We start from the raw sequence: 72,089 nt of genomic DNA on the forward strand, positions 1-72,089 counted from the left end.
AGATTATTAAACCCTGCTGAATTTTGAAGAGGAAACTGTGTAGTTTGTTTTATAATACTAATGGATTAATCGCTGAGGATGTGAGAGATCTCCAAGCCGGATTTTCTTTATTTCAGGTGAGTGATTTATCATTTATAAAGCGATTTTTATTGCGTTTAAACAGTGTTTTTAGATGTGGCAGTAGTAGATGATTTTTTAAAATGCTAAGAGTTTAAGTAGACCTTGCTTTGTGCCGAGGCGGACAAATGCTGATCAGAGGGGAACAAATGCTTCCTCAGACTGTTGCCACAAAAGTGGAAGCATATTTTTTATATTAAGTATTTATTTTTATACCTGAACTTAGCCACATACTTTAAGTCATATAGTGCAGTTAAACTTCCAAACAATCTTATGCTTTTTAAGAATCTGTAAACATTTCAAGGACATGTTCTTTATTATTAGTTCTTTGTGAGCATTTATCTTTGCTGTAATTTATTTACTATAGATGTTCTCCATCTGCTAAAAGCCAGCATGCACAGATTACGTGTGCAGGACATTTTCAGATGGTCCTTAAGCCATTAAGTAGATGCTACATACTTTACTTCCTTTTTAAATAATCATGGAAGTCTATATTGGGGTTTGGTTGCTGCTGTGCACGATTTGTGTATTAGCCCATGGGCCCACCCTAGCCAAAGGATCACTGTCTTATATGTAGCCACCTGTAATTATATTCTTCAGCTTCAACCAACTTCCTCTCTGATGCATTTCCTTGGCAAGACACAAATATGAAATAAACCACAAAATGAAAAGCCAGAGACCAAAAATACTACAGTCCTCACAAAATTTAAAAGGGCTCGTGGCCTTCTGTTGTTGCAGCTGGAGCACTTGTCCCCGCAACTTGTTTAGAATGATTGATCTTAAAGCTGCTTGAGCATTTGATGTAGATCAGGCGTGACCAATCCCAGTCATAGAGAGATGGAATCCAGCATGGTTTGATAATTTCCTGCTCAAAGACACTTGATCCAAATCACTAGTTAAATACCAGGTTTAGCAGGTGTCTGTTAGCAAAGAATTTACCAAACTGTGCTGGATTTGGGAACCTCGATTTGGATTGATGGATGTCAGATGGCCTGGATCATGTTAGTGGTGCTGAAATCATTCTTTAAAAAGCAGACTGACAATGTTACATCGTAATGTCTTTAAGGTTTTACATGTATATTAATACAGTAGATTCAGAAAGTATTTAGACCCATCAATCCATACTTAATCACCATGATGATAAAGCGTTTTAGTTTTTTTTTTTATTCATTTATAATGAAAAACTAATAAAAACTAAATGAAAACTGCACACCTGGATTTGGGCAGTTTATCCCACGCTTCATGGCATATCTTCTCAATTTCCACCAGATAAGATGGCAATCATCTGTAAACTGCCATGTTTATTTCTCTCCACTGAAAAATGCTTTCTTTACAAATCTTCTGGTATTTGGCTATATTTGCCTCTCCCTCGATTCTTACTATTTTCCTGGTCCCTACTGCTGAAAGTGCTTGCCTTAAAAAAGCACATGTTAGCCCTTACCCTTTTAGGTCTGAGCTGATATGAAGCGGGAATTAGCCAGTGTTATAAGCCTGTCCTTAGCCTACAAATGCTTGATGGTGCCCTATACAGGGACAGTGGTAGCCTAGTGGGTAGAGCTTTGGGCTATCAACTAAAAGGTTGAGAGTTTGAATCCCAGCTCTGCCATGCAGCCACTGTTGGGCCCTTGAGAAAGGCCCCTAACCCTCTCAGCTCCATACAATGGCTGACCCTGCGCTCTTACCCCAGCCTCCAAACAAGTTGGGATATGCGAAAAAAAGAATTTGTTGTACTGTACACCTGTATATGTGTATATGGCAAATAAAGGCATTCTATCTGTGGGTGAAGATTATTTAGAGAATTTAATTTTAATACCATGGTAGAAAACTATGAGGTGGTGAACTCAATTTTGTGAATTAAATAACTGTCCACTTTATACTCTAATATAATAATATAATCTTTTTTAGTTCATTTTAATGCATTTAGTTCCACAGCAGAGTCTAAAATTGCTCATTTTGCCTTATTAGTCTTCTTACACTTCTTGTTTTGTGCCATTAACTTTTGACACACTTATGGGTCCTTTCTGTGTGGAGTTTGCATGTTCTCCCCGTGTCCGCGTGGGTTTCCTCCGGGTGCTCCGGTTTCCTCCCACAGTCCAAAAACATGGAAGTGAGGTGAATTGGAGATACAAAATTGTCCATGACTGTGTTCGATATAACCCTGTGAACTGATGAACATTGTGTAATGAGTAACTACCGTTCCTGTCATGAACGTAACCAAATTGTAAAACATGACGTTAAAATCCTAATAAACAAACAAACACAACTTATGGGAAAAGAAGTCTAAATACAAATGCAATAAAAATAATAAACGTCAGTCTTTTTTAACCTTAATTGTATCTACTGCATCTATTCTGTGTGATTACCACACATTTAAAAGCCTAAAGAACTATGTATTAACTGACTCAGAAACTGTAGACAAAGACACCAATCCATAACATGGCATGACACATATACCCATCACTCAGTCACACCTAGTGCCATGTTAGAGTAATCTAGCCACCCGAATGTTTTGAACTAGGTGGAAACTGAGAGAACATGCCAAATTCCTAACAGAAGCCAGATGTGAGGATCAAATAGGTCCTCAGGACTAATGCTGTGCTGCACCCACTTTAGTGGCCAGGTAAGAAAGTTGAACTCTCATGGAGTTTATCTATTCATGTTCCATTCTTGATGCAAAAGCCTCTAGAACGATTCTTCGCTGCGAGTCGAACTCTAACCGATTCAAAGAATCGACTTGTTCACAAACGACACATCACTGTATGAGACTTCAATTTTGAAATCGTGCTGTACTCTTATTCACTGAGCTCGGCGCTTCTGTTTCCTCTGAAGTGTTAGAGACAGCATGCTTAACTCAAACTGAATGATGGATGAAATTGGCGCAGAGAATTTTAAACCGGATCATTTGTCTGTATTAAAGGCTGTAAGCAGTGGTTTCAAAGATGAACAGTTCAGGTGCTCAGTGACTTTTATCATTGAGAAAGTAGCTAGTTGCTAATGCTCTGTGAAAACTTGTTTTTGTCATAGTGACAATAAAAATAGAAGGAATTTATTTTTAAATGGTCAAATTCCCTATTAATGTACTCATTAAATATGCTGAATATATGTTATTGAAAATAATATAAGAATAGTCATTTGCTAGTCTTAATAGCTTTGTTTATACAACGCTACATCACTGTGTTTACATGATCTGTTGCGTGGGGTAGTGTAGCGTATAGTTACAGTATTCCGCACATGGTGTAGCATTGAGTTATATATAAAAAATCCTTGTTCGATTAATCAAAAGGCCATAAAACTTGAAAGTTAAAAAAGTGGTTTTGGTATTATTAAAATATTAAGCTGTCAATTATATTTAAACCCTGCTTTAAAAAACATGTTTAAAAATTGCTTTACTCTGTTTTTACCTTAAGTATTCACAAGCAAATTTGTTTTATTATTTATTTTATATTAACTATTATATAGCTATATTTCCATGTTTAATATGTAGAAAGTGCTTTAAATAGACAAAATTTGAAGCCCAAGAAGAAACTTGCTGTTGATTAACCTGTGACCGGTTACAAGGCAGGTTCATAAGTTGCTTTCTAAAACGAATTTTAATTACTTATTAACATTAGAATTAAAAAAATAGTTTTTTGTTTTTTTTTAATATGTGGCTTAAATTACTATTAATATGAATGTAATCCCAACTGTTGCACCCTTTAGTCATTGCACATTGCACAACATTGCACTTTTACCTGAAGTTCCACTAGGAACGTTAGACATTAAAAGTTATTAATTGTACAGTATTACTTACATAATGGCATAGTTCTATCAATTTCATTTGCAAAATGTAATATTTTTTTCTTTTTTTGGTGGTTCCTAAATGTGACACTGATAAATTCACTTCCAGTCTAGGATGTGAGTCTGGGTTTTTCTTACTGACCTTGGGAAGAGACCATTGTTCCATGTACCTGAGTGTAATGAATGTGGTAGAAAAAAGAGCACTATGATATAGTGAACGAGAAATCACTTACTATAGTCAATCACAAACACTTATCAGGAATTAGAAGGCCCTACAACAAAGTTCAATGACATTGTACACATCCAAATTATTAATGTAGTTGCATGTGTATATTTGACCTGATAAGTTTTATTATTTAATTTAGGAATGTTAAAAAAGAATTGAACAGTAAGTGTTTATATGTATTTATATTTATTAATGGGTTACTATTTATTGGTAATGGGCATGAGTTAATATGTGTTCTAATTATTCAGTTACAGAAAAAGAATAGAAATCATTTCTTTAATGACAAAATGTAATTTTCAACTGTAGGTTTTTTAAAGTCACTATTTTAACTCTTATTTCTTGGAATAGTTTAAAGGTTGCCCATTTAATTGGAATGACTTGTAATTAACAAACTTTCTTTCACAACTTCTACAATATTGTCCACTAAAAGTTTCAGACCCTTGATTGAATACAAATAATTTTGTATTGTTCTGTTGATGTAAATTATGCAATATATGCATTTAACAGATCAAGATCTGTATGCATTTAACGATCCTGTAATTATAAATGATTTGATTCATTTATTCATATAAAAACTGCTTATTTAACCACAATGAGACTTGCTTTTGATTAAATGTTCCAGCTTGCTGACATTAAGGTGCTTTAATGTGCTCTTAGATGCAGTGTGGATGCTACAGTACTCCAGAATCTCTCTGCGGTTCTCTCACGCCTCTTTCATAAGCTTCAGGTTTTGAGTGAAGATGATCAAGGAGGAACCTCCACAGCTCTATGTCTGCAGCTTACAGCCGAGTGCCTCAGAGCTCTCAGAAATGCATGTGTTCTGTGTCCTCGCAACCAGTGCATTCTAAGGTAGGTCATTTAGTTTTTAGGGATAAATGAATAGTGATTTATTTTGCTCATCTGGTTAAGCTGTGTCTTGTGGGTGTTATTTGTTTGTTTTTGTTTTTTTATGCATTTTTCTTGGGAATTGCACTCAGTTGCAACAGTTTTTTGTTTTAGCATGTCTTTGTACATAAAGTAAGTATGTGTCTGGAAAAAACTGAGTGCTGTGCACAAAGCCCTGACCAATACTTAATCCAGCACCAGAACGGTTTCTGAGCTAATTTCGAACCTTGTCCTGGACTGCTGACTGTAAGGCATGATTTTCCTCCAGATGCCTTAGTTTCTGGGATCGCTAAAAACATGACGCTGGCAAGATTGGTTGCTGTAAATTACCCTTAAGTGTAATTGAGTGAGTGTATAACGACATAAGGCCTGAGAGCTCTGGTTTAATCCTAACTTCTTGTCCCTGTTTATGGGGGGTTTGTCCCCATGCACATGGGTTTCCTCTGGATCCCACCTAACAAAACATGGAGAAGGTAATGGCTGCTTTAAAGTGCCCCCTAGCTGTGAGTGAGTGAGTAAATGTGTTAATATGTGTCATGGATTGGCTGTCCAGGCTGTATTTTTGTCTTGTACCTACTGTTTCACTGTGACCCTGACCAGGTTAAAACAATTGATTTAATGAATGTTTGTTTGCATAGAATTTGCACAGTCTTTTCAGCCATCCTACTTCTCCTGCTTTACATGCTTAACATCTTTTTACAAAAGGGATCAAGGTTGTATTCAGCTGACACTAGGGATTCTGGGAGAGCTTCTTAAGTGGAAACCAGCATCCTCTGATCACTTTTTTGATGGTGAGTTTCTGAGAAACCAGTTCAGTTTAGGGGAAAACATTATTTCTGTAGCATATTTACATTTATTTATAACACTAAGTCCAGTTTATGACCAATAGTATGTAGACACCTATTCTTGTTATTAGGTTCAGGGGTTTATCTACATCCATTGTTAAAATCAGTTTAAACAAAATGTACTTAATGAATTGGATCTTGCCTTCTTGTGTAACAGTATTGCATGACCTAACAAAATAGGCACAGATTGTCACAGGCACACCCCAAGATCTTGAAAAACCTTCCCAGAATAGTGGAGTCTGTTATATCTGCAAATTGCCAGTGGTTTAGGAATGATATGTCCAACAAGCTCATGTGTCCACATACATTTGACTGTGTGATATACAGGGGTTGGACAATGAAACTGAAACACCTGTCATTTTAGTGTGGGAGGTTTCATGGCTAAATTGGACCAGTCTGGTGGCCAATCTTCATTAATTGCACATTGCACCAGTAAGAGCAGAGTGTGAAGGTTCAATTAGCAGGGTAAGAGCACAGTTTTGCTCAAAATATTGCAATGCACACAACATTATGGGTGACATACCAGAGTTCAAAAGAGGACAAATTGTTGGTGCACGTCTTGCTGGCGCATCTGTGACCAAGACAGCAAGTCTTTGTGATGTATCAAGAGCCACGGTATCCAGGGTAATGTCAGCATACCACCAAGAAGGACAAACCACATCCAACAGGATTAACTGTGGACGCAAGAGGAAGCTGTCTGAAAGGGATGTTCGGGTGCTAACCCGGATTGTATCCAAAAAACATAAAACCACGGCTGCCCAAATCACGGCAGAATTAAATGTGCACCTCAACTCTCCTGTTTCCACCAGAACTGTCCGTCGGGAGCTCCACAGGGTCAATGTACACGGCCGGGCTGCTATAGCCAAACCTTTGGTCACTCGTGCCAATGCCAAACGTCGGTTTCAATGGTGCAAGGAGCGCAAATCTTGGGCTGTGGACAATGTGAAACATGTATTGTTCTCTGATGAGTCCACCTTTACTGTTTTTACTGAGTTACGGTGTGGAGAAGCCCCAAAGAAGCGTACCACCCAGACTTGGGCATGGGGGTGGATCAGTGATGGTTTGGGCTGCCATATCATGGCATTCCCTTGGCCCAATACTTGTGCTAGATGGGCGCGTCACTGCCAAGGACTACCGAACCATTCTGGAGGACCATGTGCATCCAATGGTTCAAACATTGTATCCTGAAGGCGGTGCCGTGTATCAGGATGACAATGCACCAATACACACAGCAAGACTGGTGAAAGATTGGTTTGATGAACATGAAAGTGAAGTTGAACATCTCCCATGGCCTGCACAGTCACCAGATCTAAATATTATTGAGCCACTTTGGGGTGTTTTGGAGAAGCGAGTCAGGAAACGTTTTCCTCCACCAGCATCACATAGTGACCTGGCCACTATCCTGCAAGAAGAATGGCTTAAAATCCCTGTGCAGGACTTGTATATGTCATTTCCAAGACGAATTGACGCTGTATTGGCCGCAAAAGGAGGCCCTACACCATACTAATAAATTATTGTGGTCTAAAACCAGGTGTTTCAGTTTCATTGTCCAACCCCTGTATCTGTGTAGTACGCCACGGTATGTTGTAGCATTTGCTGAGTGGAACTAATGGTCTTGATTTTCTGCAATTGCCAGCACTTCGATGTGGGATCCAGTTTCTAGGTAACATTGCGGTTGGGAACCGGCTCTGCAAAGATTACATTTGGGCTCATGGATTTCCACACAGATTTCCGTAAGTAAATTCCTACATAAATGACAAAACAATACCTTGTTTTCTATTTTTCATGTCAGATCTTTGAAGATAAGAAATATTTGTGGGCGATTTTTTTTTTTTTTTTTTTTTTTTTTTTTTTTTTTTTTTTTTTTTTTTTTTTAGGATTCTCTTGGAACTCAGTGATGTGAAGGCTGTGGCTTATACGTCCATGGTGTTGCACACCTGTCTAGATGAAGACAAGACTGAGAACCTTGGTACAGATCAGTGCAAACTGAAAGTGGCACTGAAAATCATCGAGCTGTGTAGGACTTTACCTGACATCGAATGGACGTAAGTTGTACAGATATTTTAGTGTATACGTATAGGCTCATATTTTGACAAGAATATTGATTTTATTGTCTGTTAAGATTCTGGGTGTATTTTAACCAATGATTGCTTTGTGTTATTGAAAGTGAGGGTGGGCGGCATAGTGGCTCGGTGGGTAGCACTGTCACCTCACAGCAAGGGGGTTTCATTCCCAGTTGTGGCGGTCCTGGTCTTTTGTGTGTACAGTTTGCATGTTCTCCCTGTGTCTTCGTGGGTTTCCTCTGTGAGCTCCGGTTTCCTCCCACAGTCCAAAGACCAAGTTTAAGTGAGGTGAATTTGAGATACAAAATTGTCCATGACTGCGTTTGACATTAAACTTGTAAACTGATGAACCTTGTGCAACGAGTAACTACGTGTTCTGTCATGAATGTAACTAAAGAGTGTAATACCTGCCTTTAAAATTCTAATAAATGAATGAATTAATTAATTAAAAGTGAGGTGAAATGCATTTATATGGTCACACCATAATATGGTCAACAGCATTTGTTTTGAAGGGGTTTGAGGGCACACCCCCCACCACCATTATTAGCAGTTGTAGCTCAGTGGTTAACATAATGGACTACAACCCAGATGGACCCAGATGGTTGCCGGTTCTAGCCCCACCATCGCCAAGTTGCCACTGTTAGGCTTCTGAGCAATGCGCCCTCAATTGCTGAAATTGTACTTAATCATAATTGTAAGTCACTTTGGATAAAAATCATCTGCTAAATGATGAAAATGTAAATGTATCAACCACAAGCCCAATTTATCCAGCAAAACTGTAAATTAGTCCCAATTGTTAAGTGTATTGCAACAAATGCTAAATTGGACTTTATGGATTGGATTTACAAAATACAATTTTATGCTTTTTGCTAGTTTTTGTTTTGTTAGATTTCAGGGTTGTGCTTTTTTCAAGATGTACAAGATGATGTTTTGCAGAATGCTGATTGTCACACAACATTTTTTCAAATCATCTGGGCTCTTTGAAAAGATGTATGAGGCGCTGAATAATCAAGAAAGGTAAAGCACACTGTACTAGTTGCTCACTCACTCACTTTCTTAACCACTTATCCAATCAGGGTGGCAGGGGGTGCTGGAGGTTATTTCAGCTTTTCAGTGGGCGCAAGGCACACAGTAACACCCTGGACAGGGCACCAGTCTATCGCAGGGCAGACACACACTCATTCACCTATAGGGTCCTATTCACCTATATTGACCATGTTGCGTATTTGCTAGTGATGCTTTATTTATAGTTCATCAGCTACATTAAAGCAATATATGTGTTTGCTTTTAAAAAGGATTACATTACTCGAGCTGGTCTCAGCCCATCTTGGAGAACGTGAAGATGAAGAAGACGTTATTCCTCTTAGAACAGCTCAGTTTCTCGCCTCTTGCTTCCAACAGAGCTGTAAGGCTGTTCTTACTCTCAGCTCTGTCTCCTCATCTGATGAGCAGGTAAACATCACCGAGTACCCTAGCAGAATGTTAATAATGTGGCTCTGGGTTTAAACTGCTGACTGACATCTTTCTGTGCCTTTTTTTGTATGTGAAAAGGCTCTGGCAGTGATCAGACTTTTGGATATTCTCTGTGACATGACTTCAGACCAGAGGAAATTTATGCCACTGCAGGATCATCCAGATCTTCTCCAGACCACAATTAGTAAGTACATCAAAAATGATCTTACCATGTTGTTTTTTTAAAAAGGGACCTTATGAATGCAGACTTCAGTGCTGTTGAATTTGGCCTGAATATTTCAGTTTAGAATTTAATTTTGGATCGTTTGTTTGGTTTGATGGTATTGATAATGAATCATATTGCCCAGTTTTCAAAAAATGTCATGCTGTTTAAATGATTTAAATTATAGTTATGTCTGTAATTATAATCCAGTTTAATTTACATAATATTATTATGTTAAACAGGAATCAGGGCAATGGCTTTAAACTCTCCACCCTAGTGCACTACACACCATAGGCTTCCATATAATTCCATATAAATAAACTAACAGAACCAGTTAGAAAGGGGGAAACTACTTTTTTACAGCACTGTAATAAAAATTCTGTTTTAAATAGAAAAATAGATGTTGTCATGAATTAGGTTTAAGAGTGAGGTTTAGAAAGTATTTTGTTAAGTTGAATGATAATGTTTTAGAATGGCAGTGTTTAATTACTGGAGTTCAACTCATTAGAAATTTCACTGAAACAAAAGAAATGGGGCTAAATAGTTCCCATCCACTCTTCTGAGGTATGTCTGCATCATTAGGTCACTAGCAAAACTCAGTGGTACCATCGGCCGGTCGAGCATCTGCATGGACGTGATTGGCTGAATGTCTGGAAGGGTGGTGGTCGAAACAATCTAGCTATTGAGAGGTGCATTTGTTAGTGCACTCTCAGTGCTGGTCCCAAGCCCTGATAGAAAAAGGAGAGTTGCCAAGTCAGCAAACCTGCCTGGTTGTCGGAAAAAGCCAAAAATTTCATCCAGTGGCCTAAGCGATCGTATCAGGACAACGAGTGTTACTGCAAAGACTTACAGTATGACCTGATGAGGACTGGGACAAATGTGTGAGTGGCAACCATAAGACAATCACTTAACAACGCTTTGGTTGGACTAATTAATTAATTAATTAATTAACTTCAAAATGTATTTAGGAGGCGCTCAGGTGGCGAAGTGGTAAAACACACTAGCACACCAGAGCTGACATTTCGAACTCGTCGGTTCAAAACTCAGCTCTGCCATCCGGCAGGCTGGGCGCCTACACGAACAACAATTAGCTGTTGTTCAAGGGGGGTGCCGGACGGGACCTTATAACTGATGCAGTTACAACCTCTGCTGGCTGATTGATGCCGTCTGTACAGAGACGGGGGATAATACGTTATTCAGGGTGTCTCTCCGTACACAAAGCTGATCAGCATATGAACTCGCCACGTGCTGGTGAAAAGATGCAGTCGGCTACTGCACACGTGTTGGAGAGGGCGTGTGTCGGTCTCGGCTCTCCTTAATTGGGGTGGAGATCAGTAGAGAGGAAGTATAATGCAATTGGGTAATTGGATACAACTAAGTTAGGAGGAAAAGCTGGGGAAAATGCCTAAAAATGTATTTAGGAATTTGAATCACTCAGAGAAAACAAGAATATAGCTGTACAGTGACCACACGTATTCAACAGCTTTGATTCTGGAGATAAAATTTTACAATCATTTTCTTTGCAAAGTAAATTAATGTAAATCCTTTGAATTTAAAAGTTAAACAAGACCAAGCAGCAACCAGAAAATATTATGAACATAAAGCAAAATTAAGAATGTGTACTTCTTTAAAAAAAACATCTAACTTTGGATCTTATATTGCATCTCAAATAATTAATATTTAATGTCAGTAAAGCATGAAGCTTTAGTGGAGTTTTATGTGTGATATTTGTAGTGTTTATAATAAAAAAAGGTTTAGGATCTCTAAAACAGTATTTTTTTATTTAGTGCGGTGGACATATACACAGATTATGTGACCATTCCTCTTTAATATGTCCTGTTTGCTATAGATCTCCTGAAAGAAGTGCACCTGTTGGGAAAGGCCAGTAGAAACGTGTTTAGTGCAGCACAGGATTTCTCTTTCAAAGCTCAGGGGGAAGAAGGCACTCATCCTGCACTCAGCTTCAAAGCCCACCTGATCCGGCTGATCGGAAACCTGTGCCATGGTCACTCTGCCAACCAAGACCAGGTACTCCTTACAGGGAGCACAGAGGGGTAGTTTGGGTGGTGTTTTTTTTTTTTTATTGCACAACAATAAATTATGCTAACCCACTAACGTGTAGATGGGGAGGGCTGGCCAAGGCACAGCATTGGATTGGTGTCTTGTCCGGAGTGTGTTGTTACCAAGTGATTTCGTAAAAACCAGACTTTCCGCAACCCTGACAAGGATACATCGGTGGTAAAAATAATAGTTGAGTGTATTTGGTTCTTCTGCCTTGCCAAATTTGGCTGGCAGATGGGTTATGGAGTTCCTCTTAACTGCACCTCATAGAGCATTACTTTACTCCAGGTGGAAGTGTTTCTGTTCATCACGATTTCTTTCTCAAAAATTTGCCACCTCCTTTGTTGGCAACCTGCTTTTTCCTGGAATTATGATGCCAGCCTCGGTCCAGTCCATTTTAATCTGCTGGCATAAGAGTAACTTTCTGGGAACTTATTTTGGGTGTAATGATGGAACCATCCTGGACGAGCGAGCTGCCCCAGTTTTGCCGCGGGCCCACATTTGGACGCGCACTGGTTGGTTGGTGGGGTGAGGTGAGGTGGCGCTCATGCATTGCCGTCCTCTGCTTGTTTTGGATTTTCTTCTTTACCTCTTTTTCTGAGAACTGGGTTGTCACAGGCACTCTGAGTAGTTTGCCCTATTGTGAAGAAGAAGAAGATAGACTTTATTTGTCATATATACATATACAGGTGTATAGTACAATGAAATTCTTTCTTCGCATATCCCAGCTTGTTTGGAAGCTGGGGTCAAAGCGCAGGGTCAGCCACCTTACGGCGCCCCTGGAGCAGACAGGGTTAAGTGTCTTGCTCAAGGACCCAACAGTGGCTGCTTAGCAGAGCCTGGATTTGAACCGCCAATCTTCCAGTTGACAGCTCAAAGCTCTACCCACTAGGCTATCACTGTCCCAAAAAGACACTCTTCCCTGGGTGGGCTCGAACCACCAACCTTTCGGTTAACAGCCGAACGCGCTAACCGATTACGCCACAGAGACGCAACCAGTTTTTATTTCTGCACTGTCCCTTTTCTATCCACTTTCTCCATTGCAGGCTGTTGATGTTTTATGTTTTAGTTATTTTGGCCAGCGCTTTTATTTTCCCAATATTCTTTTTTGTTTGTGCCTTTTTAGCCACCGTTTTGTTCCACCTTGGTTAATCATCCGGGAAACTGGGTTCATTTTCAATTCATGCAGGTACGGGGCTACAATGGGCACCTCAGTGGTGAGGCACAACTCACTCCCTTACAAATACAATACAGAATTTACCTTTACAATGTATTTTTCTTTTATGTCACTCAGTCTAGTCTTGGGTAATAGGAGCTCACATTTTTGACGCGGCCCCACCCCCGATTGAGCTGGGCCGAGGCTTTCAAGCACCCCCTCCAACAGGTGCACAGTCGCGTATCACTTCTTTTTACCTGTTGGGGGCGAGTTCTTGTAGACTGTAGTCGCCACTGTGCAGGCGCCACTATCGGTCAGCAGAGGTAATAATTGCCAGCAACAAGGAACCCTGTTTCATTTTTCCCCTTTTTCTCCCACTTTAGCGCATCCAGTTTCTGCCCGTTAATCATCCTCTCACTAATGCTGGTCCATGCTCCTGATTGGGGAGGACGAGGCTGCTCCATGCCCCCTCCGACACGTGCACAGCAGTCAAACATCTTATCACCTACACTTGACGAGTGCAGTGCAGTACAGCGCTGTGTACAGAGAGCCACACTCTCTACCGCACTCCTTCCCCATCTCCGTGCAGGCGCCACCAACAAGCCAGCAGAGGTCGTAATCGCGCTAGTCTGAGAGAGAGTCCCCATCCGGCTTAATCCCGCCCCTTATCTGAACAACAGGCCAATCGTTGTTCATGTAGCCGCTCAGCCTCAGCCGGCAAGGCAGAGTCGAGATTCGATACAATGTATTCAAGATCTCAGCTCTGGTGAACAGCGTGTGTTTTACCGCTGCGCCACCTGAGCGGCCGCAACCATTTTTGTTGTTTTTATTTTTGTTGGTGAATTTCTTGAGGAGATTTACATTGTAAATAGATGCTCAATAACTGATCAATGCATTCCTAATACTTAAAGCCATTAATTATAATTTTTAAATAAGCGTAGTCTTCAGCTGAATAGACTGCACAGATAATTAGCTATGTATAAATTATATGACTGTAGATGATTAATTAGTGAATGTACAGAAATCTTTTATTTTTATTTCTGGGTAATTTCCATCCCTCTAATTTATGGACCCATAATTTTTACACATTGTCATTATGTAAACGGGAACAGGAAGTCTATCCACATTTCAAATTTAGCACAGAAAGCAATCTTTAGTAAAGTCGTTGGTTGTGGTTTGAGCCCTCTCCGGCTATTAGCTGCCTGGGTCCTGTCTTTTTGTCAGTGGACTTTCCCTCCTTGAAGAAAAAATCCAGGGATTAGAATGTGCTAAAAGACTCTCACAAAGACTCAAGTCCCAGTCTCTTTGCTTGTATCATCTCTTCTTATCCTCCCCAAACTGTTTTCCTTTTTGTTCTTCTCTCTCTCTTTTTAATGAACTCTATTGTGAGTTTCCTTCTGTGATGACGGCATTTGCACCCTTTCAAATATCTCCCATTCAACCAGCTTAGAGCAAAGACCCGCACCTACTCTGTTAAATGGGGTCAACGCACACAGGAAGGGGTCAAAGACCAAAAAACAATAGCTAAGCATCCTAAGACTGGGTTCTCTCTGATTGACCATGTAGTGTTTTGCTTGTGAAGCTTGCTGCTCTCTGCTGTTTTCTCATGGTTTCTTGGTGGTTTCCCTCCCCCATTCTGGTACCTACCAGGCCTGTAGTTAGAATGAGTCAGCTTTCTTTTCTTGTGCTAATGTGGTTCAAATTGGCACAGTGGTGCAGCAGGTAGCGGGGGTGCTGACCAGCCATGGAGTCCCATGAAGGTAGGTTTAAATCATGCCTCTAGTCACTGTGTGGGAGAACTTACATGCTTCTCATATCTATGTAGTTTACCCATAGCATACACAAGGTGGATTGGCCTTTCTAAATTGTGTGAAGCCATGCAGTGAATTGAAATTGCCAAAAGCTTGTGGACACCTGACCATAAGTGTTACCCATTAGAGGTCAGCCACTGTTTAATTTTAAATCTAATTAAATGTTCCTGGCATGTCAGGATGTTCATATAGGTTGAGGTCAAGGCTCTGTGTCGTCCACTAAAGTTCCCCCACACCGATCACATCAGATCAAGTCTTTTTGGACGTCCATTTGTGCACAGGGGCACTGACATGTTTGAACAGGAAAGAGCATTTCCCAAACTGTCACAATGTTAGGAGCATATCATGTTTTTTGTATTTGATGTAATTGATGTTAAGGACGTGTCAGCAGTGGGTGTGGCTGAAACACCTAATCTTAACATTTGTCAAGTCAAATTAAATTTATTTGTATAGCGCTTTTTACAGTAGACATTGTCTCAAAGCAACTTTACAGAATCCAGGACCGACAGACCAACAACCCCTGTTAAACGAGCTGAGGGCGACAGTGGCAAGCAAAAACTCCCTTAAATTACAGGAAACCTTAAAAGGAATCCTCCTCCTTGGAAATAATTTAAATGAATTAAACTTACACAATTTTGTTAAGTCCATCTAATAAAAAATGTACACCGTTTAATGACAGGCACTGTATATAATGCTACATGGAGGACACACTTCTGTATACATTGTTTGCATTGCTAATCAGTATGGGCCAGCAGCAATGACCTATAGAAAGATTGCAGCGACATTTTGGTCCAGACCAGCTGGCTGGTCGTAAGATAGGAAAAGGTTCATCATCAGGCAGAGTGTCAACATATTTTTGGCCATACAGTGTATTTCATTACGTGAGGCGCCAAACCCACCACAAATCTAATTGGTATATATACAGTGTATCACAAAAGTGAGTACACCCCTCACATTTCTGCAAATATTTTATTATATCTTTTCATGGGACAACACTATAGAAATAAAACTTGGATATAACTTAGAGTAGTCAGTGTACAACTTGTATAGCAGTGTAGATTTACTGTCTTCTGAAAATAACTCAACACACAGCCATTAATGTCTAAATAGCTGGCAACATAAGTGAGTACACCCCACAGTGAACATGTCCAAATTGTGCCCAAAGTGTCAATATTTTGTGTGACCACCATTATTATCCAGCACTGCCTTAACCCTCCTGGGCATGGAATTCACCAGAGCTGCACAGGTTGCTACTGGAATCCTCTTCCACTCCTCCATGATGACATCACGGAGCTGGTGGATGTTAGACACCTTGAACTCCTCCACCTTCCACTTGAGGATGTGCCACAGGTGCTCAATTGGGTTTAGTCCATCACCTTTACCTTCAGCTTCCTCAGCAAGGCAGTTGTCATCTTGGAGGTTGTGTTTGGGGTCGTTATCCTGTTGGAAAACTGCCATGAGGCCCAGTTTTCGAAGGGAGGGGATCATGCTCCGTTTCAGAATGTCACAGTACATGTTGGAATTCATGTTTCCCTCAATGAACTGCAGCTCCCCAGTGCCAGCAACACTCATGCAGCCCAAGACCATGATGCTACCACCACCATGCTTGACTGTAGGCAAGATACAGTTGTCTTGGTACTTCTCACCAGGGCGCCGCCACACATGCTGGACACCATCTGAGCCAAACAAGTTTATCTTGGTCTCGTCAGACCACAGGGCATTCCAGTAATCCATGTTCTTGGACTGCTTGTCTTCAGCAAACTGTTTGCGGGCTTTCTTGTGCGTCAGCTTCCTTCTGGGATGACGACCATGCAGACCGAGTTGATGCAGTGTGCGGTGTATGGTCTGAGCACTGACAGGCTGACCTCCCACGTCTTCAACCTCTGCAGCAATGCTGGCAGCACTCATGTGTCTATTTTTTAAAGCCAACCTCTGGATATGACGCCGAACACGTGGACTCAACTTCTTTGGTCGACCCTGGCGAAGCCTGTTCCGAGTGGAACCTGTCCTGGAAAACCGCTGTATGACCTTGGCCACCATGCTGTAGCTCAGTTTCAGGGTGTTAGCAATCTTCTTATAGCCCAGGCCATCTTTGTGGAGAGCAACAATTCTATTTCTCACATCCTCAGAGAGTTCTTTGCCATGAGGTGCCATGTTGAATATCCAGTGGCCAGTATGAGAGAATTGTACCCAAAACACCAAATTTAACAGCCCAGCTCCCCATTTACACCTGGGACCTTGACACATGACACCAGGGAGGGACAACGACACATTTGTGCACAATTTGGACATGTTCACTGTGGGGTGTACTCACTTATGTTGCCAGCTATTTAGACATTAATGGCTGTGTGTTGAGTTATTTTCAGAAGACAGTAAATCTACACTGCTATACAAGCTGTACACTGACTACTCTAAGTTATATCCAAGTTTTATTTCTATAGTGTTGTCCCATGAAAAGATATAATGAAATATTTGCAGAAATGTGAGGGGTGTACTCACTTTTGTGATACACTGTATGTCCGACACCTAATTTTTGGTCAAGGCCTAGCATGAGTGACCGAGGAATAAAGAGAGCCCTCTTTTTGGCCAGCCTGGGTGTTGCACATTCTGTGAAGGGCCAAAAGTGCAAAGCTGATTTGGAAGTGTCGAACTTTTTTGGGTTCCACTTAACGTACATAAATAGAACATGTAATGTTAAATGGTCTAAAATCATTTAGCACAGGGTTTTTCAAATTTTTTATAAGCAACCTACATTTTGTCCATGATTTTTACTGCAACCCAGGCAACCCAAGCAATGCATCAGAATGAAGCACAAAACGAAATATACTTAATTAATAAACATGGTGGCAATCTGGTTCTACTGTGGTTTACAAGAAGTAATGTAAAGCCTCCACAAGGGAGCATTTGTGTACAAGTTTATTTTGTGTTCATGTGTTGTATTTATTTATGCATTTTTTTTCCTTTTTCTCCCAATTTAGCATAGCCAATTAGTCTTCCACTGCTGGGGATCCCTGATTGCGGCCGAGGAGGGTATATTCGCCTGCTCCACGGCCCCTCCGCCACGTGTGCAGTCCCTCAACCCTTTTTTTTTTTACCCTGTGCCTCTGTGGATTCACACATGAGGCTCCTCCACTTCTGCACATGCGCCTCAGGCTGCTAACCAGGGTCTTCGCACAGTGTTTGAAGACCCCACACACTTTATTAGAAAGTTATATTCCTCAGTAAAATTCCTCGGCCAGTCCGATGGTGACCGAGTCTGTTGGGTTGAAGCGTCGGAAGGACTCGAGTTTGTACTGGGCCTAGCACCAGTTGGTCCGGCATATTTATATATTAGCATAGATTTGTCGCCATTGTATACATATGTTATCTCCCAACTTCAGAGATGCTTTCAATGTTAACTGTGCAGTGTTTCCTAATGTAAGCACTTATTTATTTTAATAAAATTAGAGGCTCGGCGGGAGCATTAACTAAATACGTCCTACACCATCGCGAGCTCAGCAGCGCCCCCTCCACCCACATTATTAGTCCAGTATTTTCCTACCCAGCAGACTTGATGGCCAATTTTGTCTGCTGCAGGCACTGTCAATTGTGCCCGCTAGATGGCGCCCAGCCGACCGGTAGCAGAGCTGAGATTCAAACCGGGGTGTTCAGAATCTCAGCGCTGGTGCGCTAGCAAAATATCCTGCTAAATTTGTTTTTAGTTATTATTATTTTTCTCTGTGACCCATTTTTTTGGCTCGCGACTCACAATAACTGTCAAGTTTTTTTCCTGCACTGTATACAGCTGCTGCACAAATTCACATCGCGTGTACAAACATGGAGTACATTTAATTCCACAAATGATTCCTTTATATGTACAGATTGTAATACCTGTTTTTATATCTTTTAGGTCAGAGAGTTGGATGGTATTGCTCTCATTTTGGACAACTGCAGCATTGACAGCAACAATCCCTGTATCCTTTAGTCTGCCTTTTTTTGCACCCTTACCCCTTCATCACCTCACAGTGGTTGCTGTATTGACGTTACTCTGCATTAACAGCAAGCTGTGCAGCAAATGGCACAGAAAAAGCCCTTCAGCTTGCATCACTAATGAATGGTTTACCACAACATGTAATGGGAAATGAGAGAAGATTCTTACAGGGTCAAGTGTAGATGTTGTTGGCTCATGTTCATAGCCCGTGTGTGTACACGAGGGTTTAAGGTGCACCGCCTAATACAGCCCAACTGAATAGACAAACCTTTGCTAAAAAGAGCCAAGCCAGGCTGACTTTTGTGATTGTTTTTCTTAAGCTCACTCAATATTCTTGCTTTGTGAGATATCTGCTCAGTTTGGTAGCTAAATATAAGTGTTTATTTAGTAAGTGATTATGTGCTATTGAGAAAGTGTGTGCAAGCGTGCTGTATTTACATTCAGCAGTTTATGGAAAACGGGATTGAAACCATGGGGTGAAGTAGCCACTTAAATTAAATTATGAGACATTTAGCATTTTTGTGATATTAACTTTAAGACTGCCAGGTCAATTCACTATTAAACGTTCCATTAAAAACTCCACAATCTGATCCATCACTGCCCTGCTGGTGAAGTTTAAGGTTGATGTTGGCGCTGCTGTGGTCGGGCTTGGTTACAGGGGGAACGCCGCACATCCAGCTGCTTTTCCTAGGTAGGATGAACAGTTATGCCAAGGTTACGCCCCCCTGCAGACTGCTTCCTCACCACTGCAGGTTAGTTAAGGTCATTTGTTTAGGTCAGTGGTTCTCAAACTTTATAGACCAGATACTGTCTATAGGAAACGTATACAGGGGTGCTTGGTTGGTGGAGAGGTAGTGCTGAGATTTCAGGCTCTCAAGTTGGAATTTCAGCTCCGCTATCAGCCGGCTGGGTGCCCACACAGACACATGATTGACTGTGTGTGGATAATGGCTGAAACATGAAACAGGGCTCCTTGTTGCTGGCAATTATGACTGATGGCAATTATGAATGATGCTGACTGGCAGAGGTGCCTGCACACGCACAGCATGGCAGTTCGTGGCTCTTTGCTTATGATACTACAGTCTGCAAGTCTAAAAGAACCCACCTCCAGCAGGTGAAAAGTCAACAATAAGAGATTAAAATAAGCTCCATTTGCCCAAGACTAGACTGGGTGACAAAAAGACACTGTATGATTTATTAAAGGTTATTTGGAGATATAAAATAGTTATCTACATGATGGTATCATTTCTACAGTTAGAGTAGGGCAGTTGTAGCCTTGCAGGTAAGGTGCAGGACTAGTAATCGGAGGGTGGCTGGTTTAAGCCCCACCAATATCAGGTTACCACTGTTGAACCCTTTAGCAAGGCCCTTAACCCTCAATTGCTTAGACAGTAGACTGTCACTGTACTGTAAGTCGCTTTGGATAAAATGTAGAGTAAGGAAGGACCCACAGCATATTATTCTGGTCTGTATACCTGATGTGGCAGTTTTTATGCCAGGCGCAAACCTTCTTGTTTTATCCGAGCTTGGGACCAGCACTGAGAGCACACTGATAAGTGCCTTGCCCAGTGGCCAGGCTGTTCGGCTACCTTCCCTTGTCAGACACAACCATGTCTGTATAGTCGCCTGACTGGCTGATGGCACCACTGAGATTTAAACCCTGGCCTAGTATTAGTTTATATATTGTTTATGCATCTTCTCCCCTTTTTCTCCCAACTTTTTAGTGTGTCCACTTACCCAATTGCATTATGGGTAATGCTGATGACCCATACCCACTACTGATGACAAAACCCACTGATGACAAAACCCTCTACTGATGACAAAACCCACTCTGATTGAGGAGAACGAAACTAACATACGCCCCCTCCGACACATGTGCAGTAGCCGACTGCATCTCTTTACGTGCACGAGGCGAGTTCATATGCGGATCAGTTTTGTGTACAGACAGCCACACCCTGATCAACGCATTCTTCCTCGACTTTGTGCAGGCGTCATCAATAAGCCAGCAGAGGTCGTAACTGCATCAATTATAAGAGAGTCCCTATCCAGCTCCCATCTGTATGAACAACAGCCAATCGTTGTTCATGTAGGTGCCCAGCCCAGCCGAATGGCAGAGCTGAGTTTCGAACCGATTACCACTGCACCACCTGAGTGCCCTGGGCTAGTATTAGTTGGCTTGCGTATTTTACCACTGCACCAGCCGTGTGCCTGTGCACAGCAGAATGGCATGTATTTATTAATAGTGGTATATTGGCAATTTATGTAAATGAAAATTTAATTCATGTATTGTTACAGGTATATTTAAATACATTTTTTAATTTTTCCAAAAAATAAAGTGGTAGCTGTAGTTTTGGCTAACTGTCCTAAACCCGGATGCACGATGAACCATATGCATTCTTCAGTTTGCGTCACATGGTATTTAGCAGTACAGCGTCATATTGCAAAAATAAAATGGGACTGCTCCATATTATTGCATGCTGTTAGTTGTTACTATAGGTGGTCGAATATGAGCTGATGTGTACTGTACTCTGTACTGTGGCTTGGATTAATGAAACAATCATGAGATTTATATTAATTTGACTAGGATTGTCATTTTTTAATTAAATATAAATTTTCTCAGCAAAAAAGGACAATATATTTGTTCATAATTTATAGTCCCACTTGTTTAGTACCTGTTTAGTACCATGACATTTTTAAACATGATTAAGTATTTTTGGCCCACTCCTCTGCCAGATTAGTTCAGAAATTGTGTTGTACATCAGTTTTAAGGTCTTGCTACAAATGTTTGATAACTTTAAGATCAGGACTCTTGACTTGACCACACAAGCACAGTTTTCTTTCTCAGCCACTCCACTGTTGCTTGTTTTTCCAGTTTAAGCGGTCTGGCAAAGGGACGTGGGTTTTGATCCAAGATCTTGCAGCACTGTCCACAGTTTTTCCCTCCATTAAATCTGACTAGATTGATAGTCCCTGTTGGTTAAAATTCTCCCCATAACATGATACCACCATTATCTTATTTTTTTGATTGAAAACAGCTGATTCACAGATTAACTGAATCTTTTTTTTATTTCACTATTTTTATTTATTGTTGAGATAATTTGGCCTTTTGTCATTTGACATAATGCTTATTATCCTTGACTCCAGGTTCAGTTATAAGCCAGTGGGCTGTTTTTGCTATCCGGAACATTCTCGAACACAATGTGGAGAACCAGAAGTTGGTACAGGGCCTGAGAAGACAGGGGGTGGCGGATGACTCTGTATTGAGAGAGATGGGCTTCTGTGTGCAAGAGAGGGACGGCAGCTTGCTCCTCAGACCCCTCAAGAAGGAGAACGAGCAAGGAGAGCATTAAACCTGGAGCAGCGAGGATCCCCCTCCCCAATTTACTCCATCCACTCCAGCACACTTAATCACATTCTGACGATTTTTTAAGGCACCCACTGAGTCCGTCATGGACGCAGAAGACACAGAGGGCATTTTAATATCCAATCAGTATTAGGAACACAAGGGTGCAGGGAAGCGGAGAGTGGAGTATAGGGGGGTCCTGCGCTTTGTAATCTCAGCACAAGAGGAGCTCCAAGGGGCTTTTCTGCACTGACTAATGCTGATGCTGTGATGCATTTAGTGGCCTTTGATTCCAGCTTGCGGTGAATAGGATTGAAATCCTTTAAAACAAGGAGACCCATGTCTTCCTGGCTTTTCAGCCACCAAAGAAACTTGAGTGACCAGTAGGGAATAGAGGTTAATCTCTAATCCACTGAGCTTTATGGAGACCTGGGGGCCCCCTTGATCCGCTCAAATAAGGGTTTTGTACTCAATAGCCGTGGGACTTGGGTGCCCACTTTGTTTTTGGTTTTGTTTGGGGGGTTTTCGGCCATGCTTTGGGAATGTCGCATTGATAAGGCAACACGGTTCAGGAACCACTTTTCCCTTTAGGACTGATTGAATAGTGTGTGGAGATTCTCATTTATGGGTGTTTTGTCCACAAATAACAAAAACTGGACCAACCAAATCCACCAGAGCTTGTGTTTTAGGATTAGTCAGAGGGATTATATCAGCAAGCGACTGCATGGTTGTAGGAAGGTCAGTATTAAATTAGTATCTGTATCGTCAGATACTCAGAGCTTTAATATGAGGGTTCTTCAGAAAGTTTCCGCACTTTTTTAACTCTATTTATTTACAATTTTAAAAACAAATTATGTCACTTTTCTACATAGTCACCTTCCGATGCATTTCATCAGCCAAAAATGTTTTTGGTTAAATGTGTAGCCACTGATGCATTACTGCTTTCACATCATCATCACATGAAAATCATCTTTCCCTTAAAGCTTCTTTGAGAAGTCCGAAAAGGTGGAAATCAGATGTGCTAAATCCGGACTATAAGCTCTCTCTCAGTCTCTCAGACACGACCAATTACTCCTCCTCCCCCCCTCACTGTTTCCAGCCAAAATATAAAAGTGCGGAAACTTTTTGAAGATCTCTCATATTTTGATTGGAACATTCCTAAAACTTTGTGCCAGCTCAGAAATAAACTTATGTTATTTTTGATGTCAAAAGAAACAAACTCGACTGTTGTAGTTCACTTTGTAGTTCTACAATTACTGACTGTAGTCCATCTGCTTGTCTGCATGCTTTGTTAGCCCCTTTTAATGCTGTTCTTCAATGGTCAGGACCACCACAGAGCAGGTATTATTTTGGTGATGGATCATTCTCAACACTGCAGTGACACTGACATGGTGGTGGTGTGTTAGTGTGTGTTGTGCTGGTATGAGTGGATCAGACACAGCAATGCTGCTGGAGTTATTAAACACCTCACTGTCACTGCTGGACTGAGAATAGTCCACCAACCAAAAACATCCAGGCAACAGCGCCCCGTGGGCAGCGTCCTGTGACCACTGATGAAGGTCTAGAAGATGACCAACTCAAACAGCAGCAACAGATGAGCGATCGTCTCTGACTTTACCTCTACAAGATAGACCAACTAGGTGGGAGTGTCTAATAATGTGGACAGTGAGTGGACATGGTATTTAAAAATCCCAGCAGTGCTGTTGGGTCTGATCCACTCATACCAGCACAATACACTCTAACACACGTGTCACAGTAAATGATGTGTGTGATGCACTTGCTCCACATCATTCAGCATTAACCAGTGTCACCCATTGAGTATTCTTATGCTCAGTTCCAAGCCCAAGTTACCTCAGGGGACCTTTCATTGCTCAAAGGACATGGAAACTGGACTTTTTCCCCACTGGATACCAGTAGAGCAGCAACCTTTCCCATTTCTATATTAGGGATGTCAGTGAATAACAATTATGCGATAACTGAAAGAAGGTTCAATTAATGCTGTGAAATAAAAACATCATTTTAATTGAGACTGCCGCTTTAGTCTGTATACAGTAAGAACATAGTTAAGAGTTGTACTGGTTTCATTTTAATCTGGAGTGCCATTAGGTTTTCTTCAGGTACCCAGGGTTCTTGGTGTGACACATTTGGTTCTTTACTGGTGGCTTATAAAAACTATAATTCCAATTTCCTAGCACTAACAGTGTTATTAATATGTGTGTTTTTTACCAGCTGAATTTCTTATTCATTTTCATCCAAAATATCCAGTTTTGAGTGGACAGTATCATCCGTCTTACGATCTGACTCCCTGCTGACCCTTTCATACATATCCTCAGACTCGTTCCAAAGTCTGACCTTAGTGCGCCCTTTAAACCAAATCAGTCAGACCAGAAACATTAGCTTGCAGGGTGACACATCGTCTACCCCGACACCATCAGGATGAGCTGAGTGTTCCTGACACCGACATAATACCCCGGCTTCAGTGGCCTCTCTTCTGCCCGCGACACCCTGTTTGTTCTGCCTCATATTTTTTTAATGAGAAAATGTTTGTGCGGAACAATTGAGGTTGACTCTTTTCCCAATCCGGGCTATAGTGTGGAGAGCTTACGTTGTTCCGGCAGGCAGCGATTCAGACAGCTAACAAAACACGGGTGCTTTACTTCTGCTCCGCTGGCTGCCTGCAATGCTTTTCACTTTCAGGAAAAGAGCGCTGGGTGAGGGAATAAGGCAGCGGTGAAAGCTATTCAAATGTTAGCTGGACGGGACTGGGTGGAGGAAAGGGTTCAGTCAGTGGAGTAGTGCCATACCAAAATTGATCGCACATTGCTCCATCAGAGAGGTTGTAAATATGGTTAGTGAGCATAATGGACCCTTCCATTAGTATATCCTATAAGGCCAAAGGTATTTGGACAGCCCTCTTACTCTTTTGGTTTAGGCATTTCAGCCACATCCATTGCTAACAGGTGTAGAAAATATGAAAATAATATAATAATAATATATAAATCCATATATATATATAAGTTTCCAACTACATAAAAGCAAGAGCATTTTGGGGTTCGGCATGCTGTCTCTCTGTGCTCAAAGTAAGGCCCTACTGGAGTGAAGCCCTACTGAATGTCTTTGGAATGAACTGGAACGTTAGGGCAGCACTGTGGCTCTGAGGATAGCACTGTCGCCTCAAAGCAAGAAGGTCCCATTCAATTCCCAGGTGAAGCGGTCCAGGTCCTTTCTGTGTGGATTTTGCTCCGGTTTCCTCCCACAGTCCAAAGACATGCAGTCAGGTTAATTGAAAATACAAAATTGTCCATGACTGTGTTTGACATTAAAACTTGAAGTGATGCCGCTCAGGTGGTGCAGCGGTAAAAAGCTGCAACCAGGGTTGGATTCTGAGTACGTGGTTTTGAATCCAGCTTTGCTTCACCGGTTCGAAGCTGAGTGGCTGTATGAGCAACGATTGGCCGGTTGCTCATATGGGGGGGGGGGGGGTTGCTCACATGAGTCTTGTGTAACCAGTATTTACCTGTCCTGTCATTAATGTAACCAAAGTGTATAAAACATGACGTTAAAATCCTAATAATAAAATAAATAAGGAAATTGGAACGTAATTGCTAGCCAGTGCAATTTACCTCATAGATGCTATTTTGACTGAATGGGCATAAATTCCCAGAGACATTCTCAAATCATCTAAAAGGATTCTGTTATGGAGTGGAGTTTTGGAGTGGGATATGTAACTAGCTCAGGTTTAGGTATATACACACTTTTGGCCATATAGTATAATTACATTTGGACACAATTTAATCAATTTAATCAAGGTAAAATATGTGTATGATGCACAGCGATGGATATGCATCACATCTGAATCAAGGTAAATGAATGAAAGGGCTCTATTGAACACGTTGTATATAGTATGGGCTGAAAATGTATGTGAAATATTGTACTTAATAACTAGTATGTTTACTACTTGATTTACTTGCTATTTTGTTTCCTGCTGACAATAGTCTTGCAACCTTTAGTTTGAATTTGGTCCCATCTAGGGCAGCTTGGTGGGTAGCACTGTCGCCTCACAGCAAGAAGGTCCTGGGTTCGATTCCCATGTGAAGCGTCCAGGTCCTTTCTGTGTGGAGTTTGCATGTTCACCCTGTATCAGTGTGGGTTTTCCTCTCCCACAGTCCAAAGATATGCAAGTGAGGTAATTTGGAGATACAAAATTGTACATGACTGTGTTTGACATTAAAACCTGAATGAAGTGATGAATCTTGTGTAACCAGTAACTACCTGTCCTGTCATGAATTTCTATAAATGAAAAAATAAATGGTTGCATCTTTTCACAGAGCAATGCTGCTGCTGTTGAGAGGTGTGCTTTTGTCTGTGATTTTGTTTTATTTTGTTTATTGTTTTGCATACAATAAAAAACCTGACTTTTTTCTGTGTTCAGGTCTTTTGCTATTACCTTTGCATTTTCATTTTATGAAGTGCTCTTGGTGTGATTCTTGTAGAATGCTTACTCCTAGAGAGAGCAGTAAAAGTACATTAACATTTTCTGCATTTAGCAGACACTCCTATCCAGAGCGACTTACAGTAGTGCTTCCATAGTGAACATTACCTTAGTCTATGTTAATTAAACAACAGTCCAAGAACACAAATCTGCTAAAACTGTTAAAAACAAAGGGTTTTTTTTTTTTTTTTTTTTTTTGCTGCAAGAAATGAATGAGTGTTAGTAAGTAAGTACAAGTCAGCTTAAGTGCTTAGTAAAGAGGTGGGTTTTTAATCGTTTTTTAAAGACAGCAAGAGACTAGGATGTTTGGACAGTCAAGGGAAGCTCGTTCCACCACTTGGATGTAAGTACAGAGAAGAGCCTTGATGCTTGTCTTCCTCGAGTCCTGGGTGGAGGATCAAGTCGAGCGAGACTAGTGGCTTGGAGGTTGCTTCATGGTACAGAGCGAGGTTTGATTAGACCATGAAGGTAGCTTGAGGCTGGTCCATTTTTGGCTTTGTAGGTGAGCATCAGTGTTTTATACTGAATGTGTGCAGCTACAGGAAGCCAGTGAAGAGGACGCAGCAGTGGGGTGATGTGGCAGTGTTTAGGTCGGTTAAAAACCAGGCGAGCAGCTGCATTTTGAATGAGCTGCAAGGGTTTAGTAGTGGACATGGGAGCACCTGCCAGAAGGGAGTTGCAGTAGTCCAACCGTGAGATTACAGAAGCCTGGACAAGAATCTGAGTAGCTTCCATGGAGAGAAATGGTCAAATCTTCCTGATGTTGTAGAGGAGAAAAGTACTGACCTACCTCGACTGGGCTGCAGTGGGATGAATGCACTGGGCAAAAGGTTGGAAACACCCTGGACAGGTTGCCAGTCCATTACATGGCAATTTTGTATTTCCAATTAACCTGACTGCATGTCTTTGGACTGTGGGAGGAAACAGGACACAAGGAGAACATATAAACTCCAAACAGAAAGGACCCAGACCACTCCATTTGAGATTCGAACCCAGGGCCTTCTTGCTGTGAGGTCACTCGATGCACTGGCTATTCTAAATTGTCCCTAGGTAGGGAAGGGGGGATTGATGCCTAGTGTTTCAACTTGTGACCCTAATCAGATTAAACTCTCACATGGAATCTAATTTATTAAATAAACCTTTAGATTCCATTTCTAATTTGGACTGAAGGATCATTGTTTTTAGAAAATCATGACATAATTTGTGTGTTGCTAGTTTGTAGTGATGTGACGTGATGAGTTGGGGCAAATGTGCTAATCTATAATGAATCTTGGATGAAGATCAGAGCATGTTTTGTAAGTAATTTATACAGAAAACTAGCTCTCATCTAGCTGTACATTCTGGTTTGAATAAAAAATTATGATAATAAATAATTTCAAACAAACTAGCAAGAGTAAATCTTTTCTCAATATTCACGACATAGTCACATGTTTTCCACATACGAAAACACAATAATCTTGCTGTCTGCCGTTAACCTTGCACAAACGATTTTGAATAAAAATATGACTCCCCAGATTAGTTCCTCGCTCCTGAATCTGTTCAGCCCCCAGCTGTATGGTTAGAGAAATTCCATTGGCTCAGGCGGAGAAGAATTGGCTGGGGGGCACTGTGCAAGCACGGCCAGTGATGTGGAATCTCATGTCTCTGGCATCCATGAGAATTTTCTGTGCATAGTTTGGTCACCAGATTGCATTTCCATGAAGTACTTTACCAGCTCTTGAGCATTCCCGTCCGTCTGCGTACGCCACACGTAGACTTACGATAACAGACCGAGTATGAACTTACAATGCAGGTCCACATTGTGGTGCTGTGATGCACTATAGCAATGGCTTCTTGATTTGAAACCCATGTACAAGTTTGTTATTGTGTTTTTGAGTCCAACACCAAAAGAGAACTTAATAGCGACGCTGTTATGGTGACTTCGGTGAGTCTCGTCCAGTTGGCTGCAGACTTTGCCGGCCTGTTTTCTATCAGCAATAAAAACAGGGAAAATGAATGCATGTGTGCAGACCTCTGCTTCTGATACCTGGTTCCTCTGTGTTATTATCAAATAATATATAAACACAGTTTGGTTAAATAAATAAATGTGTGGTTGAATTCTGTTTTGTGCACAAACAATATGTAGAACATTTTCAGGATACATTTTAAAAAGGTATAGTCTGGACTGTCAATTATTCTTAGTTTCTTAGTGGTTTTGGTAGACATGAATAAACTGTCAAGCCCCTGGACCCCTAAACCTAAACTAAAACATATAAATCTTAATCAATCTCTGTGAACACTGTTGAGAATAAACTGATGTTCTAAATTTGTCTATGAGATCATTTTCCCAATGATAGAGTCGATAGATGCTTATCTGTTCCATTTAAAAAAATACCTGCTTTTGTAAAGTACACTGCTCATCGAATACTTTGACAGCTGTGACATTACAGCTAAGAAAGCTGTTGCTGATAACAGTGTGGTTGGTCCTTTTCATCTTTAGTCCTGAGCACACAGCGTCCATTTCTCACACCTTTCCACTGTGTGATGGTCCATCCAAGATGCCTCCCAGCCCAGAGAAGTCGACACTGCTTCTGGACATGGTTAACATAAGGCTTCTTTTTTGCACAGTGAAGTTTTAAGTGGCATTTGTGCATGTAACTTTGTATTGTAGTGCATGACAGGTTGAGTGGCGGTTCTTGATGCAGTCCCGTCTGAGGCATTGGAGAACACAAGTGTTCAGCTGAGGCTTGTGTCCTTGCCCTTGTACACATTAAAATTCCTCCAGATTCCTTAATTTGTTTAATGATATTATGCACTGTAGAGGGGGAAATATGCAAGTCCTTTCCTATCTTTTTTGGGGAACATTGTTTTTACATACTGCACTTGTTGACAAATTAAAGATCCTCTACCATGTTGACATCACTTGTTTGAAGCCACATTATTTACTTCTTTTTATTTCATTACTAGCCATAAATTGCCCAGTCTCAACTTAATATTAAATATCGCAGGTTTATAGTCTTCAATGAAATAAATGTCAATGTAAGAAACACTGCAATTTTGCTTTTTTATTTGAGGTTGTATGAATAAAGATGAAAGATACTTTCTTTAAAATGGGTAATTCAATATGCATTAAATAAACACATGAAGGATAGTAAAAGAGTTATTCAGGATGTGTTTGTTTATTATCACTTGAATAAAGATGAGACCACATTTAATGTCATGCAGAAACAATGGGGTTCACAAACGTTTTTCAGACAAAAGTAGAACATAGATTTAGATTTGCCATTACCACCAATTTTGTGCAATCATTCCAGGTGATTGGCTTCCAAACAGAGCTTTAAAATTCCACGTTGTGTAAGAGAAGAGTGGAGAAGAGCTGTTGATCTTTGGAGATCAAGATTTGAAAGGTCTATTTAAAATTAGCCTCTAAACAGTTTGACCAAGTTTATGAACGCTGCAAATGCAGACAGTGTAAATGCTCTTTTGACAATATGTGCAAACTTGGCCATAGTTTATATATTTATCCTTCACTGATACAATAACTTACTGTCAAATGGGAGCTGGGATGTTTGGGAACTTTTAAAAAGAAAGTCTTCTAATTCTTTGTGAGATAAAGATCTAATTAACAGTCAACACTCCAGCACTTTCCATATAGGTTTAACAATGTTTAATTCTGGTAATAAGGTGGGCTATAAAAGGTACTTTATCCTACTGTTTATCAAACGCCTACTAAACAGTAACCTAAACAGTATGGGTCATTATTGTAGGAACATCATCAGAAAAGAGTGTTTGCACTATAGGGTTTAGGGTTTACCTAGTCCTGTAAAACAGCCTCATATTTGTTGGATATAAGACAATGCAAGCAATTATTGGATCAAATTATTTCCACTAGTTCGCTGCCCATACCAAGTGGATCTTCCACTGTACGGAACAGTTGGCATCAGACTTTGTGGGTAAAAGGCATCAATTCATTTCTCCAAACATAAATCCATCCAGATGTAAATATGGTGAACATTTACTTACTGTTTTTTGGCAATGTTACTCATTGCCTAAGGGTCCAGATTTAATGCTTTTTACACCAAGTATTTGTTTTATTTTCATGCAATAGTATTTAATATAAAGCAGCCCTGCCATAAACTTTAAGTTTGTGAACCTTAAATGGTCATTTTAGTTAAGAGAGCTTTGTGGCTGTACATATGAAGAAATGTCACGCTTTGTCATGTGACCCTGCTCCTCTTTGCTGTTGCTGTCTGTCCATGTTTGACATACACTGCCTTGCCTTTGATTATATATAAAATAAATATATATGTTTGTAAAGGATGCTACTGCAATCTGAGCACCCACCCTTTGGTATATTTAAAAAATCTGAATAAAAATGAAAGCAGTATGTACAGTATAATGTACAGATTGTTTCAAACAAGTTCACTGTGTGTTACGAAAGAGGCATGAAAATCTTAATTGGTTAATTTTATTTTAGATTATGATGGCAGTAAGACAATACAAACCCCATTTCCAGAAAAAGTTGGGACATTTAAATAATGCAAAAGAAAATGTGATTTGTTAGTTCTCTCAAATCTCTATTTAACTGACAGAAGTTTTAACAGAAAGAAAATGTCCAATAGTTTACTGATCAACTTTATTGTATTTTCTAAATATAAACACATTTAAAATTTGATGCCTGCAACGCACTCCAAAAAAGTTGAGACAGGGGCATGTTTAGCCCTGTTCCATCACCTTTCCCAGTAATAAGGCTTTTTAATGGTTAGGGAACTGAGGACACTAATTGTTGCAATTTTGCAAGTGAATAAGATTCATTCAGTCACCTTTATTGTGACCTATAATCTGTGCAATTGAAAAACAAGCTAAAATTATTTGGCCACATAAATGTGCACACCCTCTAATAATTGGGGATGTAGCTGTGTTTAGAATGAACCAATCACATTCAAGCTCATGTTAAAAAGCACTCAGTGACACCCTGTTATCGATTACAGTGACTCTGATAAACACCATACAAAGTTCAGCTGTTCTAATTGGATTGTACTGACATTTACTGTGAAGATGGTAATCAGCAAGTGGATACAATATGAAACAACAGTGATATTACCAACAGCTGGATGTCCCTCCAAAACTGATGAGAAGACAAGTAGAAAACAAGAAAACTGAATGGGGAGGCTGCCAAGAGGCCTACAGCAACATTTAAAGGAGCTGCAGGAATTTCTGGCAAGTACCAGTTGTGTACTACATGAGACATCTCCTGTATTCCTCACATCTGGGTTGTGGGGTAGGGTGGCAAGACGGAAGCCTTTTCTTACAAAGAAAAACATCCAAGCCCAGCAAAAACCTACATCAAAAGTTATGGTCTAATGAGGTCAGGGTTAAATTTTGGCCATTTTTCCAAAAGGTATTTTTGGCACAAAAACAACATTAAAAAGAGCATCACACACACAATGAAGCATGGTGGTGGCAGCATTATGCTTTGGGGCTGTTTTTTTTTTTTTTTTTAGATGCAACTGGGAATTTAGTCAGCCCCTTTATAAACCAACAACCTTTATAAACTAACAACCTTACAGCACAACAACAATTCAAAGCATACCTCCACATCAACAAAAGAATGGAGAAGATCAAAGTTTTAGAACAGCCCAGCCAGAGCCCGTAACTAAATCCAATTTAAAACCTTTACTTTCTCACAACGTTACCATCATGGCGAATCACCACAAAGCGGCTAACTCATACCACATAGTTGTGTTTGCTGGGTGAATAAATTGGTAAATTTTTTATAGTGACCGAATATACAGTATGTGTCCTTGTTTATTTAAAATAAAAAATCAATGCTGTTCTGTATAAGCACAAAGTAAAAAAAAAGAGCCCTCATTCACCAAAACACACGGAATAAGAGCCTCACTATGCATGCTTTGATTCATTTGCGCAAAGTGCGTAAGGTGCATCCATACTTTACGTACGTATAGTTCACACTATTATTTCCATAAAATTGACCCTATTTCTGTATCTGCAAAGCAAAGTATTCAAAAACGTACAATCTTCCAATGCCTACCAATGTACCGATGGATTTTAATAACGTGACGGTATCACAACAAAACACACCAGAGCAGGAGGGGAGGAGCGAGGTGAGCATGTAAGATGTGAGATTTCAGTTAGTTTATTAATTGTACAGATTATAGGTCATGTCAAAAAAGAATGGGGTGTGTGGACCTTTTTATCCACTGTCTATAGAACATCTAAGTGACTGAAAGTGAGTTTGTCTGGTCTGCATAGATAAAAAAAAATTAAAAATCATGTAAAAAAAAAAAAAGGTCATGATACAGCCACATCTTGCTATATTCTTAATAGATGGGTGAGTGCCTGTTTTATGTACAGCCCTATTTCCTAAAGGTGTGACTACGTAAAATGCACATAAAAACAGAAAGTGGTCATTTGTTAAATGACTTTTACAAGTATTAAAAACAGCACAAAGATAGATAATGTTTTACCTGATCAACCTTATATCTGTAAATTTAAGTTTTTAAAAATTTTAATTTGATGCCTAAAACTCATTTAAAAAATTGAGACAGTGCAATAAAAGACTATAAAGTTTGTGAACGTATCAAAAGCTCAGTTATTTATAAGTAAGGATTGATTGGAGTTTGTCACTTGTAAAAAACTAAGTGATTAGATACAGTAGTTCAAGAGATTAAAAACACTGTTTCACACTGATGATTGCATGAAATCTTTCATCAGACAGGAATAGAAAACATCCACTTTCACAAATGTTGGTGTCCTCAGTTTCTAAATGATTACATAATGGTAATATATGCATATATACACCAACCAGGCATAACATTATGACCACTGACAGCTGAAGTGAATAACACTGATTATCTCTTCATCACGGCACCTGTTAGTGGGTGGGATATATTAGCCAGCAAGTGAACATTTTATCCTCAAAATTGATGTGTTAGAAGCAGGAAAAATGGGCAAGTGTAAGGATTTAAGCGAATTTGACAAGGGCCAAATTGTGATGGCTAGACGACTGGGTCAGAGCATCTCCAAAAGCTCTTGTGGGGTGTTCCCGGTCTGCAGTGGTCAGTATATATCAAAAGTGGTCTAAGGAAGGAACAATGGTACACCGGCGACAGGGTCATGGGTGGCCAAGGCTCATTAATGCACGTGGGGAGTGAAGGCTGGCCCATGTGGTCCGATCCAACAGACGAGCTACTGTGGCTCAAATTGCTGAAGAAGTTAATGCTGGTTCTGATAGAAATGTGACAGAATACACAGTGCATCACAGTTGCAGGGCTGTTTTGGCAGCAAAAGGGGGACCAACACAATATTAGGAAGATGGTCATAATGTTATGTCTGATCGGTGTATGTGCATACAGTGTATCACAAAAGTGAGTACACCCCTCACATTTCTGCAAATATTTCATTATATCTTTTCATGGGACAACACTATAGACATGAAACTTGGATAGAACTTAGAGTAGTCAGTGTACAGCTTGTATAGCGGTGTAGATTTACTGTCTTCTGAAAATAACTCAACACACAGCCATTAATGTCTAAATAGCTGGCAACATAAGTGAGTACACCCCACAGTGAACATGTCCAAATTGTGCCCAAATGTGTCGTTGTCCCTCCCTGGTGTCATGTGTCAAGGTCCCAGGTGTAAATGGGGAGCAGGGCTGTTAAATTTGGTGTTTTGGGTACAATTCTCTCATACTGGCCACTGGATATTCAACATGGCACCTCATGGCAAAGAACTCTCTGAGGATGTGAGAAATAGAATTGTTGCTCTCCACAAAGATGGCCTGGGCTATAAGAAGATTTCTAACACCCTGAAACTGAGCTACAGCATGGTGGCCAAGGTCATACAGCGGTTTTCCAGGACAGGTTCCACTCGGAACAGGCTTCGCCAGGGTCGACCAAAGAAGTTGAGTCCACGTGTTCGGCGTCATATCCAGAGGTTGCCTTTAAAAAATAGACACATGAGTGCTGCCAGCATTGCTGCAGAGGTTGAAGACGTGGGAGGTCAGCCTGTCAGTGCTCAGACCATACGCCGCACACTGCATCAACTCGGTCTGCATGGTCGTCATCCCAGAAGGAAGCTGACGCACAAGAAAGCCCGCAAACAGTTTGCTGAAGACAAGCAGTCCAAGAACATGGATTACTGGAATGCCCTGTGGTCTGACGAGACCAAGATAAACTTGTTTGGCTCAGATGGTGCCCAGCATGTGTGGCGGCGCCCTGGTGAGAAGTACCAAGACAACTGTATCTTGCCTACAGTCAAGCATGGTGGTGGTAGCATCATGGTCTTGGGCTGCATGAGTGTTGCTGGCACTGGGGAGCTGCAGTTCATTGAGGGAAACATGAATTCCAACATGTACTGTGACATTCTGAAACAGAGCATGATCCCCTCCCTTCGAAAACTGGGCCTCATGGCAGTTTTCCAACAGGATAACGACCCCAAACACAACCTCCAAGATGACAACTGCCTTGCTGAGGAAGCTGAAGGTAAAGGTGATGGACTAAACCCAATTGAGCACCTGTGGCGCATCCTCAAGTGGAAGGTGGAGGAGTTCAAGGTGTCTAACATCCACCAGCTCCGTGATGTCATCATGGAGGAGTGGAAGAGGATTCCAGTAGCAACCTGTGCAGCTCTGGTGAATTCCATGCCCAGGAGGGTTAAGGCAGTGCTGGATAATAATGGTGGTCACACAAAATATTGACACTTTGGGCACAATTTGGACATGTTCACTGTGGGGTGTACTCACTTATGTTGCCAGCCATTTAGACATTAATGGCTGTGTGTTGAGTTATTTTCAGAAGACAGTAAATCTACACTGCTATACAAGCTGTACACTGACTACTCTAAGTTATATCCAAGTTTTATTTCTATAGTGTTGTCCCATGAAAAGATATAATGAAATATTTGCAGAAATGTGAGGGGTGTACTCACTTTTGTGATACACTGTATATTACCATAACTTGATCTGTTAAAACATTAAATATCTTTGTACTGTTTTTAACTGAACAAGGGTAAAAATGCACATCATTGCTTTCAGGTTTATTTACATTTTTCCAGCTGTCTTTATTTGGAATTCTGGGAAAACTTAAAATTTACACACAATGTCTTTTGACTTTGCACTTAAAATTGAAATACAAGTATGTATTTGTAAGCACAAACACATGTTTATAAAAAAAAAAATTGGGGAAAAAGTATTAAATATATGCAAAGGTCATAAAAAATAAATGTAGAACCTCTAGACATTTATGCTGCAAATACAATAATAATAATACATTTTTAATGCATAATACACCTTTTGTTCTTCTAAATGATGCCATTTACTGTGAACACAACATGCTGCATGCATGGGAAAAGTGAAAGAACATATTAATTTGGAAATCATCACCAACATTTAAATTTATGAATGAATCAGTGGTTAGCACTGTCACCCCACAGAGAAAAGGGACCTGGGTTCAATTCCCAGGGCCCTTTATGTGTATAGTTTGCATGTTTTCCCTTAGGCTTTTCTTCCAGGTGCTCATGTTTACTCCCGCAAATCTAAAGGCATGCAGTCAGGCCAATTAGAACTACAAAAATTGTCCTAGGTGTGCTTGTGAATGGACAGAGCCACAGCTGATTTATCAATTATTACATAAAAAGGTTTTGGAACCACAAATGATCCCTGTACAGTTGCACCTTACAAGACTTAAACATGTGCTGTTAGACTAATTTTAGTAAAGGAAACAGAGTAACCAGAAGTAACTTGAAAAAAGTTGCAGGGTGCCCTAAAAACAGCAGGAACAACAATCTTCAGATAAGTAATGAAGTGCACCGCAATGTTTTATGTTCCTACAAAAAATGATGTGCAGATAAAATTTACATAATAGCATTTAGACAAATCAAAATGTTCAGATAAAACAAAAATAGAATTATCTGGTCATAATTTAATGCATGGTGGAATAAAGGGCTGAATTTATGATCCCAGGAACATACCTACAGAAATGTATGGACATTGGAGCATCTTGATATGGTGCCACTACTGCCAAGAAATTAAATCTGAACACACAAGTTTTAGCAGGCACTCTTGTAATCTTGGGAAACAATATGAAAACAATATGCAGGGAAGAATTGGTTAAAATTTAACCGCAATGTTGCAAAAGTGAATTATTTTGATAAGAGTTCTTCAAAAAGTTTCCGCTTTTTTTTAAAACTCTATTTATTAAGAATTTAAAAAACAAATGACATCATTTTTCTACATCGTCACCTTCTGATGCATTGTCGTAGCGTCGTACCAACTTTGGAATGCCATCAGCAAAAAATGTTTTGGTTGAGCGCAGTGGTGTAACTAGGAGCTCATGGGCCCCAGTGAAAAAAAAGATTTGGGCCCCCTCAACAAATTTCATATATACGTATATATATATATATAGAAATTATATATAAGAAATTCATGCGGCGTGCTGTCTAGTAACATTAAGTGTGCTCTCACTGTATATTTTGATTACATGTATTCTGATATTTCATTGTCTTTTAGTTATTTCAATATTTTATTTAACAAGAATATTGTAATATACTAATAACGACCTGTCGAGTGCAGCCAATGGGGGGGCAGTGGTGGGGGGTTGAGTTAATGTGGTGTAGGGCCCCCCCCTGCCATGGGCCCCAGTGCACTTGCCCCCCGGTAGTTACGCCCTTGGTTGAGCATGTAGCCACTGATGCACTGCTGCTTTCACATCATCATCAGATAAAAACCTTAAAGCTTCTTTGAGCATCCAAAAAGGTGAAAATCCGGACTGTAAGCTCTCTCTCAGTCTCTCGGACGCGACCAATTACTATTCCTCCCGCCCTCCATGTTTCCAACCAAATTATAAAAGTGCAGAAACTTTTTGAAGATCCCTCGTATTTAACTGTAGACTTTTCGAAGCTACAATTGCCAGCGTGTTCTGTGCAATAAAGTGCTTTTTTGTTCACAAAGTCAAAAGACACTGAATGCAAGTTTTAAGTGAATTTATGAACCAAAAGAATATCAAACTACAAGAACAACAGTAATTAAATACTTGTTTACCCTCTTGATGAGTACATATTTAAAAAAATAATCAGCTGAAAATGATAAATTAACTGTATTCTAATTGTAAATGTATCTTGAACTTAACCACACTTAATCTTTGTATTTTAAATACATTTTCATTGTGTTTGTTTCCATAATTACGCAACCCTGATCCTAAAGTATAGTGAGTGAAAGGAATACCTACGCAACATATCAGTAGCAAATATTTTTCAAAGAAACATCTCTTACAAAGTCAGATTAGACAACTATGCAGTACCAATACCATCAGTTTTCAGTGTTCAGTTACAGTGTGAGTGAAACTAGTTTTCCAGCATTAAAGTCGAAGATGCTTCATTCTTCATTCGTCCACAGAAAGATTTTTGGAAGCAACAGCTCCAGTTCGTTTAGATTTAGAAGCTACATTTAATTCTATTTAGTTTTTTTATCCCTTTTGCAGCTTATTCGCTCCTGGATCCAGATGTGGACCTCCAGCTGATGCTTGTTCCTCTGTTTCTGTGTAGGTACTTTAGTTTACTTACATACTCACAGATAAGCCAGAAGGTGAACTGGCTACTCTGAATTGCCCCAGCAGCCCTATTCCTGCCTTGCACTCATTGTTTCCAATATAAGTTCTGCACCCACTTTGGTCAGAAAATGTCCTTAATGATGAATAAATAAATATAAAGGTTTGAGCTTACTGTTTTGAGTCTGAGATGTTGTAAGCTATGAAACTGAATGCTAAAGCAATGACTCGTACAAACTGTCACTTTGTACGAGTGTCAGTACATTTTTCTGCTCACAAAGACTCTTGATCAAAGAAAGACTCTGATTTGTCTTTCCTCGTCCAGGTGTCTCTGATGTGCGAAGTCTTATCGAGATCCTTATTTGCATGTGAACACCTCTGTCTTTGTACTGCAGGTGCTGCACTTGACAAAGCAGCACCACTGGAACTTGCAGTTACACTGCCACACCCGTGTATACTGGTGGGTGTCGTGGCCTCGCCCACAGCACATCAGGTTGCAGCCGTCCAAGTCAGGTGAGGTGTGGTTGCACAGGCGACCCCTGGTGCCCGTGCTGCCTGTCGACACGTCCTCCTCGCAGTAATTCGGCGAGCGCTCCAGGTACACCAGGTCCGTATCGGTGGGCTTGATGTAGCCGTTTGGCTGTTTGAGACGCAAGAAGGAGGGCTGGCGTAGGCGCGTAGCCCTCACTGCTTCCACCTGTACGGCGGCACCGTAGCGCTCCTTCAAGATATAGCCGATCTCTCGGAACTTGGGTAGAGTCGTCCAACAGGTCTTAGTGGTGCAGGAGCCTGAGACGCCGTGGCATTTGCACTCCAGCTTCATCCTCTCCTCCAGTATCTGAAAGAAAAGAGATGGAAAACTGCAGTTGAGTTATAAATACTGCACCCATTTTAAAACATTAGCTAGTCATTAAACATTTCAGCCAAGGGGCAGGGTTGGGTTTTGTGAGGTCAGTCACTGAGGTTGGTCAGCAGGTTCCAATTTAGCCCAATCAATATTCCAAATTATCAGATCATTATTATTAGTACAGTGGTACCTTGTAACTCAACAAAAATCTTTGAAACTCAACAGCCTTCGTCAGAAAATTTGTACCCTTAAACTCAACGTTTCCCTTAAACTCAGTGTGTTTGCGACTGCTGTTTTGTTCAGTGCTTGGCCTGAGCGTTGCGGTAAAATGCCATCAAAGTGCGAATAGCTCCACAGATACTGTAAGCATCTATGTTTATCTGGATTTTCCTCACTGTTTCACTTTTAAACTTGTGTTATAGCTCGAGATTCTGAGAAATTGTGAGAATCAGCTTTTCCGAGAGTATTATAGTTAAAAAAAAAGGCTTAATGTGACTTAATGTATTAAAAAAACAACATAGAAACACTAAACCTCTATTAACTATTACTCCACTAATTAAGAAGCATGAGAAAACAATAAAGTAAAGATAAAGAGCAGGTTTTATTGTATTTTTATATTAATTTTTAACTGTTTTTAATTGTATTTCAGTGTTTTATATTATATTTGTGTTATTTTTAGTGTATAAGTGTCAAAAACAACCCCGTTATTTTACATTAGCCTAAAATATATGCAGTCCCACAGGACCATGGAACACATTAACAGGTTTTCCATACATCCTTATGGGAAGAAGTACCCTGAAACTCAACGCCCCTTGAAACTCAACGCCACTCCCAGAACCAATTGACATTGAGTTTCAAGGTACCACTGTAGTTTACTGGTTAAGTTCAGGGATCTGTTTAGGCCACTGGCATACCTAAAGACCAAACTCGGCATGTCATGTCTTTGTGGGCATTGCTTTGTGAACAGGAATTTTGTGGCAACAGGAAATGCCCTTTCCCAAACTGCTGCCACAAAATTGGTGTAATTACAGTATATAAGCTGTGTTTTATGGACACTTTTTATGTTATCTTGTACTTTTTGGCTAAAGTAAAAAAGAGGCAAGAAAACAGGTGAACTGTTGCCATAGCAACCTTAAATCAATTGTGCTCTGCATAATATCTGTAACCTACGAACTACAGTACTGGCCATATAAGACAAATAAATCCAAATAAAGTGACACATATTAATGTTTCTTATTATTATTGTATTACTTAAATGTATTCCTCAACAACTGGCCTATAAAAAATATAATTGCCTTAGTGGTGATGCTGCCCAGAATTGGCTGATCTTTCAAAATTCTTTCAAGATCCAGAAAATCACAAAAGAATCCACAAGGCAAAAATCACTGTTAACCATAATTTGCCAGAAATCACCTTGATAACGATTTGTTAAAAGTAGAACGTTCTGAAAGACAGGGGTCCAGTTACATCTGGTGTAACGTTAAAACAGCAATCCACAATAAAACATGATAAATAGTCAAAGATGGTTGGTTAAAGAAAAAAGTGTCGTCACAGTCGCCTGACTTGAACCTCATAGAAAATCTTTGGCGGGACTTGAAGAAGCATGCAAACCCAAGATTATTGTGAACTGGATGACGTTACTCATGGGGAATGGACTAGGATTCCTCAGGATCGCTGCCAGAAGCTGGTGTCTGGCTATGCATCATGATTGCAGCAGGTCATAACATTATGAGCTTGTCATAAAGGGGTTAAATAATTCAGAGACTTCAGTGGACATTAAAAGTGGCATTTTGTGTTGGATTCGGAGAAAGCACTTTTTATATTAGTTGTGTTGAGCTAGTTAAATTGTTCTAGTTTGAATGCTCTATTGCAAACAGCTGGAGGTTTGTTAATTCTGCTAATAAACTTAATTTGCAATGGGGGTTGAATCATTTTGATTGCATACATACAGCAAACTGATCACAGTGGTATCTTAAAAAACTCAATGTCAATTGGTTCTGGAAGTGGCGTTGACTTTAAAAGACGCTGAGTTTCAAGGTATTTTTTCCCATAAGGATGTATGGGAAACATGTTAATGTGTTCCATGGTCTCGTGGAACTGCATATATTTTAGGTTTATGTAAAATAATGTGGTTGTTTTTGACACTTATACACTAAAAAATAACACAAATATAATATAAAAACACTGAAATAAAAAGCTGATTCTTACAATTTCTCAGAACCCCGAGCGGTAACACAAGTTTAAAGGTGAAACAGTAAGGAAGGTCCAGCTAAACACAGATACATGTGGACCTTTCAAAGTGAATCTGACAGTTAGTCCACACAAATGCTGTTTCGTCTCATATTCGCACTTTGGTGATGTTTTATCGCACCACTGAAGCCGAGCGCTGAACAAAGCGACTGTTCATTGTTAATTTGAAAATAAATAAATACATTTTTAAAAAACAAACTGAACAAGTTGAGTTTAAGGGAAACGTAGAGTTTAAGGGTACAAATGTCTCGACAAAGGGTGTTGAGTTTCAAAGATTTTGAGTTTAGGGGGCGTTGAGTTACAAGGTACCACTGTATATATAATGTTATGTAATGAATTATACTGTAGATCAAGTGAACTGATATAGCACTGTTATATGTAAAGAGGAACACTCACATTGACATTTTAATATCAAGGCCTTAAAGGGTTTTTTTCCCCAGATTATTTGCTAGAGATAAGCCAAAGAAAACTAGATGGCATTACTGTATCTGTACCATGCAGGAATGGAATGGTAATTCTTATTTTTGTTATTGTTTACCCTACTCAATAAACATGTAATTTGTCCAGTTTTATCAGATTTTGTTCATACTGTTGGTTTGAGAGGGAAAAATATGGATTTTTTTCACAGCTCTGGCATTACACAGTCTTTTCTCATTTATAAAAAAAAAGTCAAACATTACTGTTTGCCCTCTGAAACACTGAAATGCTATCCTTCTCATTTTTCTCAAATTGTATCTAGCCTTGAGTCGTTTCTTTTGTCTAGGCAAATCCCTTTATTATTAACCTCGAGGAATCTGAGACTGAAACCTATTTCATCAGATTTGACATTTGTGGCATTAGCAAATTCATGCAGCTGAGCGGCTGAGGAAATTCTTGACATTTTGCGGCGATACGAACCGAACCCCATTATTCTGTGCAATTCTGTGCGATGCCCAATTAAGTGTTGCCAGCTATATGTCAGATCCGGGAGGAAAACTGAGGTTTCTGCCGAAACATACCTTGTAATTTTCCCTACCTTCTAAATACCACATCACACGACGAGAAAAATGTGTATGACTCTGGAGTAACCATTCGTGTATATGGTTACGTTTCAGTTCAATGTGGATCTGTTTGTTTTCCCAATATGTCACTGATACATTTTACAGGCAGCTGACTGAGCCCTTCCATTTATGGTTGAGATAATCTCTAAATTAAAGCAAGATGTTTTATCATTAGGGCTAAAGCAATATTGACAGAATTTTCCCCTTGTCTCTCCCAAACTGAGTTCATTCATTCATTCATTGTCTGTTTTACCACCGCTTCATTCTATTCAGAGGCGCAGCGGGTCCAGTTCACCGGGCGAAAGGCAGGAAATACTTCAGATGAGTCGCCAGTCCATCGCAGGGCAAAACTGAGTTTATTTAAGTAGTAATCTGTACTCCACAGTAAACAGTAAAACAGCTGATCAGGCTGGAAGCATGAAACTTTTGCCTTGTTTTTCTTCATAGAAGGCTGATAAAGCTGAGCCGGACCTGCTTTGGCCGTGTATGAATAAAGCGAGGGGAAGAGAAAGAGCCTAGCAATAATATCCTGTATCCTGACTTAATGCTCTGTAATTCAATGAACGGACTGAGGGGTGGTGGCAGGCATCCAACTGGCAGCCGTTGGCCGGGTTGGCCTTTGCATTCCTGTCACACACGACGAAAGCCTCAACTCCATAACCACTCCGTTAGGCACTGTAATTCTACTTATGGACGGTCTCTGTGTGCCTCGCGGCCCCTTCTTTTGGCCTCCGGAGTGACTAATGAAGATGGTGGAGCACGGCTCAGGTTGGGTTAGGCTAAACGGGAGGTGGAACATTACCATAATGCATGCTAACTTTTATTTATGTTTAATTAGATTTGTATCCGCAGACACTGAGCAGTGCTGCAGAAAATGAGCATGATATAATATTTTGCTCACAAAAACACACTATTAATCAAGATATACAGACCTCTGCTGTGCTGGTAATTACATGTATACAATTATATTGTATTGCATGTATTACATTTCTAAAAGAGGTTGTACCAAGCAGGTTGTAATCTGTTATTCTGGGATGTTTGCCCATTTTAACCTACCTGCTTCTTAAATCTTTTGAATTATGACAGCCACTCATGTAAAAGGATGAGGGCTTACACATGCTTCCTCCAATACCAACAAGGTTCCACTCATGGAGAGCACTAACTGTCCCTCTTTTGTACCCATTAGCTAAGAGATGCCCTTAATTAATTTGTGTCTCTCTGACTGACAGCTTTTAATTGCATTACCTTTCTGCCTGCCTCATTGTTGTGCAGGTTCATGAGCCTCCGGGCGTTTTTTTTAATCTCCCGGGCATCCACAAAGCGGCGAGAGAACTCAACTCCATACTTGACGTCGGCTGAGCAGCCGCCCCACTTCCAGCCTTCCTCTTGGGTCTGAAAGCCTTGCTTTTCCCTGTCACAGCCGCAGTGGCTCAGGTTGCCCTGGCTGCAGGCTGCAGTGACTGCATGGGCCACCCCGGCTGCTGTGATGGCATAGGTGAATGCTGCCTCCTTGCTGCCTGGGGATAGAAGGGGAACAAGAGAGACCTCAAACATCTGACATATTTTGCTTAAGGGGGAAGGGAGTTTGCAGTTATTGGTGATGGGTATCCTTCTTCTTGGTCATAGTCATAAATGTGTTTGTTGACTGTGTAATGGTTGTTTTTTTTCCCATTTACTTTTCTGTTTATAGTGTTACAATATAAATCTTGATTCACTTGTATTAAAAAATATATACTTTTATTAGATTTAGATTCATTTTAGTTCTAGATTGTCATTTATTAGATGAGAAATTAAAGCACTGATTATTTGCTCTGAATATAAGTAATGCAAATTGTGTGTGCAACCTAATCTACTAAACATCTTGCTAATGGGCGTAGTATACCAGAACCAGACCGGACGGAAGATCTGGCCTTATTCACAAGTACCATTCAGCTAGTGAATGCCCACCCTTCGCGAGTGATATTCCCAAGCTTTTATTTCAATTTAACATGCTTGTATTCAAACTAAATATTTTACTGTAATCATTTACCCATTAGCCCTAATGTGCTGCTTAGTATAGTATTGGCACACTGGTGATGTAGTAATTACATTTAGTCATATAGTGGACACTTCTATCCAAAGCAAATTACAACTAATACAGAATACAATCCAGTTAATTCACAATTTAGGATCTTGCTTAAGGATCCAACGGGGGCATCTTGGCTTTGGCAGGACTTAAACCCTCAACTTCTAATCGTTTATTTAATACTTTAACTGAGCCACTGCCAATTTGTTTAGTATAGTAGTATTCTGTTTGAGTCACATCATAATGATTTAAGAGACTACAGTCTGTTTCTGGTTTAGAAGAAGAATACCTTTATGTGTCATATATACATATACACATGTACAGTACAATGAAATTCTTTCTTCACATATCGCAGCTTGTTTGGAAGATGGGGTCAGAGCGCAGGGTCAGCTATTATACAGCACCCCTGGAGCAGACAGGGTTAAGAGCCTTGCTTAAGAGCCCAACAGTGGCTGCATGGCAGAGCCTGTATTCAAACCAACAATCTTCCGATTGCTAGCCCAAAGCTCTACTCACTGGGTTAGCACTGTTGATGATGCATCAATAAATCTTGATCCACCAATTAATACAATGGTAGCCAAGGGGTAGAGCTTTGGACTATCAATCAGTAGGTTGTGGGTTTGAATTCTGGCTCAGCGATGCTGCTACTTGAGCACTTGAGCAAAACTCATTACCCTCTCAGTTCCAGGGGTGCCGTACAATGGTTGACCCCAGCTTCCAAACAAGCTGATATATGGAGAAAAAGAATTTCATTGTATTGTTCATGTGAACATGTATTTACGACAAATAAAGGCATTCCACCTGCCCTCAATTATTATTATTATTTTTATTAATATTATTTATTAATCTTATATGTTTATTACAGTTTAAAAACATTATTTAAAGCAACATTTTTATATTATTTAAAAAACTAAAGATTCTCCTCTATGGGAACAAACAGTACTAGTTCTCATTCGCTTAAGCTACAGTTTGCTCAACCTTGTAACAGCACCGCCCACTTTGTGGTGCTGATGGCCGTTGCACCCCCTGTTACTGTGTTGTGCCAGCTTAAAGTCAAAATAAAAAAGCCACTTTGTCGCATCATTGCTGGTGCAACTTTGTTGGCTTGGTTAACTTTCTTTTGTGACTGACTTCTCTGCCACTTTGCATTACTAATAGTCTCAACCTCCTGCCGCTGTACAACACCAGCTTTACTGAAAATAAACAACATACTGTAGTTTTGTTTTAACGCTGCTTGTGTGCAAACATTGTTTAAAAACAATGTAATTTAATCTATTGTCCTGCATTTAACAGCCTTTGCTTTGCTGTATTTGTTGCTTTGCTAGTTCATTCTGCATAATTAAATGTTCTCTAGTTAGTCATTTACTCTTTTTTTTAGCTGTATTCAGTCAATGATTTATTCTAACCAGGATGTTGGAAACTGAACTGAATTCTGGAGAAGTGTCCCTACTGAACACACAATGTGCAAATACATTATCTGGTATGATCAGTTTGAGCTACTGAAATGTCACTCTGCTACTATTTGTAGGAGCAAGCGGGGAAATAAAAGTGCCCCCTGCTGGTTGCCCATCATTACTAAGCCCACAGAAGACCCAGAACAATGACAGCCTGGATTCAAAGTTTTTTTAATTTCATTTAGTGAGAAGCATCTGAGCTTAGTTAAGACCTGTCAAGTATCAAGCTCCAGAGATAGTTGGAGAGCTGTATGTGTTGATTCAAACCATAAATCATATAATATGTTCTCTGATAGTATTCGCTCAGTGTTAAGGTACTGGACTATAGAGGGCTACAGAAGGTCACTGGTTTAACCCCCACCCCCACCACCAAGTTGCCACTGTTTAACTCTCAATTGCTCTTATTATATTTGGTTATAAAGTCAATTAAGTATCCACCACATGCCATACATGTACGTTTCGGTATCAGCCCATTCAATAATTTCCCTCGGGATAAATAAATAAATAAATAAATAAATAAAGCATCTATTTAAATTATCTAACGTTATAATTTTATTAAAATGTCATTTTTGTTTTAGTAGCTAAAACAAATTTATTAAGTGATAAGCCATGCCCAACTTAATGGGACCAAGGGAATTAATGTACACCGATCAGGCATAACATTATGATCACCTTCCTAATATTGTGCTGGTCCCGCTTTTGCTGCCAAATCAGCCCTGTGATGCACTGTGTATTCTATCAGAACCAGCATTAACTTCTTCAGCAATTTGAGCTACAGTAGCTCGTCTGTTGGATCGGTCCACATGGGCCAGCCTTCACTCCCCACGTGCATCAATGAGCCCTGGCCGCCCATGACCCTGTCGCCAGTTTACCACTGTTCCTTCCTTGGACCACTTTTGATAGATGCTGACCACTGCAGACTGGGAACACCCCACAAGAGCTGCAGTTTTGAAGATGTTCTGACCCAGTCGTCTAGCCATCACATTTTGGCCCTTGTCAAACTTTAACATTTTTCCTGCTTCTAACACATCAACTTTGAGGATAAAATGTTCACTTGTTGCCTAATATATCCCACCCACCAACAGGTGCTGTGATAAAGAGTTAATCAGTGTTATTCACTTCACTGGTCAGTGGTCATAATGTTATGCCTGGTCGGTGTACCTACTGATTCACCTAAGTTGAAGTAAATACTTAGTTTTCTCTATGAATATTGTGGCAGAGAATCAGTTTGCCAAGTTAAAGTAATGAAGTAAAATAATCTATAAACAAAAAAATTATTTTAATAATTAATTATAAGTAAAAATAATCTATAATAAAGCTACTTAAGTAGAAGTTTTAAAGTATCGGATTTTATTTGTACCTGAATACTATAAAGATATTATAGATAAGGTTAAGCATTCTAAGATTTTTGAGAATTCTTAAAAGCTGTACTATAAATGCAATTTATCATTAGTAGTAGTGTGGTAGCAGTAGTAGACGTAGTATTGTAAAAATGCAATATGCATTTTAACAGTAATAAAGCATTACATTTTAGCAAAAATAGGAAGCAAAAGTCAAAAGTCTGCATGGATATGGGATAGCAAAAACAGCCTAGCCAATTGCCAGATTGCGTCATACTTCCTCTCCACCAATGCCGATCCCCGCTCTGATTGAGGAGAACAAAGCTAACCCATGCCTCCTCCGACACTTGGGCAGCAGCCGTATGCATTTTGTCACCTACACTTTGACAGGTGCAATGCGGATCAGCACTGTGTACGGAGAGACACACCCTGACGGCACCCTTTTCCCGTCTCTGTGCAGGCGCCATCAATCAGCCAGCAGAGGTCATAATTGCATTAGTTATGAGAGAGTCCCTATCCGGCTTAATATCCCACCCCTATCTGAACAACAGGTCAATCGTTGTTCATGTGGCTGCTCAGCCCAGCCGGCAGGCAGAGCTGAGATTCGATACAATGTATTCCAGATCCCAGCTCTGGTGTTCAACGCGTGTTTTACCACTGCGCCACCTAAGTGGCCCAAAACATTGTTTTTTAGATATAAATAGGGTATAGGTAACAGGTTAAGCTATTAAAGAGATGGTTTAACACTTTGGCTAAAGTTTAATTGCATCTGTCAGTTTCCATTGGTCAGCTTTGTTAATCAGTCAGCACTAAAAATACAGAATTCCTATTCACCTTAATCTGTGTTAAATTATAAATAATAAGGCACAGTGACAAAACTTCTAGAGTCCCCCAAATTAACATGACTGCTTGTGAGAAATTCCACGTTGTCCAATGTAGTCCCTGTGTCAGCTTTCCTCCAGGTGTCCTGGTTTCCTCATACCTCCCAAAACATGTAGAATGTGGATTGTCAGTTTTAAATTGCCCCTATTTCTAAGTATGTGGGTTTTGCATGGTGGTGCTACAGGTAGTGTTGCACAGCCCCATTGGTCTGAGATGCTCGGATGTTTTTATGACATACAGATTAACAGTTTCCTGATGATAGGGTGAATGCCTATACCGCAACATCTGTGTTTTTAATTATAAACATGGCAACAATGGGTGAATGGCGGAAATACAACCTTGACAGGGTGTCAATCCATCTAAAGGCAGCACAGACTTACAGACCTAGGGACAAGAGTAGCCTGATCACTTTCTGCATGTTTGAGGAGATGGAAGGGACCCTAGTACCTGGAGAACATGTACATGGATGTCAACATGCAAAATTTCTCACAGAATGTGACCGGAGATGATCAAACCGAGGTCCTCAGTGCCCATATTGCTGTGCAGCACCCAATTTACCAGCAGTGCCACTGCAGCACAATGATGCACCAGGTAATGTTAATGCCCAAAATTTAATACACCTATCTGTTTACTTTCTGTGTTGATGGCTTGTGTTTCTCATGTCTGTGTACTGGTGTACCTCCACCTTCCAAAAGCAAGCTAATGGACTGACTGGTTACTTTAAATTGGCCCTAGTTGTGAGTTAGTGAGTAGAGAGTATTTGAGGGTTTGGGATAATTGGAATCAGCCTAACCTCCGGCTATGTATATGATGTCTCTGCACTCATTGTCATGTTTAATTATGAACAGATTTTGTCCCACTGGGGCGGCACAGTGGCTCAGTGGGTAGCATTGTCACCTCATAGCAAGAAGGTCCTGGGTACAATTCCCAGGTGGAGCGGTCTGGGCCCTTTCTGTGTGGAGTTTGCATGTTCTCCCGGTGTCTGCGTGGGTTTCCTCCGGGAGCTCCGGTTTACTCCCATAGTCCAAAGACATGCAAGTGAGGTGAATTGGAGATACAAAATTGTCCATGACTGTGTTTGACATTAAATATATGAACTGATGAATCTTGTGTAACAAGTAACTACCATTTCTGTAATGAATGTAACCAAAGTGTGTAAAACATGACATTAAAATCCTAATAAATAAATAAATGATGTCCCACTAAATACATAAGCTCTTTAACTGATAATTTTATTTGTATTTGTGGGTCACAATGCCAGGGTTTTGGGGAGTTTGGCATGTTTCCTGTGTCTGCATGGGTTTTCTCTAATTTATTTGGTTTCCTTTTACCTTCGAAAACATGCAGACAATCAACTAACTATTTTAAATCGGCCCTAGTAACGTGTGTGAGTGTGCAAGTATGTGGTGCCCCCCATCCATGTCTTTGGGTGCCCAGAACAAGATAAAGCAGTGATAATGAATTAAAGGATGCATTTAATTCAACACGCTGCTTCTTCCACAAACAATACTGTGCTGGCTAAGATACAATAATAGTAATAAACTTTGTTTGAGTTTGAGGTCCACGCTTCTCCAGGTTTACATTCTGGCTTAATGAAAAACAGTACAGTGGATTTTGGAATATCACATTTAGCTTGTTTTGTTTTCCATTTCATTCTAAATTATACACAGAATAACAATACAGACTGACATGTTCAAATGTAGCTAATTTTAGTGCTGGAAGCACTAGAACTGAGAAACAGATACATTTAATTAAACAAAAGAGCTTAAAGTAAGCCAACCCCCAAAAAGAGTGACTGTTACCAGGACCACTGGATTAAACTCAGCCTCCGACCACACATCGACCAAAACAAAACATTTCTGAATGAAGGACCATTTATATAAGTGCTCTACATTAAAATTCCAATTACCAGAAAATAAATCCAGAACACGCCATCTATTGTGCAGTTTCCCCGCTTGAGGTTCACTTACAAGTTATGTGCTCCTGTGTGTATGTGTGAGTAAAGCCAATTACAGTCATTTTATTCTTCCGGGAAACTAAAAGTTGCTTTCACTCAAAGATTGAGCAACCTACAGCAACTGAAAAAGGGATAAACCAAATTTGACATAGGTTACCAAACACAGCCCCACTGCCTTACACAGCAACACTACATATCTAATAAATCCACTAATAACACTAGGTTGAACTACTGACCCACTCGCAGCTCCTGTCCGAAGACGGTCCTCTCGCCGAGGGCGGAGCAGTTCCAGCGCCCATATTGAAACTGGTACTGGCATTCGTTGATGCCCATCTGAGCACCCTCACCGATGACAATAATGGCGTCCGGGCGGCTCTGGCAGATGGCACGCTGTCGGGGGGCCAGGCCAGGGATCTTGTTGCAGATAATATTGGCTCCCAGAGCCACCACTGATGATAGGGCCCTGTGAATCAAAACAAAGCAAACCACACATCTATTAAAATGTGGGGTGTACTGGCTTTCTTTGCATTTCTATTAAACAGCATGTAACAGTCATTTTAGCACATGAAAGCTTTTCGGATGCCAGAAAATCTGGGCTTCTCTCACCCCAACAAGCAAAACCAAACATATGATAAAGTAAACAACACCTACCATACAAGCAAGGACTTTACTTAGTGACCATAAATCCAATCAATGTCTAATGTGCAAGATACAATATACAACAATTTACAATATATGACCAATTACATAGGATAGTTTTTCCAGATTGATTTGTTTGTTTGTTTATTAGGATTTTAACGTCATGTTTTACACTTTGGTTACAATCATGACAGGAACGGTAGTTACTCATTACACAAGGATCATCAGTTCACAAAGTTATATTGAAATTGTCTTGGACAATTTAGTGTCTCCAATGTACCTCACTTGCAAGTCTTTGGACTGTGGGAGGAAACCGGAGCATCCGGAGGAAACCCACGTGGACACGGGGAGAACATGCAAACTCCACACAGAAAAGACCTGGACCACCCCACCTGGGGATCGAACCCAGGACCTTCTTGCTGTGAGGCGACAGTGCTACCCACTTAGCCACCGTGCCGCCTTTGCAGATTGAAAAGTGCTACATAGTTTTTTTATTTAATCTTCTTCAGTACCTGAATTATCTTTAGGATTGAAGTGGAAAACCTACCAGAAAATACTAGTTGCAAAAAAAACCTTTAAGCACTGTTAGCTCATAAGAAGCCATCACATTTACCGAATTACTCACTAACAGCTAAGGCCAATTCAGAACAGCCAATCCACCTGCTAGCATTTCTTTTGTAAATCAAAGCACTATCAGTGCACCACATGTACTCAAGAAAAAAAGATTCCATTGCTCTTACATACAGTGACTGAAGGCAGTGATTGAACCTAGGTCTTCAGGGCCCTAGATACAGTATGTGCAGCACCCACTGCACCTGATGCTCCACTGTGCCGTCCTGTTACCTTGTAATTAAAATTAACTAATAACACTGATGTTACTGATGGGAAAAGCACATATAGGAATAACTAGCAGGTAACTTGAGATAACGGCCTTGAGCAAATATTTACTAGCCCTTAAATTATTTTCTTTGGTTTGCACTAGCTTATAAAACTTGAAAGAATGTAAAACTTAATACATTTTACTGGCCTTAAAAATGGTAAAACTGGATAAAATAAATAAAAGGCTTTTCTAATCGTTTTTACATGCTTGTCCTATTTTTTCTGATTGGTTCCAACTAGCCTATAAATATTTCCATATTGATCTACATTGCTGGATAAAAATCCATGAAAAATGGCTTTTAAATAATTGTACTGCCTCTTTAAATAGTTCTTATTATAAATTAAATCTAAATTATTTCAGAACCGTAATTATTACTGGTTCTTTTGTATGAATTAATGAAGTTCGGCCCACACAGTCAGTGTTGTGATTGAATTTATAAAAGGTTAAAGAATTATGTTGTGTGCTAGAGAAATATTTCGCCTTAATTGTGCTTTTAAAGAAAGAGGAAAACCTTTTAACATTGCTTGTACATTAGGTATAAATGCAATGTTCGGTTTTAATATTAACTGGACATATTTTACATATTTTAAATTTATAATCAGCTCTGGCCTCTCGTATGGTTTAATTTTATAATAGGGAGACGCCACCTGTCCCTGACAGTGTTCTCTTATATGCACTTGTCAAGCACCATGCTTATCTATTCATACAAACCTATAAAGATTTAACAGGCAACAGTACAAATGCATAGATCCATATGTTCAATGTCATACAACAAAAGTTCAGTTCGGCTGTTTGTTTTTCTCATAAGCAAGGCTTTAATTCTGGCTGAATGATTGTAATACCGACAGAAAGCCTGGCTACCTGACTACCTCTAAGTCCACAGTGTATAGGTTAAGAGGCTCTGAATACACATGTATACATGTAATGTAGGGAAAAGAAATGTTATATCATTTAATAACATAACACTTTAACCTTAAACTAATAAAACCACTTCTGTAACACTATCTACGCACTTTGTCTGATTTAAACCTCATGTCAGCTCAAATGGAAAGATCTAAATGTATGGTTTCTTAATCTCTCCACAGGGCAAACAGTATTAAAACATAGATTGAAAGCGATTGAAATCGGAGCACGGTGCTGTCCTGCATTATTCTCACTCACTTTATAAAAAGGCCTTGACATAATGTAATGATAGTTTTTTCTTGTGGAATGCATTATCTGTAAGCAGTTGGTATTGAGCATGGCTTGTTCTGCTGTTAGAAAAATAGAAGAAGAAAAAAACTGAGCAATTTGTGGTAAATCGCTGTTTTCCAGTTTGGGGAACATTGCTCATGCATTTTGGAGTTTAAAGAGTGAACATTGTTGTTTGGATCCAGGCCAGTTCCCTTTGTCTGTAGAAATATTTATTTTATAGGGATCAATCACTGTCTTAGCTGCTATATATACTTTTATAAAAGGTTTTGCTTCCTAACCGAATCATTAGTTTTTCACACTAGAATCCTACAACAGAAGGTTGTAGTTTATTTTAATTTGGACTAAAGACTAATCTAGAATAGCTACTTAACAACTGAATTCTGCATGTCAGGTATATACATTCATACAATAAATAAGTAGGACAACAAAATAAGAGCACTGTCTCCAAACAGGTGTGCATGGTTTTGGTTCATGTATTCCTGCAAACCCATACAAAGTAAGTTTGACTAATCAAGTGATGAATGTAATCAAGCATTTATATCCTGATAGTAGTGAGTTTGTTCCAGGATCACAATGCACCCATCACCCAGGCTTGATTAATTTAAAAGTATGTACAGTTCCAGAGACTTAAAAATGTAAAATATGCCAAGGCATATAAAACTGTTTAATGGTTTGGGCTGGCTCATCTACATACTGGTACACTCATTTATTTAAAGTCTACATTTGCTTAACAGTCAAACAGTGCCACATACTTACATTATTAAACAAAAATATCATAAGACCTAATTTCTTTTACACTCCCTGCCCTGTACTTGATATTATAGTCCTTTGTTATGTTCACTTAGGTTTGTTCTGTTGGTTGGTTGGGTGGTTTTTAGCTTTAATAGAATATAGCAACAATAATGTATTATTAGTAGTAGTTGTAGTGTTGTTGTTGTTGTCATTGTGAATATTTATTATTTATGAAATATAATTGTTATTTTTGTTGTTATTATTATGTATATAACCCTAAACTTTGACTCATTGTAAAAAAAATACAATGAAAATCAAATAATTAAATTACAATGAATTTCTTAACATATATTAAAGAGCTTACAAAAATTATAAATATTAGAGCTAGCTAACATTGTGCTACATGAAGGCTACCACAAAAGCTAGCTTAAGTTTTTTTAATAAAAGTTATTTATTTATTTATTTGAATTACCTGAGCTTTCAGGGTCAAGTTTTATGATATGGTACTACTAATAATCGATAAGGGTGGTTGTCTGTAATATTGTGTTAGGAAGGCTTGAATATAAAGCAAACAATGCTAGTGATGCATTAGGTTCCACTGTGTAACAATGGCAGAAGTGGAGCTATTTGTACCTTTTTTCTCTAAATACGGAGTTTTCTCTTAATACATGAACTCACAACTACTAAAACAGTCAAATGTTCAGTGTACAGGTAACTGTTCTCCCAACTGTTCTTTAAAATTTGTAAAGTTAAAAAGTTGCTTTAATTATTTTAGAACGTGGAGGGTTAATGGTTTTGGTAAAATAGCACTGTTTGTTTGGTTACTCATGCAACAGGTGATTGTGCCAGTGTTCCTGTGTTTTTCACACATTAGTGTTTTATATTTGTTTTTTTTAAATAAAGCTCTTAAAGAGCCATCCAAATCTGAAGAAACCTAAATGGTTTAGTTCCTAAAAGAGTCAAAGATCTACTGTATATCCATAAACTACAAATTAATAAAATAACTAATAATATGTTTTTATTAAAAACAATTAAGAGTACATTTAAGAGGAGTGGTTCATTAAAATTTTCCTAAAGTGAGTGTGTGTTGCCTATGGATTAAATAAACTACACTACAAGGCCAAAAGTATGTGGACCCACCTTCTATATTCACGTGTTTCAGCCACACCCATTACCTACAGGCTTTTAAAATCAATCACATAAAATGAAATGTGTACTTTCAACTTTGGGAGAACAGTTTGGGTAAGGTCCTGTTCTGTTTTAGCATGGATGGACCACTGTGAACACAGCATGGTTTGATGAGTTTCATGTAAAGCAACTCCGCTGGCCTGCATAGAGCCCTGATCTCAACCCCATTAAACAGCCGTCCTACAACAGTGCCTTTAACACAGAGATACTGTTTTGACAGAACAGGCACAAATTCCAACAGACACAGTCCAAAAACGTGTGGAAAGCTGTTATAGATGCAAGGGGGGCCAAGTCTGTATTAATGCACATGGTTTTGAATGTGCATAAATATGGAATATAGAATATCTTTGAAGCAAAATAACAAAATTAGGCAAAATTAGTAGCAGACATACAGTAGTTTACCCATGCGTAACTTTCACAGAACCATGTTTAATATTGCATGGTGGTACAGCTGGTAAAGTGTACGCCATTCAGCAACATAAGTACTGGGTACTTGGGTTTGCTACTTGCCTTCTGTCACTGTCTGTGAGAACTTTTCCATGTTGGTAATCCAGATTCCTCATACATACCAAAATTAGGAACTTTTCTAAATTTCTTCTGGGTGTGAATGAATGAAAGAGTAAGTGTGTGTAGTCCTGCCACAAACTTACACACATTGTGTCTGTGTGGCGCCTGACCCAATATGTCCCTGACCAGAATAAAGCATGTATTAGCAAATATGTTGAATTAAACCATTTCGGAAGTGTATGTCCCTGACCAGAATACAGCAGTTATAACAAATATATAGGATTAAACCATTTGGAAGTGTATGTGCCTGACCATTATAAAGCATGTATTAGCAAATATGCTGAATTAAATCATTTTGGAAGTGTATGTGCCTGACCAGAATAAAGCAGTTATAACAAATATGCTGAATTAAATCATTTTGGAAGTGTATGTGCCTGACCAGAATAAAGCAGTTATAACAAATATGCTGAATTAAATCATTTTGGAAGTGTATGTGCCTGACCAGAATAAAGCAGTTATAACAAATATGCTGAATTAAACCATTTTAGAAGTGTATGTCCCTGACCAGAATAAAGCAGTTATAACAAATATGCTGAATTAAATCATTTTGGAAGTGTATGTGCCTGACCATTATAAAGCATGTATTAGCAAATATGCTGAATTAAATCATTTTGGAAGTGTATGTGCCTGACCATTATAAAGCATGTATTAGCAAATATGCTGAATTAAATCATTTTGGAAGTGTATGTGCCTGACCAGAATAAAGCAGTTATAACAAATATGCTGAATTAAATCATTTTGGAAGTGTATGTGCCTGACCAGAATAAAGCAGTTATAACAAATATGCTGAATTAAATCATTTTGGAAGTGTATGTCCCTGACCAGAATAAAGCAGTTATAACAAATATGTAGGATTAAACCATTTGGAAGTGTATGTGCCTGCCCAGAATAAAGCAGTTACAGTTATAACAAATATATAAGATTAAACCATTTTGGAAGAATAAAGCAGTTATAAAAATATGCTGAATTAAACCATTTGGAAGTGTATGTCCCTGACCAGAATAAAGCAGTTATAAAAATATATAGGATTAAACCATTTTAGAAGAATAAAGCAGTTATAAAAATATGTAGGATTAAACCATTTTGGAAGTGTAATCAACATAATTACCATTATCCTGGTGAAAGGAAATGGTACCAATAGGCACTAAACTATTTCTGACTAATTACTGAAAGATACAAGTATATTTATGAGATTCCAGCCCGTGCGTCCTATAATAAAGTTCCAAAAACACCTGTTACCCATTACATGACATATCCATCACATGCACAAGCAGTAAGCGGTTCTACCGAGAGCAGGTAGAGGTGATTAACGCACAGGTAGCTGCCGCTGGTGAGGATGAGGAAGAGCTGGGAGTAGGAGACCGACAGGAGCGCGGCGTGCGGGGACAGCACGCGCATGGTGGCATCGGACAGCAGGACGAGGCTCGCGGGGTTCCTCTCTGGTTCCCAAACTGAACTGGCTCCTCCCGGGGAATTACAGGCACTAGTACAGTCGCTTTCGGGATTTCGAGTTTGGCGCAGCAGGTTCCCTCCTGGTTCCCGAAGTTTGTCCGCTACAAACTGAATCAGGGCTGCGATGATGACCGTGTCTCTGAGGAGCAGTCTGCGTTCCAGTGTCCCTGATGAGCAGTCCGTGTCTCTGAACAGCCCCTCGCCTTCCTGTAGATCAGTCTGTGTCTCCGGTGAGAAGTCCGTGGATGTGGACAGCACTCCGTGGCGCTCCCGCATCTCCCGCACGAGGTCACTCTGTGTGTGCGCGCGCGCGTGTGTGTGCGCTGCTGGGGATCTCTGTCCGGATTGCAGATTTAGGATCACACACGCTCTGCCCGCTCTTCTATCGCTTTGCCATTGGCAGAATGGGAGGAGGGGACCCCCCTCATCCGCCCACATTATGCGATCTGCAGGACAGTTGGTGACTCTCCTCCTCCTTCTCCTGCTCTCTCAGTGCTGCCTAATACTCATCTCGATCAAACAAGTTGCAAATTAAATTGTATTTGTAATTTATAGGGACAGTGCATGGTAGCCTAGTGGGTAGAGCTTTGTGCAATCAACTGAAAGGTTCGGAGTTCGAATCCCAGCTCTGCCATGCACCCACTGTTGGGCCCTTGAGCAAGGCCCTTAACCCTCTCTGCTCCAGGGGCGCCCTACGATGGCTGACCCTGCATTCTGACCCCAGCTTCGAAATCAAGCTACGTGATAAGTGAAGAAAGAATTTCGTTGTCCTGTATATGTATATATTTATTATTTATTTAACCTTTATTTAACCTGCAGGCAAGTCATTAAGAACTGCTTCTTATTTACAATGGCGGCCTGGCAAAAGACAAAGCCTCTTGAGGAACAATCATACAAACAAATTTACATAAGACATTGAAAACAAACAACGATGATCACAATACAACAACACATAGTCGAATCACCCAGCAACAGTATAAAAGAAGAATCAATTTGTCATACAGCTGCATGTATCTCTTAAGATATCTGTAATTTGTTTTTTAAAATTTGTCTTAGAAATAAATTTATCCAGCCTTAGAGTTTCTTGCAGTTTGATCCAGTCTATGGCTGCAGCCACTTAAAATGATGACTGACCAAAAATGGTGTTCGTTTTAGGAACCTTCAGTGAGATATGAGTAGCAGCGTGAGTATAATAAACTGAGGATGAGGTTTGCAATAAATGACACAAATAGGGAGGAGACAAATAAATGCATTCCAATTTATTCTTAATTAAAATAGAATAAAAAAAAAAAACATGTTGGTCTTGGGACTCCACCTTGCCTTGGTTTCTGTATGTCTTGAAGACTGTAGTGGCCTGTAATCCCTCAGTTGGTGTTTTGACCATGGTGGAGATGGATAGAGAACGCCTTTTTAACACACAGGTCCAAAATATCTAGTAAGTGTTGAACTAGGTTGAGATCTGGTGACTATAAAGGCCTCAGCATATGTTTATCCATGTTAAAACATTCCTGACCACACACGCCATGTGGATTGGGGCAAATCATCACTTTGGTCAGGATAAAAAATGATTTCTTCTTTATTTCCAAGCAAAATATTCTGGTCATGGTCGCAGTGCAAACAGATCCTACCTTGAACAACTGGTTACATCCTAAAATCCCACTAACTCTGGTCCATAAACTGTACTGGTCACACATAGAGTACCTTGAGGAAACCCTCAAGGACCTAATGGAAGTAGAAAATCCAAACCTCACAAAGACTGACTGAAGGCATGGTTTGAACCCAGGTCCCCAGATCTCTGATGCTATGTGGCACCTATTATATCTGCTGCACCATCATGCCACCATATATTTTTTTTATTAGAATGATAATGTAATTAGTCCAAATAATCGTAAATTAATTGATTCATTCATTTATTCATTTACTGAATAACATTTTACGTCACCTGAAGAACTATTGGTCTATTTGTATTATGTATTATATATTATATATTATATATTATATATTATATTGTATTTCAACTACAATTTTTAACCTTAAATGGTTTATGAATCTAAATACAGATATCATCTACTGTACTATTAATATACTGCCTAGTTAATAAGTGTTTGCAACTGAAGCTCCTGCCATCCATGGTTTAACAGTACTACTTCAAAATCCCCTAGGATTGAGTGAGGGAGTAAATGTAAGTGTTGATTGTCCTGCAACAGACTGTATTCCTGTCCACAGTTATTACTTTTTTGTGTCAAGTGTTTTATGATGGTTTCCACAAAAATAAGTTCTTGAAGCATCTGCACTTTTTCAGTTTCTCTGCTCATCATCAGTTTTTTCCTTTCATGTTGTCAGTATGTGACATGAAATTACACTGGAGCTCTCTGATTTGCCTTTTTGCCACTTTCTTTAAAGCTCAAGTACATTCATAAAATATCTTCTGTGGTTGTTTGTGTAAGTCTGATATGCTCTCTGGATGTACAGTATCTGTGATCAGACACAGCAGTGCTGCTGGAGTTTTTAAACACCTCACTGTCACTGCTGGATTGAGAATAGTCCACCAACCAAAAATATATCCAGCCAACAGCGCTCCGTGGGCAGCGTCCTGTAACTACTGATGAAGGTCTCAAATATGACCTCAAACAGCAGCAATAGATGAGCGATCGTCTCTGACTTTACATCTACAAGGTGGACCAACTAGGTAGGAGTGTCTAATAGAGTGGACAGTGAGTGGACACGGTATTTAAAACACTCCAGCAGCGCTGCTGTGTCTGATCCACTCTTACCAGCACAACACACACTAACACACCACCACCATGTCATTGTCACTGCCCACCTAAATAATACCTGCTCTGTGGTGGTCCTGGGAGAGTCCTGACCATTGAAGAATAGCATGAAAGGGGGCCAACAAAGCATGCAGAGAAACAGATGGACTACAGTCAGTAATTGTAGAACTACAAAGTGCTCCTATATGGTAAGTGGAGCTGATAAAATAGACAGTGAGTGTATAAACAAGGAGGTGGTTTTAATGTTATGGCTGATCGGTGTATATAGATAAGCTGTGAAAGGTTAGGTTTAGTGTGACTGTATGATTGGACCTGTGATGCCATGCTGTATGAGGGACTGATGCTCAGGGTGTATTCCCACTGTGCACCACATGTTCTATACTCTCCACGCCCTCCAAACCCTCTGAAGTAGTAGGTACAGATAAAGTAATGGACAAAAAGAGAACAACTAGCTGCATTTAGCATGCCACAGCTGGTGAAGTTGCTTCTACACAGCAATATGAGTCCTGAGAACCAGGGATTGCTGCCATCTGTCACTGACTGTGAAGAGTTCTGTATGTTCTTTTCCGTGTCCGTGTGGGTTTCATATGGTTACTTTGGTTTCTTTTCACCTTCTAAAACATGTAGAAAGAGGATTAGCTACTCTAGAGAAGATCACAACAGATTGGGCAAGTCTCATTCCTCTGGGTTTTTTAAGCCTCCTTTCTCGTTGGGTTCTTGGAATTTAAAACACACACACACTGATTGCATTATTACTGGATGCAATGACCTCATTAAGCAGGTTTCTAACTTACATTTAGCAGGCACAATTTCTTTAAATGTTTAAGCAATGAGGGGCTTTGGTGGTGCAGCAGCAAAAGCATGCTAGCCCACCAGTGCTGATATCTTGAGCTCGCGAGGTTGAAGCTCAGCTCTGCTGATGGCCTGTAGGGCATCTACTGTACATGGACAATGATTGGCTGCTATTGATTGCAATGACTGCTGCAAATACGACCTCTGCTGGTTGATTAATTGCATATGCACAAAGACGGGGGATGATGGAGATCATATATTTATATAAATATATATATATATATATATATATATATATACAGTGTATCACAAAAGTGAGTACACCCCTCACATTTCTGCAAATATTTTATTATATCTTTTCATGGGACAACACTATAGAAATAAAACTTGGATATAACTTAGAGTAGTCAGTGTACAACTTGTATAGCAGTGTAGATTTACTGTCTTCTGAAAATAACTCAACACACAGCCATTAATGTCTAAATGGCTGGCAACATAAGTGAGTACACCCCACAGTGAACATGTCCAAATTGTGCCCAAAGTGTCAATATTTTGTGTGACCACCATTATTATCCAGCACTGCCTTAACCCTCCTGGGCATGGAATTCACCAGAGCTGCACAGTTTGCTACTGGAATCCTCTTCCACTCCTCCATGATGACATCACGGAGCTGGTGGATGTTAGACACCTTGAACTCCTCCACCTTCCACTTGAGGATGCGCCACAGGTGCTCAATTGGGTTTAGTCCATCACCTTTACCTTCAGCTTCCTCAGCAAGGCAGTTGTCATCTTGGAGATGTGTTTGGGGTCGTTATCCTGTTGGAAAACTGCCATGAGGCCCAGTTTTCTAAGGGAGGGGATCATGCTCTGTTTCAGAATGTCACAGTACATGTTGGAATTCATGTTTCCCTCAATGAACTGCAGCTCCCCAGTGCCAGCAACACTCATGCAGCCCAAGACCATGATGCTACCACCACCATGCTTGACTGTAGGCAAGATACAGTTGTCTTGGTACTTCTCACCAGGGCGCCGCCACACATGCTGAACACCATCTGAGCCAAACAAGTTTATCTTGGTCTCGTCAGACCACAGGGCATTCCAGTAATCCATGTTCTTGGACTGCTTGTCTTCAGCAAACTGTTTGCGGGCTTTCTTGTGCGTCAGCTTCCTTCTGGGATGACGACCATGCAGACCGAGTTGATGCAGTGTGCGGCGTATGGTCTGAGCACTGACAGGCTGACCTCCCACGTCTTCAACCTCTGCAGCAATGCTGGCAGCACTCATGTGTCTATTATTTAAAGCCAACCTCTGGATATGACGCCGAACACGTGGACTCAACTTCTTTGGTCGACCCTAGCGAAGCCTGTTCCGAGTGGAACCTGTCCTGGAAAACCGCTGTATGACCTTGGCCACCATGCTGTAGCTCAGTTTCAGGGTGTTAGCAATCTTCTTATAGCCCAGGCCATCTTTGTGGAGAGCAACAATTCTATTTCTCACATCCTCAGAGAGTTCTTTGCCATGAGGTGCCATGTTGAATATCCAGTGGCCAGTATGAGAGAATTGTACCCAAAACACCAAATTTAACAGTCCTGCTCCCCATTTACACCTGGGACCTTGACACATGACACCAGGGAGGGACAACGACACATTTGGGCACAATTTGGACATGTTCACTGTGGGGTGTACTCACTTATGTTGCCAGCTATTTAGACATTAATGGCTGTGTGTTGAGTTATTTTCAGAAGACAGTAAATCTACACTGCTATACAAGCTGTACACTGACTACTCTAAGTTATATCCAAGTTTCATGTCTATAGTGTTGTCCCATGAAAAGATATAATGAAATATTTGCAGAAATGTGAGGGGTGTACTCACTTTTGTGATACACTGTATATATATTTAAATAATATATTTAAATACCGTGTCCACTTACTGTCCACTCTATTAGACACTCCTACCTAGTTGGTCCACCTTGTAGATGTAAAGTCAGAGACGATCGCTCATCTACTGCTGCTGTTTGAGTTGGTCATCTTCAAGACCTTCATCAGTGGTCACAGGACACTGCCCATGGGGCGCTGTTGGCTGGATATTTTTGGTTGGTGGACTATTCTCAGTCCAGCAGTGACATTGAGATGTTAAAAAACTCCAGCAGCGCTGCTGTGTCTGATCCACTCATACCAGCACAACACACACTAACACACCACCACCATGTCAGTGTCACTGCAGTGCTGAGAATGATCCACCAGCTACATAATACCTGCTCTGTAGTGGTCCTGTAGGGGTCCTGACCATTAAAGAACAGAGTAAAAGGAGATTAAAAAAAGCATTTAGCTTTGAGCACAATGAGCAATTGAGGGTTAAGGGCCTTGCTCAGGGACCCAACAGTGGCAACTTGGTGGTGGCCGGGCTTGAACCGGCAACCTTCTGTTTACTAGTCCAGTACCTTAACCACTGAGCTATCACTGGCCCTATCTATCTATCTATCTATCTATCTATCTATCTATCTATCTATCTATCTATCTATCTATCTATCTATCTATCTATCTATCTATCTATCTATCTATCTATCTATCTATCTATCTATCTATCTATCTATCTATCTATCTATCTATCTATCTATCTATACTTAGTAAAACACTTAAAGATTTTAAGAATAACCATGCCTACCATTTCATCCCAGACAGATAATCTGTGGTACCTGTAAAATAAATAAAGGTACATTGGAAAAACACAGACAGTAACTGGAGCTAAAGATCAAAGACAGGATCCAACATCTTTGAGGAAGGAATTTCACCTGCTGAACTACTGTGTTGTTAGATATAATTCACGACTGCATAATTATAACTTTGTAGCATGATGGTACAGCTGGTACGAATGGGGTCATCACAGCAGCATATGTCCTGAGGACTTAAGATTTAACCACTGCTTCTGGTCACTGTCTGTAGAGGGATTGGCAAGTGTCTCCATGTGTGTTATGGCCTCCTTTCACCTCTCAAAAAAACTTCACACCCCATGGTGTCAGTCCTTGCAACCTGGCCATGTTTCCTGGTGTACCAAGCCTATTGTGATGCTAAATGATTCCTGCCATAGTATAGCTGTAATAACAAAAAAAACAGCACAGTGGGTAGCACTGTTGCCTAACAGCAAGAAGGGTCTGGTTTTGATTCCCCAGCCAGGCAGCCAGTGTCCTTTCTGTGTGGAGTTTGCATGTTCCCCATGTGTTTGCATGGGTTTCCTTTGGGTGCTTTGATTTTCTCCTACAGAGTCCAGACAGACCAATTGGAGCTACAGTGGTACCTTGAAACTCAACGTCAATTGGTTCTGGAACTGGCATTGAGTTTAAAAGACGTTGAGTTTCAAGGTATTTTTTCCCATAATGATGTATGGAAAACCTGTTAATGTGTTCCATGGTCCAATGGACTTGCATATATTTTAGCATATGTAAAATAACGGGGTTGTTTTTGACATGCAAGTGAGGTGAATTGGAGATACAAAATTGTCCATGACCGTGTTTGACATTAAACTTGTGAACTGATAAGTCTCGTGTAACAAGTGGCTACCATGAATGTAACCAAAGCGTGTAAAACATGACGTTAAAATCCTAATAAATAAATATAAAAAAAACACTGAAATAAAAAGCTGATTCTTACAATTTCTCAGAACCCCGAGCTGTAACATCGTGCTCCGCTCATTGTGTAAGTCGCTTTGGATAAAAGCGTTTGCTAAATGCTGAAAATGTAAATGTAACACAAGTTTAAAAGTGAAACAGTGAGGAAAGAGGAAAACCCAGCTAAACACAGATATATGTGGAGCTTTCAGAGTGAATCTGACGGTTATTCCACACAAATGCAGATTCGTCTCATATGCACACTTTGACAACATATTACCGCGCCGCTCAAGCCGAGAGCTGAACAAAGCGACTGTTTATTGTTAATTTAAAATTAAATAAATACATTTTTAAAAAACAGAACTGAACACGTTGAGTTTAAGGGAAACGTTGAGTTTAAGGGTACAAATTTCTCGACGAAGGGTGTTGAGTTTCAAAGATTTTGAGTTTAGGGGACGTTGAGTTACAAGGTACCACTGTACTAAAATTTGTGTGTATGTGTGCATGTGTCTTGTGTTGGCCTGACGGCCTGAGCTGAGTTTTATGCGTTTCGCACAATAAATCAGACCCACAGCGACCCTGATCAGAATAAAGCAGTGGTAAAACAGACAATGAATGAAGGAATACTCCACGTTTGTAAATGCAGTTGATTTATATAGTTATGTAACATTAAAATCATGTATTGACATAAACACTGCTTTACAGGTTTTCCTCTCTCTACATGTGTGAGTGCTCTCCCTGGTGGCACTACCTCGGTAGCACAATATCATAAACAGGCTAAATGAATCCACTCACAGCTTATGATTAAAACAAGCTTTTCTTTTTATCTAGCTTTCAGAATGTCTACACATGAACTGTAGCAAACCTGTTTTAAAGCCAGGTAAAGGTTGACAAATCAAAGTTAAACACCTTTAACTTGTCTTTTAAAGATGCTCTTTGCAAACACTAGCTTGTTTGCCCTGAAGCGGAGAGGCCATGCAGGGATTGTAGGTAGAAGTGGCCAAAGGGAATATGATAAAGCTTCAAAGAGTGAACACGTTTATGAGGCTTCCTGACTTTAACAATGAGATCAAAGTGCACTTGATAGCGGAGGTCTCACGCGTGCATTTAAGACATGTTTCTTATAGGAACTAATGTAGCGCATAACAGATAGAGTCTGTGGCTAATGGAGCACATTCGATTAGGACAGGCTCCATGCGTTTTCCATCGCGTGCACTCCGGTGCTTTAAGTCATCCCTGTCTTAATTATATCATCTCTACACTTTAAATGTTATTGGACATCAGACAGCTCCTGCAGATAATACTCAGCACTGGGAGTTTGTGAGTAATGCCTCTGAGTGGAGGTCCGATCAGGGCACTATAAACCATAGCAAAAAGAAATCTGGAAGCTCTTCTCTGAGGGAGAAGAGAAATCCCATCAATTACCTTTGCTAATATGTGTGACCACAGGTCTAAACGCCAAAACTGCACTTTAGCTGGGCTTTCACTGTTTGGACAGTTATGTATATGGTATCTGTTTCTTCTCAGTTCTTTAGGATTGTGGTAAAAAAGAAAAATACGTAACTTTCTTTCTTGGCAGGAAAGAGACCATCACAGTGTCTCATTGAATTTTACCAATGGCGCTTCACCTCAAGAGCCAGTCACAAAGCCCTGCCAAGATTATCATTCTCCATCAAATCTAATGACATAAACCGTACTTAATGTTATACACTGACAAAACTGCAACCATATTTGCTTAAAAAAACCCTCCTTGTTTCTACACTCACTGCCCATTTTATCAGCTTCACTTACCATATAGAAGCACTTTGTAGTTCTACAATTACTGACTGTAGTCCATCTGTTGCTCTACATACTTTTTAACCTGCTTTTACCCTGTTCTTCAATGGTCAGGACCCCCACAGTACCACCACAGAGCAGGTATTACTTAGGTGGTGGATCATTTTGTGTTGTGTTGGTATGAGTGGATAAGACACAGCAATGCTAATGGAGTTTTTAAACACCTCACTGTTACTGCTGGACTAAAAAATAATCCAACAACCAAAAATATATCCAGCCAACAGCGCCCCGTGGGCAGCGTCCTGTGACCACTGATGAAGGTCTAGAAGATGACCAACTCAAACAGCAGCAATAGATGAGCGATTGTCTCTGACTTTACATCTACAAGGTGGACCAACTAGGTAGGAGTGTCTAATAGAGTGGACAGTGAGTGGACACGCTGCTGTGTCTGATCCACTCATACCAGCACAACACACACTAACACACCACCACCATGTCAGTGTCACTGCAGTGCTGAGAATGATCCACCACCTAAATAATACCTACTCTGTAGTGGTCCTGTGGGGGTCCTGACCATTGAAGAACAGCATGAAAGCGGGCTAACAAAGCATGCAGATGGACTACAGATGGACTACAGTCAGTAATTGTAGAACTTCAAAGTGCTTCTATATGGTAAGTGGAGCTGATAAAATGGACAGTGTGTATAGAAACAAGGAGGTGGTGTTAATGTTATGGCTGATTGGTGTATATATATATATATATGTGTGTGTATGTGTGTGTATGTATATTTATGTTAACTGTTACCAGTTATCATGGTAACATTTGTTAAATAGGGATGGACAGCATCAACATAGAGGGGCAAGGCTTGTAATCTCACTAACAAGTATATTGCAAGTATATGAGTCTATTGCAGGGCATTTCATACTGACTCATTTAACTGTCACTCAAGCCTAGGTTTATTTTAAGTACACAACCCACATACATGTTTTTAAAAGTCGAAGGTAAATGAGGTATGTGAAGGAAACCCACACATTACCTGATGATGCCCTTTGTAAATGTGATATATATATAATTATGTTATTGCTTTTCAGTTTTTGAATTGTTTGTTATATGCATTCACAATTCACTTTAACTTCCAGAAATTCTTATGATTTATTATTATAAGTAGTATTGTTCTTCTTATTATTATTATTATTATTATTATTATTATTATTTTATTATTATTTTATTATTGCAGTTATGCAATGTTATTATACTATTAAATATTAATATACTTAAATATTATTAATATTAATAATAATATATTTAAATGTTATTATTATTATTACAATTATATAATTATAATTATTATTATAATTATTATAATATCATTATATTAACAGAATATTATTATATTATTTCAGCTATTTTCTTTTGGGGATCAATAAAGTAATCACTTAATAAATCAAATATTATTATTATTATTATTATTGCTTTTTATTTAATCTTGGTCAGGGTAGCTGTGGTCTTTCTGAAAACCCTGGGCACAAAACAGGAGCATGAATGGGCCATTCCCCTCAGACATAGCAAATCATGTCTGTGTGGATGCCCGGCCACTCAATAGCACCTCTGAGATTTGAACCCAGACCTGGGTGGCTGACTAGGCCCCTTGATGGATTGGAAAAACTGAACCCAGCACGACCCCGACCAGGATAAAGCGGTGGTAAAACATGATAATGATAATAAGTTGTTGTTTGCGGGGGTGGTGGTAAAATGTATAATAATAATAATAATAGGGAGCACAATAACACAGCATGGTTATCATGGTCCTGGATTCAACTCACAACTCCATTCACTGCCTGTATCATTTTTGATTGTTAATTTCATGCCTGTTTGGGTTTCTTTTGAATTCCAAGTTTCCACCTCCTCCCAAAAACATGAAAAATTGCCCCTAGTTGTAAGTAAATTAATACATGAGTGATTAAATAAATGCACGGAAAATTCCAATTCAAGCTTCTCCGCACAGCTGCATGTGTTTTCTCAAAGTCTGTTGGAAGTTAGTGGGAACCGTTAATTATTTTAGCAGGACTTTTATTTTGACAAAATTAATTTGTGATAATGGCCATGTGTTGCTGGAGTCACGCTCTGATCCAGACGTGAACTCAGTAACCCCCAAAATATGCATATTCATCAGCTCTGCTCTAAACCTGCGTATGCGTACTACAGAGTCGGTTAGTATAGTAAGCCGTGAGTGCACGCGTCCTATCTCATTGAATTACGAAGCATACTATTTAGATCGCTAGTGTGCATTGTTGTAGCTTACTTTAAAATACTATTGAAGTGCACGTACGAGTTTAACTTATTGTATAGTACAGTAGTGCGTAGTTTTGGACATCATGGTGATTAATAAGAACTCAGTTGGTATATTAATAAAACTATAAATAATTGAATTAACGTATAAAGTTGAAAGAACAGTAATTTGATTATTTGTATGTAACCTGATTCATAAGCTTTGGTCGCAGTTGCAGAAATCCACCACAACGCGGCGCTGCTGTACAATGTTTATCAGTAACAGTATTCCGTTCGCCGCCGCCCTGTAAATAAAATCCTCTGTTCAGTTCATGGTTCCCGCCATCTTGTTCCCGCGTTTAATCAGTGCCAGAGCCCGCCATAATTTAAATCATGTCATTATCACCATCACACCCTCTGCACTTTATACATATACTAGGGTAAACGTATTTTGGTTTTTAAAAAAGAGGACGCCTGGTTCAGGGAAGGAAGGGGGGGGGGGGGGGGGGGGGGGGGGGGGGTATTTCATGTCGTTGGTGACACCATGGCAGTGTGTATGCCTGTATGGGGTAGAGGTTTAAATAGTTGACAAATGAGTCAATAACCATCCAGCTGTGTTACTGAACTTTATTAACGTACAGCTGCTCTTTAACAAGGGCCTTTATGGTCAGATTATCTTATTCCTTCACATTCAGCGTTAAGCCCTAAACAATAATAACAACAAATTAAAAAACAGTTGTCACCAATAAATAAAAGTCCTTTGATGTATTGTACAATCGTATCAGCCGACTGGAGTGTTTTTAACTTTAATTTGATTCACTTTGATTACTTGCTCCCCTCAGTAGAAACCCAGCAGTAAGATGTGTCTTCTAGTGCTTGCTGAGCAATTTCCACAGAATGCAGCACCATCACAGTGTTGACGAGAGCCTCTGTGTTAGTACGTGCACGTGAAAATCAGACTTATTTTAACAAAACAGATGCACTCCTAAAAAGACCTAAAAACAAACCAATGCAACAACATACACACAGAATAGCGACTAGAAAAGCCGAATCCCGGACATTTTTGGTGATTTAAAAATCCCGGCCGGACGCATTTTTTAGGTCTCAAAAAGAGGACATGTCCGGGAAAAAGAGGACGTATGGTCACCCTAACATATACATACAAGCCTATCAACAACGTTTTCAAATGTCATTTAAGTACAGCAATAGCAAGATAGTAAATTAATTATAATTATTATTACTATTGAAAAAGGGTGTGTATATTCTTTATGCTGATGTTACAATCTGTCTGTCTGTCTATCTAATTTCTTTAATCTGACATGTTCACTATAAAGCAAAACATGAAAAGAATTTAAGGGGTTCCAAAACGTTTACAGCATTATTACAGTGAGCTACACCGACTAGGCATAACATTATGACCACTGACAGGTGAAGTGAATAACACCGATTATCTCTTCATCACGGCACCTGTTAGTGGGTGGGATATATTCGGCAGCAAGTGAACATTTTGTTCCTCAAAGTTGATGTGTTAGAAGCGGGAAAAAATGGGCGAGCGTAAGGATTTGAGCGAGTTTGACGAGGGCCAAATTGTGATGGCTAGACGACTGGGTCAGAGCATCTCCAAAACTGCAGCTCTTGTGGGGTGTTCCCGGTCTGCAGTGGTCAGTATCTATCAAAAGTGGTCCAGGGAAGGAACAGTGGTAAACCGGCGACAGGGTCATGGGTGCACGTGGGGAGCGATCCAACAGACGAGCTACTCTAACGTCTTGGTGGCAGATACCACAGCACACCTTCAGGGGTCTAGTGGAGTCCATGCCTTGACGGGTCAGGGCTGTTTTGGCAGCAAAAGGTGGAAATATTAGGAAGGTAGTCATAATGTTATGCCTCATCTGTGTATATACATGGTATCAGGAAGTCTTTAATAACTTCATTTTTAACTGTAAATCAAAGCCTTAATTATCCAATACAAAACTGTAAACTGTAAAATTATTGTATACATATACAGTGTATCACAAAAGTGAGTACACCCCTCACATTTCTGCAAATATTTCATTATATCTTTTCATGGGACAACACTATAGAAATGAGACTTGGATATAACTTAGAGTAGTCAGTGTACAACTTGTATAGCAGTGTAGATTTACTGTCTTTTGAAAATAACTCAACACACAGCCATTAATGTCTAAATAGCTGGCAACATAAGTGAGTACACCCCACAGTGAACATGTCCAAATTGTGCCCAAATGTGTCGTTGTCCCTCCCTGGTGTCATGTGTCAAGGTCCCAGGTGTAAATGGGGAGCAGGGCTGTTAAATTTGGTGTTTTGGGTACAATTCTCTCATACTGGCCACTGGATATTCAACATGGCACCTCATGGCAAAGAACTCTCTGAGGATGTGAGAAATAGAATTGTTGCTCTCCACAAAGATGGCCTGGGCTATAAGAAGATTGCTAACACCCTGAAACTGAGCTACAGCATGGTGGCCAAGGTCATACAGCGGTTTTCCAGGACAGGTTCCACTCGGAACAGGCTTCGCCAGGGTCGACCAAAGAAGTTGAGTCCACGTGTTCGGCGTCATATCCAGAGGTTGGCTTTAAAAAATAGACACATGAGTGCTGCCAGCATTGCTGCAGAGGTTGAAGACGTGGGAGGTCAGCCTGTCAGTGCTCAGACCATACGCCGCACACTGCATCAACTCGGTCTGCATGGTCGTCATCCCAGAAGGAAGCTGACGCACAAGAAAGCCCGCAAACAGTTTGCTGAAGACAAGCAGTCCAAGAACATGGATTACTGGAATACCCTGTGGTCTGACGAGACCAAGATAAACTTGTTTGGCTCAGATGGTGTCCAGCATGTGTGGCGGCGCCCTGGTGAGAAGTACCAAGACAACTGTATCTTGCCTACAGTCAAGCATGGTGGTGGTAGCATCATGGTCTTGGGCTGCATGAGTGTTGCTGGCACTGGGGAGCTGCGGTTCATTGAGGGAAACGTGAATTCCAACATGTACTGTGACATTCTGAAACAGAGCATGATCCCCTCCCTTCGAAAACTGGGCCTCATGGCAGTTTTCCAACAGGATAACGACCCCAAACACAACCTCCAAGATGACAACTGCCTTGCTGAGGAAGCTGAAGGTAAAGGTGATGGACTAAACCCAATTGAGCACCTGTGGCGCATCCTCAAGTGGAAGGTGGAGGAGTTCAAGGTGTCTAACATCCACCAGCTCCGTGATGTCATCATGGAGGAGTGGAAGAGGATTCCAGTAGCAACCTGTGCAGCTCTGGTGAATTCCATGCCCAGGAGGGTTAAGGCAGTGCTGGATAATAATGGTGGTCACACAAAATATTGACACTTTGGGCACAATTTGGACATGTTCACTGTGGGGTGTACTCACTTATGTTGCCAGCCATTTAGACATTAATGGCTGTGTGTTGAGTTATTTTCAGAAGACAGTAAATCTACACTGCTATACAGTCTGTACACTGACTACTCTAAGTTATATCCAAGTTTTATTTCTATAGTGTTGTCCCATGAAAAGATATAATAAAATATTTGCAGAAATGTGAGGGGTGTACTCACTTTTGTGATACACTGTATATATATATATATATGACTGATTTCTTTTTTTGAGCAATTGAGGGTTAAGGGCCTTGCTCAATGGCTCAACAGTGGCAACTTGGCGGTGGCGGGGCTTGAACCGGCAACTTTCTGATTACTAGTCCAGTACCTTAACCACTGAGCTACCACTGTCCACTGTATATTACCCGTTATATATTTTAATCATCAGGATAGGTTTACAGAGTTCAAACAATTACTCAGCATCTTCAAAAGTGTGTGTGCTGGTTAAAACCTGTTTCGTATTTTAGTCAACAATAAACAAAACTGATAATGTGTCACGTAGTAAAATTCTTACAAGAATAAAATCCTTGAGAGGAACCAGACTGAACAGGACCATCCTCCTTGGGTGGCCTAGAGGATAATTTGAATGAGTTAGAATGGATTAAATAAACTATGTGAAAATCTAATTATTCCTAACAATAATAAACAAGTGAAATGCATAAAGCATTTCTGGACACCGACTCACAAATTCTTTACACAAAATAATGTAATTTAGCTTGAAATGTTCAGATATAATTAAAAAAATGAAGTCAGACACTTTATAACAAGCAGACTAATAAATGTACTATTAGAAAGCAACAGCTTTACACAGATGCAGACTGCAAACATTCATTATAAGAAAGAATTCCAGTCATAACTACACTTCTGGCCAAAGTAATTAAATCTAAAGAATGATATGTCATTTACTGTATTTTATTTACTCCTACTACTCCAGCACTGCAGTGACACTGACATGGTGGTGGTGTGTTAGTGTGTGTTGTGCTGGTATGAGTGGATCAAATACAGCAGCGTGTCCACTCAC

General features: G+C 40.0%; 2 protein-coding genes across 3 annotated transcripts; one reads left to right on the forward strand and one right to left on the reverse strand.

Annotated features, from left to right (window-relative positions):
* Positions 1 to 2,921: 2,921 nt before the first annotated feature.
* On the forward strand, positions 2,922 to 26,349 carry atxn10 (ataxin 10). 2 transcript variants are annotated; one of them, XM_062996012.1, is made up of 11 exons: positions 2,922 to 3,069; positions 4,778 to 4,969; positions 5,711 to 5,796; positions 7,487 to 7,583; positions 7,728 to 7,895; positions 8,802 to 8,930; positions 9,209 to 9,365; positions 9,465 to 9,570; positions 11,438 to 11,616; positions 18,506 to 18,569; positions 21,737 to 26,349. In XM_062996012.1, exons 1-11 carry the CDS (start codon positions 2,978 to 2,980, stop codon positions 21,934 to 21,936), a joined length of 1,470 nt encoding a protein of 489 aa, XP_062852082.1. In that variant the 5' UTR covers positions 2,922 to 2,977; the 3' UTR covers positions 21,937 to 26,349. The 2 variants fall into 2 exon arrangements, with proteins under 2 accessions (XP_062852082.1, XP_062852091.1); XM_062996021.1 differs by having other exon boundaries at positions 21,744 to 21,899.
* An 11,974-nt stretch (positions 26,350 to 38,323) lies between these two features.
* On the reverse strand, positions 38,324 to 56,452 carry wnt7ba (wingless-type MMTV integration site family, member 7Ba). The gene is made up of 4 exons (XM_063006316.1): positions 56,316 to 56,452; positions 50,037 to 50,263; positions 43,348 to 43,619; positions 38,324 to 38,803 (listed from the first exon to the last, which is right to left on the reverse strand). The coding sequence occupies exons 1-4, from the start codon at positions 56,396 to 56,398 to the stop codon at positions 38,324 to 38,326; spliced, it is 1,062 nt and encodes a 353-aa protein (XP_062862386.1). The 5' UTR covers positions 56,399 to 56,452.
* Positions 56,453 to 72,089: the final 15,637 nt, after the last annotated feature.

This window comes from Trichomycterus rosablanca, chromosome 1 (genome assembly GCF_030014385.1).
Source record: "Trichomycterus rosablanca isolate fTriRos1 chromosome 1, fTriRos1.hap1, whole genome shotgun sequence".
In the NCBI taxonomy this organism is placed as follows: Eukaryota; Metazoa; Chordata; class Actinopteri; order Siluriformes; family Trichomycteridae; genus Trichomycterus; species Trichomycterus rosablanca.

Bases quoted from the DNA above. Each gene is read 5' to 3' on its own strand.
- wnt7ba (XM_063006316.1), bottom strand. From the start codon at position 56,398: ATGCGCGTGCTGTCCCCGCACGCCGCGCTCCTGTCGGTCTCCTACTCC. The intron at 43,620-50,036 runs GTCAGTAGTTCA...TTCTATCCCCAG, and splicing joins CGGACAGGAGCTGCGAGTGG to GCAGCAAGGAGGCAGCATTC. The intron at 38,804-43,347 runs GTAATGCAATTA...CTTTTCTTTCAG, and splicing joins ACAATGAGGCAGGCAGAAAG to ATACTGGAGGAGAGGATGAA.
- atxn10 (XM_062996012.1), top strand. From the start codon at position 2,978: ATGATGGATGAAATTGGCGCAGAGAATTTTAAACCGGATCATTTGTCT. The intron at 4,970-5,710 runs GTAGGTCATTTA...TTTTTACAAAAG, and splicing joins CGCAACCAGTGCATTCTAAG to GGATCAAGGTTGTATTCAGC. The intron at 5,797-7,486 runs GTGAGTTTCTGA...TGCAATTGCCAG, and splicing joins CTCTGATCACTTTTTTGATG to CACTTCGATGTGGGATCCAG.